Source organism: Coenobita brevimanus, chromosome 48, assembly GCF_032717465.1.
Source record: "Coenobita brevimanus isolate Jiangsu-jjx chromosome 48, ASM3271746v2, whole genome shotgun sequence".
NCBI lineage: Eukaryota > Metazoa > Arthropoda > Malacostraca > Decapoda > Coenobitidae > Coenobita > Coenobita brevimanus.
Window position 1 is genome coordinate 22,432,191 of NC_137001.1, and position 72,089 is coordinate 22,504,279.

The following is a 72,089-nucleotide window of genomic DNA, read 5'->3' on the forward strand; positions in this document are numbered from 1 at the left end:
ACGCAGAGGGCCCATTCACAGATTGCCAGTGTGTATTTGAAAGCTTATGAGTCTACTAGGAGATAGATAGATAGATAGATAGATAGATAGATAGAGAGAGAGAGAGAGAGAGAGAGAGAGAGAAAACTGTGATCTTGATTTCATTGAGTAAAGTTGGTGCATAAAGTTCAGTGATAGGTGTGTGTGTGTGTGTGTGTGTGTGTGTGTGTGTGTGTGTGTGTGTGTGTGTGTGTGTGTGTGTGATGCAACCATCAAGACGGTGATGCCCTTCACCCCGACTGGTCAGCGCCGGCACGCACACACACACACAGGTGAGTGTCCGGCGCCTACCTTCAATAGCGATCCCTCTAATATCACCACTAGAGAGAGAGAGAGAGACAGACAGACAGACAGACAGACAGAGAGAGATCCCACCACCACCTGCTTACCACATAACACCTTCCTTTCACCCGATGGAACTGTGCCACTCCCAACACCTCAATACCATAACAGAATCACCGTAGCATAAAACTAACACGAGTTTCACTGATGAGGTACCGTAGAAGTTAGTCTCCTTGGTTACTAGTCAGTCTACCCTCCAATATAACTAGGCTACAATTATCCTTTTTTCAGATCAGAAGTTTTTGAAATAGTAAGGAAGCCCAAACATTTCAAATTAAGAAGAAAAAGTATATTAAAAGACATACACAGGTTTATGTCACCTCTATATACGGGTACAGAAGGGTATTAAGCAGCATGAGAGAGAGAGAGAGAGAGAGAGAGAGAGAGAGAGAGAGATCCACAATTCCTGGCTTCAAGTGTTTATGCATTGACAAAACCGGTATACAGTGAAACTAGGCACATTCACCAGTAAGCCCTAACCAGCCTATACTACACACGTAATAGCCTACACGTGTTACACCACTACGACATATGAACTAGGACTACAGGGCCTACTTGTCACCCTACACCACCACTACCCTTATACTTACACCACACTACACCACCACCTTCACATCTACATTCATACCTACACCACAACCCTCCCCTACACCACCACCTCCATACCTACACCATCACCCTCCCCCCCTACACCACCACCTTCATACCTAGCCTACACCACAACCCTCCCCCCTACACCACCACCTTTATACCTAGCCTACACCACAACCTTCCCCCCTACACCACCACCTTTATACCTAGCCTACACCACAACCCTCCCCTACACCACCACCTTCATACCTACACCACAAACCTCCCCCTACACCACCACCTTCATACCAACACCACAAACCTCCCCCCCTACACCACCACCTTCATACCTACACCATCACCCTCCCCCCCTACACCACCACCTTCATACCTACACCATCACCCTCTCCCCCCCTACACCACCACCTTCATACCAACACCACAACCTTCCCCCCTACACCACCACCTTCATACCAACACCACAACCCTCCCTCCCTACACCACCACCTTCATACCAACACCACAACCCTCCCCCCCTACACCACCACCTTCATACCAACACCACAACCCTCCCTCCCTACACCACCACCTTCATACCAACACCACAACCCTCCCCCACTACACCACCACCTTCATACCAACACCACAACCCTCCCTCCCTACACCACCACCTTCATACCAACACCACAACCCTCCCTCCCTACACCACCACCTTCATACCAACACCACAACCCTCCCTCCCTACACCACCACCTTCATACCAACACCACAACCCTCCCTCCCTACACCACCACCTTCATACCAACACCACAACCCTCCCCCCTACACCACCACCTTCATACCTACACCACAACCCTCCCTCCCTACACCACCACCTTCATACCTACACCACAACCTTCCCCCTACACCACCACCTTCATACCTACACCACAACCCTCCCCCCCTACACCACCACCTTCATACCTACACCACAACCTTCCCCCTACACCACCACCTTCATACCTACACCACAACCCTCCCCCCCTACACCACCACCTTCATACCTAGCCTACACCACAACCCTCCCCCCCTACACCACCACCTTCATACCAACACCACAACCCTCCCCCCTACACCACCACCTTCATACCAACACCACAACCCTCCCCCCTACACCACCACCTTCATACCAACACCACAACCCTCCCCCCCTACACCACCACCTTCATACCTAGCCTACACCACAAACCTCCCCCTACACCACCACCTTCATACCTACACCACCACCCTCCCCCTACACCACCACCCTCCCCCTACACCACAACCCTCCCCCCTACACCACACTACACCATCCCCACCACACCTCACACCCTCACCCTAACACAACACATCAACGGGGATCTGACCTGGGTTGCAGCAATACACACACACACACACACACACACACACACACACACACACACACACACACACACACACATAATACACAAAAATACATACACATATATACAAACAAACAAACAAACACACACACACACGTGAACACACATACTGCATACCCTACACATACATACAAACACAAGCGAACAGACATTCACATACCGGTACACACACACACACACACACACACACTAAGTCTGAAGTGGTATCATTCGACCATCCTTTCTACTGTTACTTGTGGATTCCTACCTGAGGTTAAGGAGGTTCCCTAACACCTCTTCCTTAGCGATTTATTCTTGTATTGGGGTAGTTAATATCCCTTTGAATGTTATTTATGCAGAATATGGCGATAAAGGAATGATTTATGTAGCAGAATTGGACAATAAGGTGTAATAAACAAACTAAATCGCTTAGGAAAATGTGTTACGGAGCTTTCTTAACCGACGTGAATATATTTATGCAGAATATGGCGATAAAGGAATGATTTATGTAGCAGAATTGGACAATAAGGTGTAACAAACTAAATCGCTTAGGAAAAGGTGTTACGGAGCTATCTTAACCAACGTGAATATGAGCCAAAGAAATTATTATCCTCCCAGTTCCGTTTGAAAATTTAAAACTAGTGATATGCAATGAAAACAATAAGCTATATCTTGACTATACTTCTTTCACAACAACCTGGCCCAATTTTCGTCCTTTTGCAGCTTATTTCACGTGGCAGAGAACAGTACTAGGGCTCTATATTTTCCCGTAACACTTCTTCGTGACTAGTACCATACTCTAGTGCTACTGTCACAGCTCGGCATTCAAGATGGAGAGATGGCAATTTTGGGCCAAGTTAGAAGTGTTTGTTTTCGTACTTGTGTTGTAAATGTTCTATTGTGTTAGTATTCAGTTTCCTATCTGTCCATGTAGACTATAAATTGTCATGATAATAAGTGTAGCCTACAAGTTCTATCCATCTATCTATTGCCAGACGCCATAATCCCGTAAGGGGTGGCCATTTGACTCTGAGTTATTTGTTTTACAGGGAGGAGCACTAACCCTCCACCAACCCACTTGTTGACACGTAGGGAGAACGAATGGTTTGGTTATATGGTTACCACCCTGCGTTGTAAATGGTTTCTTGGCTAACAGGTAACCATTTGGCTTGTCACTCAATGTAAAGCCACCTGTAAGGGAAAGAAAAGCAATAAGAAGTGACAGGAAAGATGGGAGAAATAGGAAGAAAGGAGGGCAAGCAGAGAAAAAGAATGATAAAGGCTAAGGAAGAAGTAATTATGATATATTATTGCACAAGTTATTGCGATGGGTTAGGAAATTATCATGCAGTCAGTATAAATGCTTTCCTATTGACAGTATCCAAGTAACTACGGTATATTTCAAAGTATGTTTATGTCGTTATCTGTATGTACGTTTATATCTGTGTACGTTATGCGTCAGTACACAGGTTATCAAGATGTGTAAGAATAGACCAAGAGTTATTATCAATGTCAAACCATTTCATTGTCACATCCAAACTTCCTCCATCCTGTCAGTGTACCAAGACTGTCTACGCTCATGCCAGTGTATGTGTTAGTAGGTTATGAAGATGTGTAAGTGTAGACCAAATTATTATGTTTTTAGGTTATCAGTGTAAAGGATGTTTCATTGTGACATCCAAACTTCCTTCATCCTGTCAGTATACCAGGAATGTCTGTGTTTATGCCAGTGTATGTTGTGTTGGTATACAAGTTATCAAGATGTGTATGCGTAGACCAAGAGTTATTACCGTATGTTATTAGGTTATTAACGTAGCTGTCCCATTGTCAAACTTCCTTCATCTTGTCAGTGTACTAAGAATATCTATGTGCGTTTATGTCTATCTTATGTGTCAGTATACAGGTTATCAAGATGTGTATGTGTAGACCAAGTGTTATTATGTTATTAGGTTATCATTTAAAAGCTGTTTCATTGTCACTAAAGCTTCCTTCATCCTGTCAGTACACCAAGAGCGCCGGATATGCCAGACGTATGATATCTCCAACATTCCAACCACCCTCACAATATCCTGGAATTATAGCAACCACAACAACCCAATCTAATTCATACACTGCCATTCATACATTTAAACCCAGAAGTATGGAAAAAACTAGTAAAATGGAGAATGAAAATAATACAAGTGGTGCAGAAGAGTTCCAGCCTTACGTGGCCTAACATTTCTTCATGAACATTTACCTCCTTCCTAAAATACTTAAGGAAATAACGCATAATTACCGAAGAAGTGAGGGCATGGAGAGTCATCTATGCTAAGACAGTTTTACGATGTCTTAAAACCTTCCTAGTTCCTCCTTAATCTTCAGTTCCCGGATGAAGATGGTCTGGAAGGAGCGGCCATGGAATTCTCTCCTTCCATGAGCGGTCCTCAAAGTTTTTCATCCATTCTTGTTTAATTTTCACAGTTCATGACGTCACTGGAGGCTATTTTGAATTTAAACAAGCAATTCCTTAGTTATCTGTTACTGATTCATCTATTGTTGGAGTAAATCTTGAATCCTTGACCAAATACTTAATGATTCCATGCAACTCTTTCCTTCACTGAATTTTCACTCCTCAACGCAGCCCACAGTACGTATCCATACTCACACTTAAGGGTAAATATAACAGTTTTATTTTCCACACACTGTCACACTAAAACGGGAAGAATGTGTCACCGAGATAGGATACATGAAAACACTAGGATACGCGTCGCATATCCTTCCCCAAACACGGCAAATCAAGACTGAAGGGGGAGGGAGTGACTGAGAGAGGAAGCTTGTTGTTCACCCCGCCCTCCCTCCCTCCATGTGCCCTCCCCTTCCCTCCCCCATCTTCTCTCCATGTGCCATCCCCTTCCCCCCAACCCCAGACCCCTCCCCCCATCCCTGGCTACCCCCTACCCGCCTTCCATGTCGCTTAGGCCGTATTCTCTTTAAGTTTAGGCGCCATTCTGACACTTCGTTACAAATCTTTCTCCATACAACATTAATACTCTCTTGTATAGTGGTTATGAATCTATGTAAGTATTAAAAAGGCATATATATCATACGAGAGAGTGATAAGGTGTAATATTCAGGATAAGTCACTTAATAAAACGTGTCAAGAAGCCTGGTAAACTTACGAGAATACAGGCCAGTCATGTTCCCACCCAAGGCACAATATACATAAAAGATTTCAGACAATATGTACGATAAATATGCCTTTTTGAATCATTTTGTTTACCTGTATTACTGCTACTACTACTACTACTACTATTGCTACTACTACTATTACCACTACTACTACCACTACTTCTATTGGTATTATTGTCACTCCACTTTGGTTGTGACGTTTTAGATGCAAGATTGGATATGTAAAAAGCATTCATATATATACCAGGCTTTGTAGCAGTAGTAGTAATAGTAGTAGTGGTAGTAACAGTAGCAGTGTTAGTAGCAGTAGTACAAGTAGCAGTAGCAGTGGTAGTAGTGGTGGTTGTGGTAGCTGTTCTTGATTTTCGTCCATTTGGCAGCTTATTTCATGTAGTTCAGTCACAGGAAAAACAAGTACCATGGCTCTACACCCTTCTGTAGTACTTCTTCGTGACTATAATTCATTCTAGCGTTAATCTATTGTTACAGCTCAGCATCCAAAACGGAAAGTTGTAGTACCCCGCCTCTCTCTCTCTCTCATTAGTTTCTCTAAGGTAATTTTCACGATACAAATAGGTCAAAATGTGTAAACGATTGGAAGAACACATAATTTGATCTTCCATGAGCAATTACGTATTATTTTCAACTTTAGACCCCTATAGATGGCACCAATACTTTTAGTGAGAGAGAGAGTGAGAGAGAGAGATCCGAAAGAGCAAACTGACCGCTATACCCTGACATATTAGGTTAGATTAGTTAGGTTAGGTCACATTACTGCACGAGAAATGTATATAATAAAGGCTTCATCTTACACTACAATATTTATGCATGTTATAAAAAAAAAATGAGGATGTTACGTTAAAAAGATCATGACAACAACTCCTATGTCTTCCTTGATTGCCAGAACTTTCAAGCGTCACCTGCAACATGGAAAAACCTACTGAACAATACCTTTAACGTTGGTTCCGGCTGCAGTAATTAACCAACAAAATATGCTAATTATATAACATACCTTAATCGTTTTCACAAGCGGATTTTGGTGTAACATGAGCACATTTACATCCACGCTTCTGGCTTCTGCTGTTTACACGGTTCCTTGGTACGAAATTCGGTCACAGCAATAAAAACTCAACTTCCTTCGATAAAACAACATGGGAACGAAAGGACACGGCAGATTTAGCGTTGTTACTGCGAAAATTCGAATGGCAAGTCACCAACCAAGATGACAGCCTCCAAACTGATTCAAAATAATCACGTCTATCTATCTATCTATTGCCAGACGCCTCAATCCCGTTTGGGGTGGCCACAAACAAATCGCCTCCAAGTCACCCTGTCCCCCGCCATTTCACTGCTCTGCTCCCAACTCACACCCCCCTCTCTCATATACCTCTCCACCCCATCCCTCCATCTCATCCTCGGCCTCCTCCTCCCTCTTCCCCCCTCCACCTCACTCACATACACTCTCTTCGTCAGTCTTTCGCCCTCCATCCTCTCCACATGGCCAAACCACCTCAGTGTGTTCCTCATAACGCTTCCTATCACATCCACATCCACACCACAACGCTCCTTTATATCCTCATTCGTCAGCCTGTCTCTCCACGTGACTCCACAGGCTCCTCTTAAATAACTCATTTCCACTGCTCTCACTCTTGACTTGTGTCCTTCCAACAATGTCCAAGCTTCACTTCCGTACGTTAGAGTTGGTATCACAATACTGTCATGTAGTAACTTTTTCACTTCCATGCTCACTTCCCTGTTTCTTATCACTGCTTTCAAAGAACCAGCAACCTTTCTTCCCTGCTGTACCCTTTCAAGCACTTCACCCTCCAAACCTCCATCCTTACTCATCACACTACCCAAGTACTTAAACGTACTCACATTTTCCAATTCCTCACCATCTAACCTCGCTGTACATTCACTAACTTCACCTCTCTCAAAGACCATCACTTTACTCTTCCCTACATTCACCTTTAGGTGATATACATTCACCTTTAGGTGATAGGACCAAATGTGCCGCCGAGAAACAAAAGCTATCTTATCCAGCATTCCCTCTTGTCTATGAAGTTTGACTGACTTTTAATTGGCCTGAATGTATTTTTGGCATGAACCATGATTTTCTTTTTTAGTTTATGTTTATTTTTAGACTATTCTTCTCCTCAGGCTCCTCAAATTTCGAAGTAGCATCTTCATTGCCTCAGTCACAGCTACACTTTTTTGCTCTAAACTGGCCTAGAACTGCCAGCTTTCCACCTTGAATGCCGAGTTGCAACAAAAGATTAAGATTAAAATATGATGCTAGTCACGATGAAGTGCCATGAAAGGGATACAGTCAGTAGCACTGTATTCCTTTCCCGCACCACTCTGACCTAAAATTGCCACCTCTCCATCTTGAACACCGAGTTGTAACAATGGATCAACACTATATGATGCTAGTCACGAAGAAGTGCTATGAAAATCAATACAGAGCCTCATTTCCCACTGAGCTACGTGAAACTAACACACCCTGCCACACACCTACGAGTATAATCTCCCTCATCTTTACTTCTTCCAGTGACATCTCGCCCATTCTCTTGTTAGCCTTAAAAAAAAAAAAAAAAAAAAAAAAAAAAAATCTATGCTCTTGAAATTTACTCCAACTAGGCCTAAAGTATATGATGCTGGCCATGAAGTGCTATGGAAAGAATGAAGAGCCATAGCATTTTTTTCCCCCCTGCCATTATGCTTTGAAACACGCGACAAAAGGATGACAATCTGGTTCAAGATGAAAGAACAATAGTAGTGAAGGAGCTAATAAAATACGTATCTAACCTCTTCGATTCAATGTCCCTTAAACTAAATAAACTGATTGAAATAAGCAGGATTTAACAGACAACAGTGTAACCAAGAAGTTAAAAGTTGTACTGTACTGCAAACCATGAGGCAGCAGTAGTGGTAGTATCTGTAATCTGAAGCATGAACCTGGTGGACTGAAGGCTGAAATTCTCCTTCTGACAATCCACCATCCTCCATTTAGGGAGTGCAACGAAGAAAACAACTAATTGACATGTATATCTGTGCCACCATGTGAAGGCAACCCTCTCCAGCTTAAACGACAACACAAGATGCTGCTGTACACTGCTCAGGTGAAGCTGCAGAGTCCTGATAGATGGGGAGGGAGTGTCAAGAGCAATGTGGATGTGTATGAGCAGTGGGGAGTTGTTTTGGTCGTCACTGTCATTGTAACTCCAGGCTTATATGAATGTTCACTCTAGCACTGCAGTGAAGGGCTGTTTTTTTGGGGGAGGGGGAGGTGAACTAGGGCCCATAAAGGTTTACATTCAGAGGGTGACTTAGGTTTACTTTTCACATAATGCCACTCAGGGAAGGGAAGACTGGTCACCCTCCCCTTAATGTGTAGCCAAGCCCTCACCCCTTATGTTTCTGACGGAGTAAAAAAGGACTGGATGAACACGATGATGATGAGGAGGAGGAAGAGGAGGAGGAGGAGGATGTGCAGGAGCAGTGAGTAGTGGAGAGGCTTTATATTTTCTGATGTGATTATGAGCAGCAGGAAGTACAATCATGCAAGAAAGTGGTATCACAAACTCCATACATTTTAAACCACGCTCGTTATACTTCCACAACCCAATTTTTGTCCTGCAACTTATATCGCATAGCTCAGCGGAGGAAAAAGACTATACTACAGCTTCACATCCTTTCTATACAACTTACTCGTGACTATTACTGTACTGTACCATAATTGTTACCCTGTTGTTACTACTTAGCACTCAAGATCAAGAGATGGCAATTTTAGGTCAAGTTTGAGTTTTAAAAAAATATATATATACTGCAACCGTAAATGTAGAGCTTTATTTTCTAACATTGGGCAACTCATTGACAAAGTAATTCTGAAAATGCATCATATCATAATGTTCAGTTATTTTTCTTCAGTTTAGCATAAGAGCATTACTGTACTTAAGATCAATATGCCTGATCTGATGCTGACAAAAAGATGTCTACTACTACTATCTACTGCCAGACGCCATAATCCCGTAAGGGGTGGCCATTTGACTTTGAGTTAGTTGTTTTACGAGGAGGGACACTAACCCTCCACCAACCCACTTGTTGACACGTAGGGAGCACGTATGGTTTGGTTATATGGTTACCACCCAGCGTTGTAAATGGTTTCTTGGCTTACAGGAAACCATTAGGCTTGTCACTCAATGTAAAGCCACCTGTAAAGGAAAGAAAAGCAATAAGAAGTGACAGGAAAGATGGGAGAAATAGGAAGTTGTACTGATAAAAATATATGAATGTACCTAAATATATCTGTGCTTTATGGAGAAAGTAAATGCCAATAAAAATACATATTTACACTCATATAATTACTGTACAAGGAATGGAAATGTTAACCCCTTCTATCCAACAACATTTTTATTTCATTTATTTATTCATTTATCCATACCGCCTCCAATTAATTATATTCACCTCAGGGAAGATCTCTTATAAATGGGGTTAATGAAGCCTACAAGTAACTCCTCCCATTCCTAAAATCTCTCCTAAGCTCAAGAGAATCATCTGAAGTTAGCTAAATCTATCTATCTATCTATCTATAGCCCGACGCCCTAATCCCGCAAAGGGTGGCCGCAGACAAAACGCCTCCAAGTCACTCTGTCACCCACCATTTGACTCCCCTCCCCCCAACTCACCCCCCCCTCCCTCATATACCTCTCAACTCCATCCCTCCACCTCATCCTCGGTCTACCTCTCCCTAAATAAAATAGAAAAGATATGGTAGTGAAGTGGTTAAGATAGTTTTTTCTTGATTGCACATAGGTAATTAAAAAGCTCTTATTGGATGAGCCATGAGCATAAATTTGCTGATAATAATCTACCAGCATTGTGTCCTTTCATATTTCTCAATCATCTCCATATAACAAAGAGTATTCTCCCTTTACATAACCTTCTGTTGTGAGCTTCATATTGGTATCACATAAAAAATATCTCGCATAACATCTTCCATAGCCACAGCTGGCAGATAATCGGCAAACTTTTACTCACACCTTTACACATTAACAATAAGGAGCTACTGTAGGTTCTCCCTGGTGTACAACCGGGCTATGCTGGCACTGAGGGCTGCTCCAAAGCTTCTCCCTGACTTGCCACACTTGAGGCCAGCCAACAACTTCTCCTGACCCTCCTCACCCTCATCTGACAGCCTCTCTAGTGCAGAGACCAAGAGCTTCGGGGTGCCATACTGAAAATGCAAGAGTGGTGAGCAATAGCTATATGTATTAGTAAATTTACTCTTTTTACACTAATCTGGCCTAAACTGTCTTTCCTCCATCCTGAATGCCAAGCCGTAACAACAGATTAACACTAGAATATGGTGCTAGTCATGAAGCAGTGCTATGAAGAGGATGTAGAGTCAGCATTGTCTTTTCTACCACTTAGCTACGAGAAATAAGATGCAAAGGGACAAAAATGTGGGCAAAGTTAAGGTGACGGAAGCTAAGGAACTATAACTACAACTTGGAGGCACTCTACAAGCATGAATAAAGATGAACAAGAAAGCCTCACCTGGTCAACCATTGCACGTGCCTTGTCCACACTGAGGCCGTGCATCTGTAGCAGCTGCTTGGCAAACATCTCTCGCACTGTCAGCTGCTGGGTTTTGGCACACGATGCATTGAACTCTGGGAAGGTTGGTAGCCGGGTCTGGGGGGTCCAATTACACTCGGAGTCCTGAGGAGTCTCTTTTAAGTCCTGGAGTCTTAAACCACTCACTGACTTGCCCTGTATAAAGTTGAAAAAATAGTACACTACCCCTTTGAAACTGGGGAAGGTTGGCAAGTAGATCTGGGGGGGCGTACTCATACTGGGGGCCTTGTGGTGCCTCTTTTAACTCATGCCTCACACCTCTCACAGACTTACCTGCATAATTCATCATCATCATCATCATCATCATCATCATCATCATCCCAACCTCTCTTACCCATCTATGAAAGAGATGAAGTAGGCAGCTAAAATAAAACTCTAATATTGAAAGTGCAGCTCCAATGGGATATAATGCAAGAAATATACTGTTAAAAAAAAGTGTATTAAGTGTCAGGAGACTAACGGGCCAGGAAGATTGACGAAGAGAGTGTATGTGAGTGAGGTGAAGGGTGGAAGAGGGAGGGGGAGGCCGAGGATGAGATGGAGGGATGGAGTGGAGAGGTATATGAGAGACGGGGATGTGAGTTGGGAGCAGGGCAGTGAAATGGCGGGGGACAGGGTGACTTGGAGGCGATTTGTTTGTGGCCACCCCAAACGGGATTGAGGCGTCTGGCAATAGATAGATAGATAGATGGCCCAGTTCTATCAGGTAAGGCGGAGAAAGTGTGAGGCGAGAGGAAATGGGGAGGAAGAAGGGAGAGAACTGAGAGATGAAAGAGGAAAAGTGATTACTGATGAGGGAGAGAGAGACTGGGGAGAAAGCTGAGGGGAGGAGGTAGAAATAAAAAAAACATAAGTGAATGAGAGATGAATAAAGGATATGGATTACTGATGAGGAAGGAGAACTGAGGGGAGGAGGTAGAGCCACGAAAACAAAAGCGATTTTAACCATCACTGACCTGGTAACTTGACTGGATGCATCGGGTCATAATGGTGAGGTAGGCTGCTGACTCCCTCTGGTCTTGGGTCACCTTCACTGTAAATCTGTCGCTGATCTGGGTGTTTACTATTGCTTGCTGGCATGTGGATTCGGGTAAGCTGGGGAAAGACGAAAGGAGTCATTATAGTTGTGTCATAAATATCACCATAATCATAAATAACATCATCACCATCATCATCATCATCATTACCACCATCATCTGTTGTTAATCTTGGTGCTTATTAATGCTTGCTGGCACATCAATTCCATTAAGCTCTTCAAAGGGAAAGGAGTGACAAAACCTGACAGTGAAAAGTTGTCAATCAGTAAAGGCTAACTCCTCACTAATGACATTTCAATAATTTTCTCGGCATTCCTTATCCAACCTCACATCTAGCTGGTTACAAAGTTCCATTCAAACTGCCCAAAATCTGGTGGCAAAACTCCTGGGCTTGAATGGGCTGTGGATTATGTGCTACCGTGGAAAGGGGAAGAGACAGAAAAAAACTCTTGGGCTAGAATGGGCTGTGGCTTATGTGCTACCGTGGAAGGGGAAAGAGAGAGAAAAAATAGCTTCATTGTCCTACCTGAGGTTCTTGCTGCTATATTCCTCCACCAGATAGATGGGTCGGCTGGCTGGCCACCCTCTATCACGCAATCGAAACTTCTGCTCCCTGAAGCGGCCGTCTTTGATGCTGGACGCCAGGTCATCCATCCGCTTCCTCTCCACGATGTATGGCAACACCACCTCCCGTACTTCTCTCCCCCCACACTACAAGGCAAAATACATAACTCAGGCTCACATTCTTCAAAGCATAGGAGGCTTCAAACTGCCTCTTCTTTAATAACCTATTATTGCATTTTACACATGTACTTTCTCTTGTATAATACACAATACTTATACTCCCAAAGCAAACTAGATAACTAAATAACTTGGCTCATATTCTACATGACATAGGAGACTTCACACTTCCTCTTTAGTGATTCATTTTGCACAATACATCTCAACTTTCTCTTGCTTGCACTCACTATCAGTTTTAACAGAAAACTGTACTCCTCATACTCCTATACGTCAACAAAACAGATAGCTGAGCCTTGTTTCTGAGGAGTAAAGATTCTTAAGGCTTGAACAGTGAAGGGGTGAATGTGTGTGTCATTTCTCTGGGTAGGTTTTTAATTAGTTGTCCTATTGCGCTTTTCTCTTTCCTTGTTTTCAGAACCCAGCCTCACCCCATCCTTATATATATAATTTTTTTTTGTTTTTAACGCAAGGAAAAGGGAACCAAATGCCAGAAATTCATAAGACTGTTCCCCCCCCCCAAAAAAAAAAAGAGAGAGACAAATTCCAAGATCTGAGAAAAAGGGACCGAGATGATGAAGGTATTTAAGTTGTTGCTGTGGTTTCTGGTCTCCTGTGGTCATACCGTGGTCAGGTCTCGACACACCCAGAGGAAGTCCCCTACGTGCAGCTTCCTCACGTCAAACTTCACTCCATGCCGACGCAGCTCCGAGATTATGATGTCCTTGGTTATCTGCCGGCCTGTCACTTTTCCCTCACCAGTCTGTCTATTGAGGTAATGAGGAGTTAGTCAGCAAACTGGAGGAGGTAGAGACATAAGCAAAATTTCACCACCAATCTTCTGCCAGCATCGTGTTCTGCCTTCCATATATCTCCTTCCTCCCCAAACAACAAGAATGTATCCTTACTGCTCCCACTCTTTTGTTCTGTGTTGCATGTGTCTATAAAAATATTTCAACTGGCATCTTCCACTGCCTCAGATGAGAGAAAAGTGTTGGTGAACTTTTGCTCATGGCTTCACAAATCCATTATCACCACCATCATCATCATCATCATCATCTAGACCTCTTCTCCATCCCAAGGTGTGTGTGTGTGTGTGTGTGTGTGTGTGTGTGTGTGTGTGTGTGTGTGTGTGTGTGTGTGTGTGTGTGTGTGTGTGTGTGTGTGTGTGTGTGTGTGTGTTTTAATGCAAGGAAGAAGGAACCAAAGACCAGGAGCCCACAGAGAGCCAGAAAATAAAATGACAGAATGAGACACTAACCAAAGGTTGCTCAACTGAATGAGCCACACCTCCATTCACTCACCATTCAAGCCCCCACAATCCTGGATCCACCTGACATTAAAATACACTGGTGAACATTATGAACAAAGGTACAAACTGAAATACCACTGCTATACCAACTGTTCAAATATTACTGAAGTTAATTTTAGAAACTGAAATACCACTGCAGTAACAGTTATTCTAGGTACTGTATATAATTTTGAAGTTAATTTTAGAAGCTTTAGTACTTCCATCTTTCAATACTACATCTACTGTTTGCTTACTTTCCACTTGTTTCCATATTATCCACACAAAGGACGATCTCATAACTGCCAGGCATAAAGGTGAACAAGGGGGTGGAGGGCGATGTGAAGGAGGTGGTAGAGGGCAGCTGGGTCGAGGCTGAGACAATAGGGGCTTCATTATCGTCTTTCTTCTCATTCACCTGTTTTGTCCTGGCCTTCCTCTGAGTTGTACCTGACCTTCCTTTGCCTGTACTGGTTGCCATATCTGTAATTTAGAAACAGTGAAGGGGAGGCGTCTGGCAATAGATAGATAGATAGATAGAATATTAAACTATCTCTATACCGTGCCTCATTAAGCCAAACTTCGGCTATATCAACCACCCTGACCCTACCAAACAACATCATTATAAATCAAACCATGGACTGATGCAGAGAGGGGACATGACTGCCACACTGAACATACCTGTGTCAGTCTTTGCTTTCCTTGACACTTTTGGCCTGGCCTTTTCTTGGCACGGCACAAGGGGAGATTGAGGTGATGCTGGGACAGTGCTTGATTTCCTTGACACCTGGAGAGATGAGGTTGACGATGATGATGGTGATTTACGCTTGGCTTTTTCTTGGCATGGTGTGATGGGTGACTTGGGTAATGACGCACGGAGACCAGGACTGATTTCCGGTGCTCCATCGTTGCTCAGGTACACGTATACAAATCCTGGCGGTGCATCTCTGGTAGGGCCACAATGAGAGAAAAGGGGATGGCATATGAGTTATTCTGATATAAGGAACTGTCTATCTACTTATCTATCTAACTATGTCTATTTATTTATGTCAATCTATTTCTCAATCTATCTGTCTCTATGTGATTCTATACAGCTGAGGAAGACTCTCTGGTTGTGAAGGGCTTAGATGAAGCTGTGAAGGACTTCGATGCAACTCCATTAAACCTCTCACTCTAAGCTGACCAATCTAGTTACCGTATATCAGTGCCATCATATAAAGGCATCTACCTCAAGCATTAATGAGCAGGATTACCACATACAGCAACCATTAAAAAAAAAAAAAAGGAAAAAAGGAAAAAAAAAAAAGACTATGCAAAGTGAGGTGGGATATTTCAACAGGTATCGCTTTCATTATCTTGCAGTGTATTCATGGGGAAGAAAAAAACAGGCTGAACAGAAGGATGCTAGACGTCGACACAGGTAGGAGTGTTCACCCCTTCCACCCAGCAACACATTTTACTGATTTATTATTGCTATTTAAATGATTGTATTCAGCATTGGGGAGACCTAATTTAGTGAAGGAGTAAATGAATGTTGTATCTAACCTCACAAGCAAGAAATATCTCCCCAAGACTTAATAAAAATGCCTAGAGATAGCAATATGGAAAATAAATCACTACTGTAAAGGGATTAACGCTTCTAGTACCCAGTATGATTAGGTCGAGTATCTGATGCTTGAGCCAGGAGGGGCAGATCACCAGTGTGAATCTTGATGAGGAAACCCAAGAAGCCGTCATCCTCCACCGTGACTGCCGCACGATCCTTCAGTGGCGTTTCCTGCCCCAGCGTTGTTACATAGCTGAACCTCACCTCGCCTGCCATGGGATGATGGGAAAGTACAATATCCAAGACAGTCCATCTTTTCACAATGTCTGGCTTATCATTTTTTTCCTTATTTACTACTGCCTCAAAGCATAACACTGTCCACCAAATACAGGTACTTGATATAGGCGAAGTGGAGGGAGGGAGAGGGAGGGGGAGATCGAGGATAAGGTGGAGGGATGGAGTTGAGAGGTGTATAAGGGAGGGGGGAGTGAGTTGGGGGGAGGGCAGTTAATGATGGGTGAAAGAGCGACTTGGAAGCATTTTGTCTGTGGTCACTCTTTGCGGGATTAGGGCGTCGGACTATAGACAGATGGATAGATAGATAGATATTAGATTTACCTTCCTTGTAGGCCAAAACTAACAAGTGGCCAAATTCAAGAGGCCAAGGATAGGAAAGTAAGAAAGGTGACAGGATTTTAACTGCCAATACTACACTACTGACTCACCTGGGTCTCTCTGTGCTGGACTCCTAAAGATACAGGACATTGATTCTTGTAGACCTGAAGATATGGGTGAGGCAGGGGCAATGGGCTCAATCTCTGCATCATCATTCATTTCCTCACACCTCCGCAAATTGCACGAGGCTGATGTATGCCGGGATGAGGCTGTGGGTGAAGTGAGTACAGGTAACTCATCGTCTGCATCACCATTCAGTCCCTCATCATCATCATTCATTTCCTCACACCTTACAGGACTCACCCTAAACCTCTCTTCTGTATTCTCCAACTTTTCTGCAATAATCTCTGTTCTTCCTGTGACACTCTCCTCAATGACGCACAGCTCATCATCCGAACTGTCTGAGAGGGTGTGAGCAGTGGGGTCTGGTTGACGGTTACGGTTTGTATTCCGAAAACGGTCTGGAGGGTCAGTGCGAGTGTTGGTGAGGGACGTGGCAGAGAAAGTGGAATTCATGATGGGTGAAGTGGCAGTGGCTGTGGAAAGCAAAGGTGAGGCCAACGGATCCCCAGGGTTCATGTTGCTCTCGGCACTCGCTATCCTAGCTGCCAGAGCTTCACCTTGTTGTGTCAGACTGTACCTGGTAAAAAATAGATAAATAAATAAATAAAGCCAGCAGATAAATGAATAAATAGATAAGAAAATAAATAAAATAAAACAAAATTGCCAGAAAAGGGATATACTGCTGTCTACTTCCCTCACCTCATATGCATCAATCCTGTCTCCATGGTTTGGTTGTCACTGCAAATGGAGTGCTCTAACTACGAATCTGTAGTGGGTTTGTTTTTATCTGACAAAACTGGAACACACTCACAACATGAATACTAAGTTGTGATTGCATGAAACTCAACAAGCCTTGGTTTTGAAGTAGGAATGACTCTCCTTGGTTACTAGTCAAATTTATCCCACAACCTGGCTACACATGGCCATCAAATGAGCTGAGACAGGTTAGGGATCTTTGTAAGGTTAGAGTAAATGCACAAGAGACCATCATGTGCAATAAACGACAAACAACTTACCATAACCTGAATACTTCCAATAGTTTCCGGCAATTGTTATGAAGTAATTATCAAGTCAAGGCATTTGGTTTAGCTTCCAGTCCATATACAACAGCTGTACTGGTAAAATGGCCAGCTCCAATAGGAACCATTACATCATTTTTAAACTGTATCATTTATGAAGACCCCAATACGCTTACACATATCGGCCTTGGACACTTAATGGCGGCCCTCCACACTGCTCAATCCCTGGCAGCCTCCCTATGCATACTGTACTATAAATTCAACATACAGTACTTAATGAAGACACTTACTTGGCTGGGTTGCTCTCTCGTACAACCAGGTGCTTTTTGACGAGTGTGGAGACTGAGGTCCAGGCAGTGTAATGGGAGCCTTCAGCAGGGTGGGTCATAGAGGCATCACACAGAGGCTGGGCACATTTTATCAGTTCAGTCTTTTTCAGATGACCTGCCAACAATACCAATGACATACAGTACATCCTTGTTATGTGCTCCTGATGTGTTTTAAAATACAGACACTCCTTGATTTGTCACTGTGTTCCATCCATAAATTGAAATACTGTATTGTAAATCAGAAGTGCAACATAGGTTCAACAGAGTTACATCAGGCAGCATGGTCAGTTACTAAGCTTGTAAGCGTTCATCTGATGGCAGTAAATAATGAGACAGCACCCAAAGACTTACAAAACCTAGTGATGATGACTTAGAGCCCAATAAACTTTTAAAATAACACATAAGAAGGCCACAACTGTTCAACTAAGCTATTTTTACCCTAACTAGGACCATATTTTTTTCTTTTGTGGCTGATTTCATGCAACTTAGTGGTGGAAAAAGGCAACGATACAGGCATAAATCCTTTCCATAGCACTTCATTATTATCACCAAATTCTAGTGTAACTCGTACTTCTGCAATTCAGCACTTAAGAAAGAGAGAGATCAATTTTATGCCAAGTTAAACTGAAAAGAGTATAAAAAGTGGACCGATATGAACAAGACTCTACCTTTATAACCATCAGTCTGTTCAGCATTATATAAAGCCATGAGGATAGCACAGGCTCCTGATCTTACAGTGGGTATGTACTCTCGGCTTCGCTTCTCCTTGCTGCTGCCTCTACTACCACTGTTCTGTTAGGGAATAAATTAGGAGGAGGTTTTAGGAATTATTAAAAACCATCAAGGCAGTTCAAAGAGGTGGAGGAGGAGGAGGGAAAGGGGAGACTATGGATGAGGTGTAGAGGGGGTGTGGTGATGTATATGAATGAAGGTGATCTGAGTTAAGAGGGAGGGCAGACTGACTGCACGAGTGACAGATGCAATTTGTTGTGGCCACCGTCTCTGAGATTAAGGTGTCTTGTTATACGGCTGACCGACAGAAAGACATATAGACAGACAGATAGACACACAAAGACAGACAGACAGACATACCATAAAGACAGACAGACAGACAAACACACAAAGACAGGCAGACAGACAGGCAGACACAGGCACAAAGACAGACAGAAAGTGTACTCCAGCATCCTCACACAGCCCACCTTTCTGCTCCCTGGTGTGGCTGGGGTGGTGGGCTGCTGTGGTGTCCGTTGCTGTGTGGTGCAGGCGGTCATTCCATTCTTCTTCCTCCGCTTCACTCCCTTCTTGGGCACTTCATCCCTAACCTGATTAACATTTTTTTTTAATGCTAGGAAGAAGGAACCAAAGGCCAGGAGCCCACAAACTGTTCTATCCAAGAGAAAAATGAAAACAATACAAGAGAGAGCCAAATTCAATCAAGCAAATATCCGTACAGTAAGTCCTATTATACCTCGCCTTTTCTTACGCCATTTTTTTTTTCTTTTTGTTACCAAGTTTGCCATAAATTAAATATAACTAATTATAAGTAGAGACATATTGTAAATGAGGTTGTTACACTTAAGGAGGTCTGTGGAATAACTCTAAATGTGATTAACTAAGTAAATCAAGAAAATGGAGGCTAGACATTGGATTTCTTTACCTACAGTGCCTTTGGGTTCCACTTCGCAGAAACAAATGTCCCGATTATCAGTAGAAGTAGCAGTAGTAGTAGTAGCAGAAGCAGCCTAGTAGTAGCAGCAGTAGTAGTTATTATTATTAAAGTTCCATTGTTACCCATTCCCCTGATTTACCAGTCTCTCTCAAATGGAACTTTTACATAACCTAGAAAGCACCTGTATAATCAAATGTCACACCTTATGAATCCGTGTCCAGTCAACAGGGCCATGTTCCTGCTCGTATTCTCTCAGTCGGAGGTCCAGCATCTGACACAGCTTATCACCGAAGTTAGCCAAAACCTTGCAGTCTTCCCCCCTGTACAGCGGTAGGGGAAACAGCGAGAGGGATTTGCGTGCCTAAACAAAGATGCACAGACGAATGAGAGGCTGGAAAAGATAAGGGAAAGGCCTATCTATCTATCCATTGCCAGATGCCTTAATCCCGTATGGGGTGGCCACAAACAAATCGCCTCCATGTCGCCCTGTCCCCTGCCATTTCATTGCCCTACTCCCAGCTCACACCCCCTCTCTCATACACCTCTCCACTCCATCCTTCCATCTCATCCTTGGCCTCCCCCTTCCTCTCCCCCTTCCACTTCACTCACATACACTCTCCTCATAGGTAAGGTCTATGAAAAAAAAAAAAGGGCTTTGGAGGCACTGTCAGCCAAATTTAAATGAAGTGGAATAAAGCAATGTTCAACACTCCATTATAATGCAAAAAAGAATGAAACTAAGGCTGAGAGCTTACACTTATGTCTCTTCCAAAGAAATCTGAAAAAATTAAATTCAAGATTTGTTAATTCTGAGATGACTGGACACGCTGGAATAGAATGACTGGAGGTTAGACACGGTGGGAAAGACAAACCAAGGATAACAGTTCCAGAGTTGACCAGCTGGATACATGAAAGACTGAAAATGGTCTACTTTGGAGAACCGGGCCAGATAGATGCTGTATATTACATTCTGTCAGAGAACAAATGATAGTCCATCCATCCATCATCCAATCCTACACTGCCCCATGAGGAGTGTAGGAGCCCAAGGCTAGGCAAACATTTAAGATGGGAGTGAATATAATAGTTGTCCATCATATTTTGCAGTTTTGACTATGTGGTTTTGCTTAAAAAATAAAACAGGGGGGATGGCTGTACTAAAGAGCCAAAACTGACCCGCTGGAAGTTCCATTTCATCATCGAGTCCTTTCTCTCGGCCTCCTCCTGCCACTCCCGCAGCCACTGGTCAAAGAGCGGATTGGCATGGTTCAGGACTCGCCTCACTCGACGGTACCGCTTCCTGCCTCTCCCACGCCCCTCACCTGCCTCGTCTGCCTCACCCATCATGGAGTTCCAGCGTTGAAAAACTGCAGAAACTGACTCAGGGTAAATGCATGGCTAGGTTCGAAAAATGCCAAAGTTAGAACCACCGATATTAAAGGGTTAGGGCTGGAGAATGCCTACCGGTAGATCTGTACTATAGTATGTGGCTTTCATGATTGGGTTGGGCTCGAATATGATTACGTAAGCTCATATAGACACGAACCCTTGGGCCACAGATTGAAGTAGCCATTTTCTAGAGTACAACCACCTCCTTTAGGGCGATAGGGAGGGGGATGTTGGACGTTCTATCGATGTAATGAGAACTGAAGCAATTTTGGAAGAAACTAAAGAAATCTAACGTAAAATTACCGGTGATACAAATTAAGCACAATTTCGTTCATCCTGGGGTCCTTTTTAACTTACCTCAAAGAAGTTATCCTGTCAAAGGCAAATACTTCAAACAATTATTGGTCTACGAGTAATAATATTTTCTGGAACAACACAACACACCATTATGTTTGTCCAGTATTTTCAACACAGCTTCTCATAATACATTTTCATTTACACTGCTTGTTCATTTAACCCCCGTTTGTTCATCTGATCACTGTCTATCAATTAAATCACCGTTTGGTTATTAAATTAACTGTCTTCTCATTAAATCACCAACTTCATCACTACGCGGGCTGTGATGTAGCCGAATTAGAGTACAACTATATTATTTTGTTACAGGAAGTCCTCATTTTAGTAGTAATATTTATACCACAAAATTATTCCAATTATCGAATATGCTTATACAAGAGTTACAGCATCAAAACATTGGAAAATTAATGAAGAACTAGGTGGACTGCAGGCTTAAGTCCTCTTGCAGTCCACCATCCTCCTTAAGGGGGATAGGGAAGTAGTTAAGGGAGGTCAATACAGCCAGTTAGATGATCCACCTAGTTATATCTGTGGATTCTGTGCCACCACATGAAGGCGTCCACCGAAATCTCCAAAACAGGGATAAACAAACGTCACCAGGGATGTTGTGATGGTTCCCGCCTGCTGGAGATTCATTTTTTTGAGTTTTAGATGAAGTGATGATTATGCAGCTGCCAAAATGGGTATCCTCGTCGACACCACTATTATGATAGGATCCATGGTGAGTTAAGTCAATTTGGCGTGAGTAAATACCTGTTTCTGAGACTTTCTTTTCTGTAGTTCATTCACCTTGACAGAAATACTCTTACTTTTTGCAGGTTATTTCCCGTAGCATAATGACAGAATAAGGTAATCATTAGTCCCTAGATCAGCTTCATAGCACTTCTTCGTGACTGGCACTATATTGTAGTGTTCCTTTGTTAAAGCACAGCATACGGTAGAAAGAGAGATGGCAGCTTTAGGCCAAATTAAGGTGGACATAGTATAGTTTTATTCATTTTATCAATTAATTACCAAGAACATTAGTGATGACCCCTATAGATGAGCATACGTTTGGTCCTTGGCTATACGAATCCTGTGCCACGTAACTTAGCGGTGCACTGACTCCTAGCTCTTGGCTGTAATGACCTCCAAGCATCTATCATACATTCATCTTTGGTTCCTGAGTAAATTTGCAGTTTTGAACAGGTATGCCTCTCTCTCTCTCTCTCAGTTGGGGGGGAGGGTTCTCTTTGACACTTGTACAACTGGATAGCAGAGCCACCCACCTACATCAGTGCCACCACAAGAAGGCATCCCTTAACACCTTTCTACAACCTACCCACCCAAATTATCGGGGGAAATAGGACGATGATGATTAAACTATATGATGAATTGAACTAACATTATCAAATATCTAGTGTCGATATTTTACAAACTTCTTTTACGAACTTATTTTTGTTTTTCCACAGCTAATATTCTTCATAGGAGGATGGGTGTGGTTCGTGAAGAAGATATTTCGCGACTATGAGGTCCACAATACACTGGTGCAGCTTTTCTTCCCGATGATATTCATGTTGTCGTGTGCCATGTTTGAACTCATCATATTTGAAATTGCTGCTGTGCTGGAATCAGGGTGAGTTTCTCTCTCTCTCTTTCTCTCTCTCTCTCTTATCTTCTCCAGTGATGTATATTATATCCTTTTACTGGAACCACCAGACAGTTTAATTCAGCTTTGTCAGGGGTGATTGATAATACAGCTTTATGGGTAGCAGTGGAATTTTAACAGGTAATCTTTTTGTAATTTGCTGTGGTCTTAATATAAAAAAAAAAGCATAAAAGAGGCAGCAATTTACAAAGACTTAGTTTGTTGTCTTGAAGGAAACTGGCATTAGAAGAAGTAGACTAATGTTGCACTGTTATTTATTGCAGATCTCGTTACCTCTACTGGCAGGTGGTGTTATACCTGATGCTTATTATGCTCATCCTCGTCATACCACTCTACCTCTGCCACTGCGTCATATCAAATATAAGGATGGGTGAGTAAAGGAGAGAAGTCAAGTATGAGAGAAGTGGAAAGATGTTGTTTGAGAGGAGCATGTGGAAAATGAGAGACAGACTTGAAGAGTGTATGTGAGTGAGGTGGATGGGGAGACTGAGGTGGTGGGATGAGATAGAGAGGCACATGAAAGAGAGGGTTTGAGTTGAAGGGAGGGCAGTCTGATTTTTAAGAGCAAGGTGACATGGAAGCATTTTATCTTTGGCCACCCCTTCAGGTTTAAGGTATCAGACTGTACTGTAGATAGATAAAGTGCGGAAAATACAGGCAGTCAGAGAAGTGTTTTAAGATATCCCATGTTCTTCCATACAACTGGTAGCTACTGTAAATTTAATCAAACTGGTGACTCAGATTTTTAGTTAGCAGTGGAAATTTCATAGGCAGTTATCTTGTAATTTTTGGTGAACTTATTAGCAAAAAAAAAGAACATAAAGGAGTGGTAAAATAAGAGGATGCCTGGTGGTGTAGTGGGTTAAGGTGCTCCAACTGGATGGGCTTGTAATACAGGGAGAGATAGAAAAAGGGTGACTTATAACGGGAATTTAGTTTATATAGCTTTAGTATACAGCACTATCAAATTTACAGCACAAATGTTTATGACTGTATTTGTGTTGGCATTGTAGTGCGGAGAGAGTGGGTGAACATACTGGCGGTGGTGACGTGGGGGATCTTCATGGTGTGCTTCTGGAAGATCGGTGACCCCTTCCCCATCCTCAGTCCACAGCACGGCATTCTCTCCATTGAGCAGGTCTGAACGCAGTCTATCTTTTCAGATTGAAGGGGTTATGTTTAGCCTTCAGTAACACCTTCAGCACAAGAGTCATTCCAGAGTTGAAAATGGTCATCTAAAGGCATCAGTGGTAAAGTAATCTTCCAATAATATGTTGTTATAGTGAAGAGGGTAGCCACAGTTTCTCTTGCTATCTGTCCCACTAATTCTTGTACTGATTCTAGAGCATCAGTCGTATTGGAGTGATAGGAGTGACAGTGATGGCAGCATTGTCAGGATTCGGTGCGGTCAACTACCCATACACATCAATGAACATCTTTATGCGGCCAGTCACACGCCACGACATACAGGCACAAGAACGCCGCCTCATGCAGACCCTGGATGTTATTGTCAGTAAGAAGAAGAGGATGGCGTTGGCTGAGAGAGAACGGGGAACTGCTAAGGTAAGTATTTTATTATTACTGATTATTCTTGAGTTAACTTCTTCACTCTAATGATGTTATAATGATGTTTTTTCTTATTTTCTAACTGTATTATTTATTTATGGTAGATGGTGGCGACCATCATCCACTCACTTCATGTAGTGCTGCTTACTTCTTCCTTAGCCTTTATCATTCTTTTTCTCTGCTTGCCCTCCTTTCTTCCTATTTCTCCCATCTTTCCTGTCACTTCTTATTGCTTTTCTTTCCTTTACAGGTGGCTTTACATTGAGTGACAAGCCAAATGGTTTCCTGTAAGCCAAGAAACCATTTACAACGCTGGGTGGTAACCATATAACCAAACCATTCGTTCTCCCTACGTGTCAACAAGTGGGTTGGTGGAGGGTTAGTGCCCCTTCCCGTAAAACAAATAACTCAGAGTCAAATGGCCACCTCTTATGGGATAATGGCATCTGGCAATAGATAGATAGATAGATAGATTATTTATTGCTACCTCCCAGACAGTTTTTCCAGTTGATAAAAATTTAAAATGGAGGTGTTAGATTCTGCCTTCAATTAGTCTCTTTGGTACCGTACTGTTGGACTGTCCCAGGCTTCATGGAAACTGATAGTACATTTGCATCACATAGGTGAAAAAATATTACTGTGTGTACAAAATTTTATACACTGTAATTGACTGGACAAGCTGTTCCCTAAGACGCAATAGTTCTCCTGCAGATCACATCATCATCATAATAATGATAAAGGATCTCTCTTGCATAAGGAGTTAGTTTTAAAATGGCTACATTGGTGTGTAATGGAGTGGATATTGACGCAGCTTTAAGCCATACACTCCCGTCATGAGGGGATTTGCCATTGTCCCTGTTTAGAAGACATTGTTGGAGATGTTTAATATGTTGTGTGAATGTGAGGGGACTATGATCTAGGGAATGATGGTGGAGGGGACAGTGGAGAATCTATGGAATGCTGATGATGATAGTGTATGAATTTTACAGGACAATGGAGGCGGGGGGTCTGGGTCAAGGCTGTGGGGGTTGCTGCGTAGTGTTACCACCAGCAGTCCACAGGGAGAGAGTCTGGCAGCCATTAAGCAGGAGGTGGCAGCACTGGAGGTCAGTATTATTTTGTGTAAATTAGAGTCTGTATTCATCTGATGGAACTTGCACACTCCCACAACTCAATGCACAGTATTCTGGTCCCCACTCTGACATATGCAAGTGTGGCTTGGACTCTATTGGAAGGTTGTTGGTCAAGAGGGAGAACAGTGGAAAAAATGAGAGGAATACTGTGGGATTATGAGGAGAGACTGTAGAGTGAGAGTTGTGGAAATGGGTTGTCTGAGTGGAGCTTGCAGAGTTACATGGAGAGCCAGACATACAAAGGAGGAAGTGAAGGAGCATAGTGGTATTGATGTGGATGTGCTGGAATATGTTAGGGGAAATGCCTTGAGATGGTTTGGCCATGTGGAGAGAATGGAGAATGAGAGGTTGACTAGGAGGATGTATGTGAGTGAGGGAGAGGGGGACAAGTAGACTGAGGATGAGATGAAGGTATGTGGTGGAGAGGTATATGAGTGAGTGTGGTGTAAGGATTGAACGACTGAGAGAGAGGGAAAGAAGTGAGAAAAGCAACTTGTGACCACCATTGTGTGTTTGCAGGAGTTGTCACGGCAGCTGTTCCTGGAGAGTGTGGAGCTACAGAATCAGCGAGAGCGTCTGGAATGGGCACACACCTTCCAGGGACGTTTCTTTAATTTCATGGGATACTTCTTTTCCATGTACTGCTCATGGAAAATATTCATAGTGAGTACAGTAGTTCTTTAGTAATATGTCTGTAACCCATTCAGAGTAACTTATTATATATACTTCATCTTATACTGATATTAATATGTTCATATGAATGTGTGGTAGATTGTGGTTGTGTCCATCATCCACCCACTTGATGCAATGCTGCCAAGTGACACTGTGCTGAGTGACAAGCTAAATGGTTTCTTGTTACCCAGGAAACCATTTACCACACTAGGTGGTAACTGTATACCCAAATGATGCTTAATGGTCCAGTGGGTGGAGCCAGTTAGGGTTTCCTTTTGAGGGGTGGTTGGGGTCTGTAGCCCACATAATGCCACTCAGGGGAAAGTGAGGCTGGTCTCCCTTGCCTTAATTGTCAACCCGCCACCTCTACACTCGTGATGGGGCAAAGTGGGATAAGATGATGGTGATAACAGCCTTGTGTATCACCCCTCCTTATTCCCCGCAGTCACTGGTGAACATCGTGTTTGACCGCGTGGGCAGGAAGGACCCAGTAACAAAGGGGATGGAGATTGCCGTACACTGGCTGGGCTTTGACATTGACGTACAGTTCTGGTCCCAACACACTTCCTTCTTCCTGGTGGGATGCATCATTGTCACCTCCATCAGGGGCTTCATCCTCACACTTACCAGGTTTTTCTATGCCGTGTCCAGCAGTAAGTCTTCCAATATCATCGTCTTGGTCCTGGCACAGCTCATGGGCATGTACTTCGTGTCAATGGTGATGCTGATGAGGATGAACATGCCACTGGAATACAGGACGATAATCACACAGGTTCTGGGTGACCTTCAGTTCCACTTTTATCACCGATGGTTTGATGTCATCTTCCTGGTGTCAGCTCTTACCACCATGGGCATCCTCTACCTCGCCCACAAGCAGGGCAACACGTCAGACAAGGCTGAGAGCTTTTATCAGCCTAAGTGGTAACATGCCCACATCCCCTTACACAAAAAGCCCATGGTGTTGGAGAGGGATACCTTCTTGCGATGGTACCAATTTAACCAGGTGGCTCCACTGCCTGGTTATACTAGCATCCCTCAGCTCCCTCCCTATCCCCAAAAGGAGGAGGGTGGACATCAGGAGGAGAGCAGTTTCAGCCTGCAGTCCACTAGGTTCACATTCAGCTTACCGTGGAACCACAACAGCAACAGATGAGCAGGAAGTTATTTGCAATGTGACATGGAGGATGGTAGTCTAAGGCACTCTAGAGGTTTTTTAACATCTGTTCCTTAGTGATTTATTTTGTACATTACACCTAAGTATCCTCTTGTTTGTTGTTAATATAAACTATGCTGATATTAAACGAATACAAGTAGAATACAGGAGGAAGTTAACGTGTAATAGGGAGAATTAATCAGTAGGTAAGAGATACAAGATAAAGAATGTTAAGGAGCAGTATGTAAAGTAAAGCCCTAGGGAAGAATTAAAGTGGCATAAATGACATACAGTAAGCCCCCGCGTTTGGCGATCCAATTAGTCTGGCGAAACTACCGCCAAATTCGAATTTCGCCAAACACGAGTTCTTTTTACCATATAAATTGCCTATAAAGTGCCTCAATCAGTCTTTGGTCATTGCCAAAGTCCCCCTTTTGACCCCTAAAACACCATCTTTCGAGCTGAAATAAAATCTTTTGCCTTCACATATTAATACACATGTAGAAAACAGACCAATAAACAATAAATAAAGCTAATAAGACATGATATAAAGGTTGTAACTAACCGTAAATAGAGTGAAGATAGGCTTGCTTGGCTGGGGACGTCAGAGTGGCAGTGGGGGCAGCTTAGTTGCTACCACCACTTTCCTCATCACTCTCCCCCTCCTCCCCCATAACCCCCTTAGCAACCATTTGTCTCGCTTGATCATCCACTTCATCGAAGCCAGAAAAGTCAGCATCCAGCTTAAAGAGGGCAGCGAAGCTTGGCTGGGGAGGTTGGGGTGGCTGGGGAGGTTGCGGCTGTTCTTGTGGCTGATTTTGGGGCTGTTCTTGTGGCACATCGAGTGGGGGGGTTATCAATGATTTCACAGTTATCATCGTCTACGGGAATGGTGGCAATGACGTCTTGGATATTGCATTGTCTGTCCAGATTCTCTAAGAAAAACTTTGTTATTTTTGCCTGCTTTGACATTTTCAATTTTTCTTGATATTGTTCAATGTGCGGCCGCCAGGGGACCGCCAAGTTTGAATTCAAATCGCCAAGCGCGCATTCGGTGGTCCGTGGCCACCCTACCGCCAAAAGTGAGTTTCGCCAAGTTGAAATTCGCCAAACGAGGGGGCTTACTGTACTAAAGAATACTAAGGTGTAATATGTAAAAATTATCAATCAGGAGGTAGTGTTATGAAGCCTACACCACGTAAATACAGCCCACAATTTTTCAAGCTGTAGAAGAGTCACAACTTCCAATAACCTTCACTAAAACTTGTCATATCATGAGTGTGTCTGTTTCTAAATATAAAAATGTGTGCTGAGGTAATTTATTGTATATGGTCAGCTGAGCAACAAGATCTGAAATCACTGCATTTGTTTGGGCTTTGTGTTTTAAGGATACACATATGAATTAGTGTTCTGTTTTATGCAGTTAACTTAGGGGCCAGGTGCAGGTGTTTTGGAGCATGTAAGTGTTTGGGTAGTTAACTTATACTGTACATTATTTTGGTTGTGTGTTTAACCCAATAGTCTATCTATCGCCAGACGCCTTAATCCCATAAGGGGTGGCTACAAATAAATCGCCTTCATGTCGCCCTGTCCCCTGCCATTTCATTGCCCTGCTTCCAGCTCACACCCCCCTCTCTCATATATCTCTCCACTCCATCCCTCCATCTCATCCTTGGCCTCCCCCTCCCTTGCCCACCCCTCCACCTCACTCACATACACTCTCCTCATCAGTCTCTCACTCTTCATCCTAACCTTATTGACTGACAGTCCTCATCCGACACCAGAAAGCAACTAACCCCAGCAGTTGAGAAATGTCCCATCAGGTTTTCAAATTTAAGAAAGGTGTGTTAAACGTTACTCAGCTACAGCGAGCTACCGTCAAACTGTTTTATTCAGCTTCGTTGGGACATTTGGTGATTCAGGTACTGTCTTCATTAACCCATTTGGTATGAAAGATATTTGCTTGTTGTATCAGACAGAGACAGGATTCCGGGGGCTTGGATGGTGAGTAAATGGAAGCGTGGCCCATTGGACTGGGCAAGTTTGGGATATCTGGACATTGCTACTCCTCATCCTGCCCTAAGGAGGGAAAGGAGGTTCAGATGATGATGATGATGATGATGTATGAAATTGTGTGGAGGTAACAAGAATAAGCTTGAAAAGAATCGCTATATTGAAAGGGTTAATGCAACATCGTATTTAAAAGCACTGTGGGAGGAGACATACAACCGAGGCTTTGCTCTATAATTAACAAGATAGTGTTACTGTAAGTTGATGAAACAGTAGATTATCTGTTCTGCTGCAGGTATTGTTTATTTGCATAGTTATGACAGGAACTGTGTTTTAAAGAGTGCTTACAATGGCTCTTATGTCTTTATCTCCCTTTGCGTGTGTTGAGTGGGGACCATGACTGTTGTATTTGCGTGTAAATCAAAAACAACAGGATGAGAGAGATTGTTACAGGATGATAATTGCTGTCCTGGTGCTGGAGATGGACGCCTTCATGTGGTGGCACCAATATGACCAGGCGGCTCCAAACCCTTGCCACACAAATGTCCCTCAGCTCCCTCCCTATCCCCCAAGACCCTTGACCTATAGCAGAAAGAAAACTTCAGCCTCCGGTCCACTTATAGGAGAAAGAAAACTTCAGCCTCCCATCCACTGGGTTCACATTCAGATGAGCCTGGCGCCTCAACACAACAGTGTGGTGTACTGTTTGCCTTGTGTACACTGTGATATTGTTAGGCATAGCAGGCAGACTTTTTTCAGTTATTTTTGTCTTAAGTATTGTTTTTGTGCCTCATACAAAATTTGTTTTGATAAATATCACTGTAAGGTGTGGTATCTCAGGCTGGGAAGATGTTTTTACCTGTGATAAAATTTGGCTTCTGACCAATTCAGTAAGGCCAAGAAACAATACCAGTGCTTGTCTATTTATATTTCCACAACGTGTTATTTGCTGGAGAAAATAAAGTTATCTTTACAGACACAAGTTTTAATGGTATTCACTGAAGTGATGGCCTAATTCTGCTGCTGATATCAAGTTTCACATACTGTATTTAATGTAAAGTTGTTTGTGGAACAGTATGAAGTTAAAGTTTAAAAGTTACATTATAAATTGGGATACTATAAACAGTGTACTGAATAGGCTCAGGAACTAGTGGATAAAGATACTGTTGAACACCAAGAATCAGAATACCTGCTGTCCAACTCTCTAATGCGAGAGTTAACTGTTATTCCCAGTCCTTCATTTATGCAACAGGTCAACTCTGGAACTGTCTCCCTCTGTCTGTATTTCCTACTTCCTATGATCTCCAGTCTCTCAAACGCAGTGTGTCCAGGCATCTCGAAATGATCAGATCTTGAATTTGGCTCTCTTTTGTATTTTGTTTTTCTCTTGGAAGGAACAGTTTTGCAGGCTCATGGCCTTTGGTTCCTTCTTCCTCACGTTAAAAAAAAAAAAAAAAAAAAAAAAAACTAAAAGTTGACATTACACCAAAATTACATATTAAAGTTTATTTCCAACCAATTGCCCAGATTTGCCAGTTTCTTCTAATTTACAGAGCCAGTTGTATGGAAGACGTAAAGATATCTGTAATCTGTAACGGGTCCCTGGCTTGTAAATTGGACAGACTGAATGCATTATATGTTAATTTTTTTCTTTGCTGGGATCTCGTCTGAATAAAATCATTTGGTGTTAGCTGAAAAAAAAAAAAAATGTAGATGTACTGCTAACTCTGGAGATGGAGTGAGGATTCCAAGGGTATAAGTGGTGAGTGAATGAGTGGATAACCCATTTCCTTGGACATGCTGTTGACTTTTCTCCCTCTGTTTTTGTCTGTTTTCTTGCTTTCTGCTCCCTACCATGCCCCATCATAAGTGGAGAAATGATTATGATGATTTTATGATGATGATTATGATGGTGGTGGTGATGATAATTATGGCTAGCAGAAAAAGATTACTCAAAACATTTTTTATAACATTTTGCTCATAGGATTTCTCTTGGACAAAATCTGCTGTTAGTGTGCATAAAAGACTCAAGTACGTCAGCTATAGTAAAAATTATAAAAGAAAATAGTCTTTGTATTTTTTATTAATTCTATATATGCTTATCAGGCTTTTATCAATTATTCCTTACTGTTTATCAGTGTAATGAACACAAGTCCCACACTGATATGGGATATCACCATAATCTTTTAATACGTAGAGAGATTAGGATTCTTTATAACATAGCCCATGAATATGACCACAATCTGAGGAAGGCATTGCTACAGTTCTTTCACCTTAACTTGGACTAGATTTTCGCCCTTTGACAGCTTGTTTCACGAAGCTCCAGGCAGAAAAAGGCATTACTATGGCACTACATTCCTCCCAAAACACTTCTTCATGACTAACATTGATCTAGGTCTGATTTATAGTTACATCCAAGCATTCAAGATGGAAATGGCAATTTTAGGCCATGTTAAAGTGAAAAGAGAAACACATTGAGGTGGTTTGGACATGTGGAGAGGATGGAGGGTGAGAGACTGGTGAGGAGAGTGTATGTGAGGTGGAGTGGAGGAGAGGGCGGGGGAGGCCAAGGATGAGATGGAGGGATGGAGTAGAGAGGTATATGAGAGAGAATGGTGTGAGCTGGGAGCAGGCAGTGAAATGGCAGGGGACAGGATGGCATGGAGGTGGTTTGTCTGCGGCCACCCCGTGTGAGATTAAGGCGTCTGGCAATAGATAGATAGATAGAAAGTGAAATGCGTAAAGCACACCTGTCAATGCTGAAGCCATGTTGGGACCATGTTGTCATCTGATACCTTATCTCTTATCATTATGTCAAGCAAATTAAAAGAGTATTGGCATGGAGGGTCAGTGAGTATCTGGTATTGTTTTGTTTTCATCTAACAGAACTGGATCACACCTTATTTTTCTTTTCCCTGATGTAGCTGCCCTACAAACTTACCACTTCATATTGTCAAGCAAGATAGTTTTGGCATGGATGGTCTGGGAGGCACTAGGCAAACAACATGACAGTGACCCCTAACCCCCTTCTGCTCAGATGATGGCCAAGTGTAGTCAGACTGGACGGTTTATTTGACTAGTAACCAAGGAGGCTCATTCATACCTCATCGTTATGACTCATCAAATTCCACAAAACCAAAGCAGTATTCAAATTACGAGTTATGCCCCTTTTGAGCCCAGATGATGGCCAAGTGTAGTCAAACAGGAAGGTTTATCTGACTAGTAACCAAGGAGACTCAAATTCCTCCCTCATACATAAGGCTTATTGAATTTGACACAACCACGACTTGGTATTCAAGGTGTGAGATTGTCCCAGTTCCCTCAGATGATTAAAAAATACGACTGACTTTAACACCACCCTCCCTGACGTCATGTAAAGATCATGTCGTCTGTTATCTCGCCTTATCTTTGAAATTAGTGTCAGGAGAGATAAGAATGGCGGTATGCAAGATCTGAGAGCAGCTAGTTTCAGTCTGTGTGCTGTGGGTAAGGCACGGGGGTTGCTGTGGCGAGAGTGAAGTGCTGTGGTGAATAATTAGATGAAAAGTGGTTGCTGTGGTGAAAATAAGATGCTGTGGTGAAAGATAGGTGCTGTGGTGAATAATTGGATGAAAAGTGGGTGCTGTGGTGAAAATAATATTGTGGTGATACTAGGGTGATTATTAGATCCTCCGGTGAAAGGTGCTGTGGTGAATATTCAATGCTGTGGTGAAAGGTGTTAAGGTGAAGGTCAGGTACTGTGGTGAATATCTGGTGCTGTGATGAATATTTGGTGCTCTAATGAATGTCTAGTCTACCTATTTATTGCCAGACTCCCTAATCCCGGAAGGGCTGTTCGCCACAAACAAATCGCCTCCATGTCGCCCTGTCCCCCGCCATTTCAGTGCCCTGCTCCCAGCTCACACACCCCTCTCTCATACACCTCTCCACTCCATCTCATCTCATCCTTGGCCTCCCCCTCCCTCTCCTCCCCTCCACCTCACTCACATACACTCTCCTCGTCAGTCTCCCACTCTCCATCCTCTCCACATAGCCAAACCACCTCAATGTGTTTCTCCTAATGCTTCCTATCACATCCACACCACAACACTCCTTCACATCCTCATTCGTCAGTCTGTCTCTCCATGTAACTCCAGATCCACCTCACTCACATACACTCTCCTCGTCAGTCTCTCACTCTCCATCCTCTCCACATGGCCAAACCACCTCAATGTGTTTCTCCTAATGCTTCCTATCACATCCACACCACAACACTCCTTCACATCCTCATTCGTCAGTCTGTCTCTCCATGTGACTCCACAGGCTTCTTTCAAATAACTCATTTCCACTGCTTTCTAGTGCTATGGTGAAAGTCAGATGATGATTACAATGATAATTATTTCCACTCCTCCTCCTCCTACTACAACTATCAAGAGCAAGATGCAGGCTGCCAATGTGCTGTGGTGGAGTGTGGTAGCTGTGGTGGTGGTAGTGGGGGGTGAGGGCACCTATGTGGCCGAGAGCTTCTTATGTGACGACATAGCAGCGATATGTGAGCAGAACGAATTGCCTTATGTGAGTTGTTTTTGTTTTTTGTCATGGTTAACCAAGATATGTTTTGATATACTTTTATGGTATACTATTGGTTTGTTTATTCGGTTTATTGTTTTTTTTATTTTCACCCTTTCAAAATTCTCTGTATACCCATATTGTTTATTCATCATGTTCGCAGGACCAAAACAACACAATGTGCGATAGTAGTCAAGTAAGCTTCCTCAGTACAGACATTTGCAACTGTGGCACCAACTGCATTTCATATCTAGGTGAGTTAGACTATTTTTTTGAATTTCTTAACGCCTATACTCCGTTCACTTTTGCGCACTCAAATTTAAACCTACTTAAACACTTGCGCACTCAGTTTGAAACGTACTTACAACGGCGCACTCAATTTTAAACCTACTTCCACCTTTGCGCACGATTTGAAAGCTACTTACAACTGCGCACTGAATTTTAAACCTACTTCCACACTGCGCACTCAATTTTAAACCTACTTCCATTTTGCGCAATCAGTTTTAAACCTACTTCCACATGCGCAATCAGTTTTAAACCTACTTACAACTGCTCATTCAATGTTAAACCTACTTCCACACTGCGCACTCAATTTTAAACCTACTTCCACACTGCGCACTCAATTTTAAACCTACTTCCACATTGCGCACTCAATTTTAAACCTTCTTATAACTGCGCACTCAATTTTAAACCTACTTCCACATTGCGCACTCAATTTTAAACCTTCTTATAACTGCGCACTCAGTTTTAAACCCTATTACACTTTTGCGCACTGTCTTAAACCTACTTACACACTGTACACCTTCGTGCATTCAGTTTTAAACCCACTTCCACACTGCGCGCTCAAATTTAAACGTATTTCTACCTTTACGCACAATTTTAAACCTACTTATAACTGCGCACTCAATTTTAAACCCACTTACACTTTTGCGCACTGTCTTTAACCTACTTACACCCGTGCGCACACAATTTTAATTCTGCTTTCATTTCCCAACAGAAGAAGGTGATGCCTGTTACACCCAATCCGTCATGACCTACCCAAGCCAGCTGTGTGGACCTCATCTGTACTGCCAAGGCGATGAAAGTGACACAGGAGATGGTCTCTGCGTCAAAAGTGAGCGTTGTTTTGGTCACTTTACTCTTTTCACTCCAACTTGGCCTAAAATCGCCATCTCTCCATTTTGAATGCTCACTTGTAGCAATAGATTAACACTAGAATATGATGCTAGTCACGAAGAAGTGTTAAAAATTACGTAGAGTTCCGCTTTGCTAAGGGGGGCGCGGTAGCACAGTGGTAGCGCGCTGGACTTGTGATCGGGGGATTGCAAGTTCGAGCCTCGCCCGGGCTGCCGTGCCGGGAGGGGTAGCTCCCTCCTGTAACCCTAGCGGGGCTATATAGGGGCTATATAGTCCAATACAGGGCTTAGCTCGGGGGAACTCCATTTCTCCCATTTCCGCTTTGCTAAGGAAAACAAACACTAGAATATGCTATACTCTCTTTACTCTAACTTGGCCTAATATTGCCATCTCTCCATCTTGAATGCTTAGTTGTGACAGTAGAGTAACACTAGAATATGGTGTTAGTCACGAAGAAGTGTTAAAAAATACGTAGAGTTCCGCCTTGCTAAGGAAAACAAACACTAGAATATGCTATACTCTCTTTGCTATAACTTGGCCTAAAATTGCCATATCTCCATCTTGAATGCTGAGTTGTGACAATAGATTAACACTAGAATATGGTGTTAGTCACGAAGAAGTGCTATGGAAAGGATGTGTGGATGAACAGTAGAATATATTGTTATACTCTTTTCACTCTAACTTGGCCTAAAATTATCATCTCTCCATCTTGAATGCTGAGTTGTAGTAATAGATTAACACTAGAATATGGTGTTAGTCACGAAGAAGTGCTATGGAAAAGATGTGACGTGGAGGAACAGTAGAATATAGTTATACTCTTTTCACTCTAACTTGGCCTAAAATTGCCTTCTCTCCATCTTGAATGCCGAGCTGTGGCAGTAGATTAAGAGTGGAATTTTGCGCTAGTCACGAAGAAGTGCTATGGAAAAGATGTGTACATTAACAAGAGAATATGCGTTACCCCACTTCACCTTGGCCCAAAACTGCCATCTCTTCTTCTTGCATGACAGAATTTGATTATTATACAGTACTCCCTTCGCTTTGCCTTGGCCTGAAAATGTAATATAAGAAAGTAATTACCATAGAGTGTTAATTAGTGAGTTTTAATGCCGTAGACAGTGGTTCTTAAACTTTTTTGGTCTCGATACCCCAAGGGTCAGCTCCAAGTCATTCTGATACCCCTTCTTGAATATTATTACTCCTCTCGCTTTCAATTTCAAGTAAAAAGATGAAAGAGAATGACCGTGAACAAACACCTGAACTCTATGGATTCCTTTATACTTGGTTTCAGCATAATAATATACATAGACAAATTATAAGTTCTTCACTGTCATTGCTTCCCACACTACATTTTTGTACACAACAGGAATTGCGCTCATTTAACGTCATATTACTGACTGTGGTCGCGTGATCCTTGTGCTCCTGTTCTTATGAAATTTCCCAAGCCTCACGTCTCTAGTACACCTGGCTCGGTGCAAGACACATATCATGTTCAACTGCCAGACTGTGTCATTGATTTGTTTGATCTGGACCAGCCTGGAGAATTCAGTCTCACATGGATAAGTTGTGGCGAAAGGTGTGAGCAGCTCGAATGCAATCTGTGCCACCTTTGAGAGAGCCTGGATCTTCTTCGCCCAAAATTATCAGGGGCTTCAAAAGCAGTTATCATTCCTTTGTTGACTATTCGTAGTTACCAGTAAGTCATGGCTTCTAAATATCAAAATGTTCTTCTTTTTTTTTTTTCGGGATGCATTTCTGGATATCCCCAAGAACCCATTTAGATACCTCCTGGGGGTATCAGGGCACTATTTAAGAACACCTGCCGTAGAGGGTAAATTAGTGAATCTTATGCCCCACAGACACTGACATGCCGTGCGTGAATGCATCGGTGGGGTATGATTATGAGGTGGACGCAGGCACGCTGGGGCCAGGCAGAATGAGACCATCTTGTGACGATTTCGGAAGATATGCGCCGAGGCAGTGTAGTCCTAGTGCCACGTGAGTATATTGCGTTATATTACACTATACTACACTGTTATACTCATTACATCACACCAAACTATACTACATCGCATCGTACCGCACCAAACCACACTATATCACACCACCACACCAAACAGCGCACCACACCACACCACATCACGCCACGCCACATCACACTACACCATACAATTCAACACCACATCACACCACATCACACCACACCACACCACGCCTCACCACATACTCATCAGAACGTGAACCCAGTGGACTGCAGCCTGTTTCTCACGTAACAAAGATCCGCACTTCCTCTTTTCAGCTACATAGTGAGATTGGAGGGTAATTTTGACTAGTAACCAAGGAGACTCATCCTCACAACTAAGTCTGAATTTCACACAATCTTTATTATTATTATTATTAATATTTCTCTCCTGAAGGTGCTACTGCGTGGATCAAGAGGGAAAAAGAATATTCGGCGAGTCATCCATTTCGGATTACGACATGGATTGCTGTGAGTGATTACCGGATTCTCTCTCTCTGTCTCTGTCTCTCTCTCTCTCTCTCTCTCTCTCTCTCTCTCTCTCTCTCTCTCTCTCACCCTTTTCTACTGTTAAATGTGCAAAAAAAAATTATATCTGATGAACCATACTCTCTCTCTCTCTCTCTCTCTCTCTCATAACATAGGTAAAAGTAACAACAGTGAAAGAAAATGAGTATAAATCTCTCTCTCTCTCTGTCCACGGTAGTAGAAGCTAATACGGTGACAGTAACAGTGAAATGGGTAACAGTGAAGGCTTCTCTCTCTCTCCCTATAGTGAAAATAAGAACGGTGAGAGAGATAGTGACAGTGAAATCTCTCTCTCTCTCTCTCTCTAGGCGAAAGTAACTACGGTGAGAGACAGGCAGTGAGAGTTTAATCTTACTCTCTCTCTCCCTACAGCGTGTTCACGGTACTGGCATGATATGAGGAACGCTGAAGGCGACGGTGAATGGAGCGGCCTACGGTGTCTGTCCAACGGTAACTTTGACACGCTACAGTGCATAGGGGAACGGTGCTACTGTTACGATAAAGACACCAATTCACTCAGTGTTGGTCCCTTCCCATTCTCCTCTCTCACCGAATTGCCTTGTTGTAAGTATTTTGCACGCACATACACGTACACGCACAAGGACATACATACAAACACACACACACACACACACACACACACACACACACAGAACAAACAAACAAACAGCCTTGCCATGTCATCATCATCATAATAATAATAATAATAATAATAAAGATGATAATAATACAACTACTACAACTGCTACCAATATTACTACAACACCTCCTACAGCACTAAAATCAACATCTTTTTCCATTTTCATTTCAGTCGACTCCAGTACGCATTTTGAAGACTATAAAAATCCATGCACCAGGAGCCAAGCCTTGTGGGACAGTCAGGGAGGAGGGACCATGCTAGTGATTGCAGGTATAAAATCTATCTATCTATCTATTTCTCGTTCTCCCTCCAAGTCACATCCTCTCTCTTAAACTTCTCCACTCCATCCCTCACCTAATCCTTGCTCTCCCCTCCCTCTTCCCCCTTCCACTTCACTCACATACACCCTCCTCGTTAGTCCCTCACTCTCTCCCTCCCCCTCCCCCTCCACCTCAGTTACATACACTCTCCTCGTTAGTCTCTCGTTCTCTCTCCAGCTCACACCCTCCTCTCTCATATACCTCTCCATTCCATCCCTTCCTCTTCCCCTCTTCCAGCTCACTCACATACACTCTCCTCATTCATCCCTCACTCTCCCCTTCCCTCTCCCCCTCCACCTCACTCACACACACTCTCCTCGTTAGTCCCTCACTATTTCCCTCCCTCTCCCCCCTCCATCTCTCTCAAATACACTCTCCTCGTTAGTCTCATCCTCCCTCCAACTCACACCCTCTCTCTTAAACCTCTCCACTCCATCCCTCATCTAATCCTTGGTCTCCCCCTTCCCCTCCTCCCTCCACCTCACTCACACACACTCTCCTCGTTAGTCCTTCACCACCTCCCTCTCCCCTTCCACCTCACTCACATACACTCTCCTCGTTAGTCTTTCACTCTCCATCCACCATTTTCATTGTTTACAGAGAACGGTCGGCCATCTTGTTCCCCGGACGGCTATTATGAGGCGGTACAGCGTGAGGGGGCGATGGCTTACTGTGCTGACATCTACGGCAACCCCATTGAAAATTTTACCACAACCATCGATAAGGCTTCCACAATGACGTGCAGTAAGTGAAAATGAATTCTAGAGGCATATATCATCACCATCATCATCATCATTATCATCATCATCACAAAAACTTTACCCAACCATCGATCAAGCTTCCACAATGACGTGCAGTAAGTGAAAATGAATTCTAGAGGCATATATCATCACCATCATCATCATCATCATTATCATCATCATAATCATCATTCATAACTTTACCCAACCATCGATCAAACTTATACAATAACGTGCAGTATGTTGTAATGAACTTTAGGGACATTTATCATCATCGTCAGCATCATTACCATTATTTTCATTATCATCATCATTATCATCATCATCACTGAAAACTTTACCCAACCATCGATAAGGCTTCCACAATGACGTGCAGTAAGTGGTTTTGAATTCTAGAGGCATATATCATCACCCTCATTATCATTGTTATTACCATCATCATCAACAGCAGCAGCATTCTCATCATCATTATCATCATCTTTAGCATACTTTCACCCTGCTTCAGTGTCAGTCTCTTATTTCTTCCAAATCACACACCCCTCTCTCCTCTCCTAGTTAGTCTCACACTCCATTCTTTCCACCTCACTCACGTACACTCTTATAGTCATTCTCTTATTTTCCCTACAACCCACACATCCTTCTTTCTCCTCTCTTAGTCAGTCTCTCACACAATGCTTTCCACCTCACTCACGTACACTCTTATAGTCATTCTCTTATTTCCCTTTCAATGCACACATCTTTCTCCTCTCCTTGTCAGTCTCTCACAATCACTTCTCTGCACAATCCTCAACCAACACACACACACACCCCTCTCTCTCCTCTCCTTGTCAGTCTCTCACAATCACTTCTCTGCACAATCCTCAACCAACACACACACACACCCCTCTCTCTCCTCTCCTTGTCAGTCTCTCAATCACTTCTCTGCACAATCCTCAACCAACGCACACACCCCTCTCTCTCCTCTCCTTGTCAGTCTCTCACAATCACTTCTCTGCACAATCCTCAACCAACACACACACCCCTCTCTCTCCTCTCCTTGTCAGTCTCTCACAATCACTTCTCTGCGCAATCCTCAACCAACTCACACACACACCCCTCTCTCTCCTCTCCTTGTCAGTCTCTCACAATCACTTCTCTGCACAATCCTCAACTAACACACACACACCCTTTCTCTCCTCTCCCACTCAATCTCTTACTCATGCACCATCCTCAGCTCTCCCTCTCCTACAGACTGTGCACGTCGGCGATATATCATGGAGGAGAATGGCTTGGGAGCTAGTAAGCCCCTGTGCTGCCCTGATGGTGAGTTCTACCCATGGCAAAGACGTGGATTGTTGGCCTATTGCGTCGATCAAAACGGCAATCAGTTCGACGATGCAGTGGCGGCCACGGATATCCGGAGTCTTACATGCTACACCACTACACCGTGTGCTTAATATGCTACACTTCTACACCCTGTACTTAAATGTTTACCTGTACGCCACGCCCTGTGCTTAATGTTTACATGTACACCACACCCTGAAGCAGTGGCGGGAACGGATATCCAGAGTCTTGCATGCTACACCACTGAACCGTGTACCTAATATGCTACACTTCTACACCCTGTATGTTTTATCTGTACACCACGCCCAGTACTTTATGTTTACATGTACACCACACCCTGAAGCAGTGGCGGGAACGGATATCCAAATTCTTACATGCTACACCACTGCACTGTGTACTTAATATGCTACACTTCTACACTCTGTACTTAAATGTTTACCTGTACACCACGCCCTGTACATAATTATTACTTGTACACCTCCACACCACACCCTGTACTTAATTATTACTTGTACACGTCCCACCACACCCTGTACTTAACCCTGACACCTCTACACTCTGTACTTAATGTTTACCTGTACACCACACCCTGTACTTAAATGTTTACCAGCGCCCATGCCTACGAGTCTATAAATGTTTCTCTCTCTCTCTCTCTCTCTCTCTCTGCTCTTGGAGGGCTCTGAGCAACATTGTTATGAAATACAAAGTTGCTCATCTTAAAATATTGACTTGATTTGAAATGTCAGGTGTTTTACAAGCTGTCTGTTAGGCGATTTTCAATTTTAATCATAAGGGGACATTTTAATAATACAATTTCACGTATTCTTTAAGTTTCAAAGAGATAGGCTTTTAAAAACTGACTGCATTAATTCCGCCATAGCTCTGTGATGACTGTCTAATCTTGTTATATTGTCACCTTAACCTGGCCCAGATTTTCGTCCTTTTGCAGCTTATTTCACGTAGTTCAGTGATAGACGAAGAAAATTCTACGGTTCTACATCCTTTCCATAGAACTTCATGGTGACTAGCATCATATTCTAGTGTTAATCCATTGTTGCAACTCAGTATTCAAAATGGAGAGATGGCAATTTTAGGCCGAGTTAAAAACAGTATAGCCCTCTCACCTGAATTTGGCTCAGATTTTCGACCTTTTGCAGCTTATTTCATTTAGTTCAGTGATAGACAAGGAAAGTATTACTCCTCTAAAGCCTTTCCATAGCACTTCTTCGTGACTAGCATGATTCTCTGGTGCTAATCAAATTTTAAAGATTACTGGCAGAAAATGAAAATACAACACAGTTCTACATTTCCATGGCACTCTTCGTGACTAACATCGTATTCTACATCCTTTCCATAGCACTTCTTCTTGATTAGCATCATATTCTACAACCTTTCCTTAGCACTTCTTCGTGACTAGCATCATATTCTACAACCTTTCCAGAGCACTTCTTCGTGACTAGCAACATATTCTACATCCTTTCCATAGCATTTCGTGACTAGCATCATATTCTACATCCTTTCCATAGCATTTCGTGACTATAGCATCATATTCTACAACCTTTCCATAGCACTTCCTCGTGACTAACATCATATTCTACAACCTTTCCATAGCACTTCTTCGTGACTAGCATCATATTCTACATCCTTTCCATAGCACTTCTTCGTGACTAGGATCATATTCAAGCGTTAATCTGATCTTACAACTCAGTATTCAAAATGGAGAGATGGCAATTTTAGACCAAGTTAGAGTGAAAAGGGTATATGAAAGACTATACATACATTCCATGGCACTTCTTCGTGACTAGCATCATATTCTAGTGTTAATTCATTGTCACAACTCAGCATTCAAGATGGAGCGATGGCAATATTAGGCTAAGTTAGAGTGAAAAGAGTGGATGAGTGGTAAAGGACTGGTGGCCTTTCCGGAGACCAAAATGGCAACTAATTCTGCCATTTGTGGTTAAGGAATCTCCCTAACACCTCTTCCTTAGCGATTTATTTTTGGATGTGACTGGTTAATATCTTTTTGTGCGTTATTTTTGCAGCGTATGGTGATATTTGAAGGATTTATGTAACAGAAGAGGACAGTAAGGTGTAATAAGGAAAATAAATCGCTTAGGAAAAGGTACTAGGGAGCTGTATGCAGAGTATGACGATATTGGAAGGATTTATGTAACACAGAAGAGGACAGTAAGATGTAATAAGGAAAATAAATCGCTTAGGAAAAGGTACTAGGGAGCTATATGCAGAGTATGACGATATTGGAAGGATTTATGTAACACGGAAGAGGACGGTAAGGTGTAATAAGCAAACTAAATCGCTTAGGAAAAGGTGTTAGGGAGCTTTATGCAGAGTATGACGATATTGGAAGGATTTATGTAACGGAAGAGGACGGTAAGGTGTAATAAGCAAAATAAATCGCTTAGGAAAAGGTGTTAGGGAGCTTTATGCAGAGTATGGCGATATTGGAAGGATTTATATAACACAGAAGAGGACAATAAGGTGTAATAAGCAAACTAAATTGCACAGGAAAAGGTGTTAGGGAAAATACAGGCCAAAGTCTTCATCTAACGGAACTGAGTCATCCTAATTAACTCAATAAACTATCTTTAATTTGTGTCGTGTTTGTCTCCCGGTACTGTTTCTCTCTCTCTCTCTCTCTCTCTCTCTCTCTCTCTCTCTCTCTCTCTCTCTCTCTCTCTCTCTCTCTCCTCTCCATCTTCCTCTCCCCTCTCCCGCCTCTTCCTACCTACGACTTTCCTATCCCCTCCAACCCCTCTCTCACTGTCTATTCCTCTCCCTCCTCCCTCGCCCCTCCAACTCCTCTCTCTCTCTCTCTCTCTCTCTCTCTCTCTCTCTCTCTCTCTCACGTATTACTCTACTCAATGCATCATCATCTTTATTTGTTGCAACAGTTTTAGGCAACTTTACTGCATTATTACGCAGTTTGCAAGTTCAAATATATGGCAAGAGGTGACAGCAGTTTACAGAGTTCCTTATAAAGACTAAACACAAAACAACATAATAGTATCAGTAATTATATCAGCTGGTCAGTCTAAAAAAAAAAAAAATAGAATGTAAAAGATAAAAAAGTAAAAATATAATATGGAAAATAAAGATAGAAATAAAAAAACAAAAAAAGGACAAGGTAATAAAGAAAGGTAAAGCCGTGTCCACTGTCCACAGGTAAAACATTACAGTCGGCTACATACCTTAAAATCACAAGCTCAAGGGGAGTGTCATTGGCGGCTTATGATGACCTATGCTGCACCGTCAACACACACTTATAGTGAGAAATTAAAACAACACACACACTGCATTTTCTTGTACTTTTCAGCCCGATGACGAAATTAGGCTTAGAAGGAGTTAGAAAAGGACTAGTGACATGTATTAAGTTCTTGCTGCCTTGAGACGATTTGCTTCAGTTTAGGGGGTAGTCAGGCTGCGAGGGCATCATGAACACTGTCTCTAACCTTGACATTACAGACGGTTTCTCCAAAGTAAACAAAATCGTCTGGAGAGAGAGAAAGCTGCCACTCCCTCAGGCAAGGATCGAGCAGGATATATTTAACATCACAGGAGAACGTAAGACTTTATTCCTGTTTCAAAACTGTGGGGTAAGATAACCTCTTATGAAAATAGTAGAGGTAGGCCGTAGCTCTCATTAAAATAGTGGGAGCAAACTGTACTGTACCCCAGTGGAGGTACACCCTACACCGTCATAACCAGTGGCATAGTTAAGGGGGGGCTTGGGGTGGATCAATTATAAGACCCTTGATCCCACTTGAAATGCTGAATTATTGTGAACAAGGCAGCATTGTGCTCCCCCAAAATGCGGGGACGATTCGCTCGTGGTCATCTCCTCCGGCATTTTGTTAACACTGGGCGATTTACCAGCCCCTAAATAAACGTATTCAACTTTCAACATTCCGGCTACACCTGCGCACCAGCGAGTTTATATTACCCAATTCTTTTGCCTTTTGGATATAAAAAGTTATAAGAATTATAGCAATAATCCATCTAATTCAGCATATTAGGTTATAACGAAGAAAAACATATTCAAAATCCCTCTTCATCCAGTTGCCGAATTCTCCTTTCCAAAACATAAACAATGGCAGGGTGTATGCAGAGGACCCTGTTTGTAATGCAAGGTATTTAATGCTTTATTGCTCTCAGTTTCTCTCGATATTTGGCGGTATAAGTTTTTGATAACGTAGGTATTTATTAGTTTAGTGTTAACCTGTATATCTCCTTGCAGGTGGAGTGAGGCTTGTTCCCCGCCGGTGCCTCTCTACCTCTCATACCGTGTTGAGCAATACATTTCCGAAAAGGTACTGTATTTATATGGGTTAATTTTTAGCGTTTACTATACTTCATTTACGCTTACTTGGCCCAAGTTTTGATCTTTTGAAGCCAATTTCGTGTAGCTCAGTGGAAAAATAAGACTAATGTGGCTCTACAGGTATGTCCTTCCCAGAACACTTTTTCATGGCTAGTACCGTACCCTTGTGTTTATCTGTTGCTGTAACTCCCCAGTCAGGATTGAGAGATGAAAGTTTTAGGTCATGTTAGAGCAAAATGCTTATAATTGTGTGAGGCAGTTTTGCTCAATGTGCAGTTTCAGACAGGATAAATATACCCTACGTTTTAACCTTAAGCAGCAGAAAGACCATACCGATTCAGTTCCTATTCATTCAGTGTGTTTTCTGTTTATCTGTATTTTTTTTTCTTTTCATGGTGGTAAACAGTGATTTTCTGTTGATATTTTCCCTCCATTGTTATCATCATCATCTTTATGCCTCACCAATGTTTTTTTTTCCCCAGGCATAATGAAAGAGACTCAAATCTACCCAAATTCATTTACTTTTTCTGCTTTATTTTCTGGATATAAATGATGTTTATTGATGGTCTTGTTTTCTTGATGTTTAATTTCACGACATAATGGCTAACTTAATAAAACTTATGTGCATCCTGGTTAAGTTAGGATAGGTTAAGTTCAATTGCTAGAGTAGGTTAGTTTAAATTGCTAGGTTAGGTTGAGTTAAATTCCTAGGTAAGGTTGAGTTAAATTCCTAGATAAGGTTAGGTAAAATTGCCAGATTAGGTTAGGTTAATTTTCTAGGTTAGGTTGAGTTAAATTCCTAGATTAGGTTAGGTTAAATTCCTAGATTAGGTTAGGTTAAATTACTAGATCAGGTTATGTTAAATTGCTAGGTTAGGTCAGGTTAATTTTATAGGTTAAATTAGGTTAGGTTAAATTGCTAGGTTGGGTTAGGTTAAATTGCTAGGTTAAGTTAGGTTAGGTTAGGTGAAAAAATTGTTAGCTTGAAAGGGGTAATGCTGATGTTGTCCTTGCAGTGGTGGATTTGAGACATCTATGGGTGCGAGTGGCCCGCTGGTGGACGGCCCAGACTACACCTTCATGGATGGCCGGCCCACACCACTACGCACTGGCCAGAGGAAGCGGGCAAAAAACCAGAGAGAAGTGACGGTGAGCAGAGGGGGTTGTATTGTATGGCTGGTGCACCTTCCTTGTAATATGTTGGTTAGAGTAATTATTTTATTATTATTATTATTACAGTATTGTTATTATTATTATTATTATTATTATTATACTCAAAGAATAATAAGGCACCAGGGGAGGATGGTTTATTTCCAGAAATGTTTAAAGTGGAGGGGGATAGATTAATAATGATCTTGACCAAGCTATTCAATAAGATATGGGTGACGGAGTTTCTACCATCAGTTTGGAAGAACGGTGTAATTGTTAAAGTTCCGAAGAAGGGAGACCTGAGTGAATGTGGTAATTGGAGGGGAATCTCTTTGTCACCGATAGCTTTGAAAGTTTTCAGTAGAGTGTTGTTAAATAGGTTGGAGCCGGTGGTTGAGGGTATTCTGAGGGATGAACAGGCTAGTTTTAGAAAAGGACGTGGTTGCAATGATCAGATCTTTATAGTTAGGCATTTGATGCAGCAAGTTAATGAAATGAGAGTACCGTTAAGTCTTTGTTGTGTTGATTTTGAAAAGGCTTTTGATAGTGTTTCGAGAGAGACTATGGGGAAGATCATGAGACATTATGGAATACCAGAGGAGTTTGTGAGGGTCATTATGAACATGCATGAGGACACATTTTGTAAAGTGATGGTTGATGGTTGTCTGAGTGATTCGTTTGAAGTCAAGTCCTGAGTAATTCAAGATGGTGTTCTATCGCCTTTACTATTTATATTGGTCATTGATTACATTATGAAACGCGTTGGAACAGAAACCGGTGCAGGTATACTTTGGGGAGAGAACAGGAAACTTTTGGATTTAGATTATGCAGATGATATAGTTTTGATTTGTGATGGGCCAGAAGAGATGCAGAGAGTGTTGGACTGTTTGGTGAGTGAAGGTCGCAAGGTGGGTTTGGTTATTAATTGTGGAAAAACTGAAATAATCAATATGAATATGGAAAATGCGCAGGAATGTGTAACTGGAGGTATGGTTGTAAAGCAAGTTGATAGGTTTAAATATTTAGGTACTTATTTAGCCAAGGATGATTCTTTGAACTTTGAATTCGAGGAAAGGTTAAAGAAGGCTAATCAGGCAATGGGAATGCTTAAAAATGTTTGGAATAATAACAATTTTTCTGTGCATACAAAAATCAAACTTTATAAGGTAATGGTTAGGAGTATCTTAATTTATGGACACAAGTCATGGTACAGCACAGTGACTATGGAAAATAAATTCTTGGTGTTTGAAAACAAAGCACTTAGAAGAATATTAGGAGTTAAATGGTGGGAAAGGATACCAAATAGTAGAATTAGAGAAATAACGGGAGTGCAGCCGGTCGATGAATATGTTAGGTTCTCACGATGGAAGTGGCTAGGACATGTGTATAGGAGACAGGGAATAGTACGAGGTACACCAGGGTGGGTGGCACTTGGTAGGAGAGGTAGAGGAAGGCCAAAAGAGACGTGGGTGAGGACAATGAGACGGGAAGCTGGAGATGAGTGTTGGGGAGATCTTGAGGAGTTAGCACAAGATAGGATGTGGTGGTGTGAGTTCATCGAGGCCCTATGCATCCCCGAGGGTGCCACAGGAAATGATTGATTGATTGATTGATACTCAAAGTCGAACGACCACCCCTTATGGAATTGTGGTGTCTGGCTATAGATAGATAGGTAAATAGATTATTATTATTACTGCTGTATTGTTATTATGAGTGTGACCTCAGGAATAAGGGACTGAATAGGGAGACTGCCAGAGATGAAGCAGCATGGAGAGCCACCATTAGATGACCAAGGCAGATGCATGGTAGTGTGCTGGAGCCTTTATAAACAGTATGATACAATTATTATGACAGTATTATTATTATTATTATCATTATAGATCATTATTATTATTTTTTTTTACCATCAGGCTAAAGTGCTACAGCTGTGGAAGGAGACTAAGTTTGCGATTGATCGTCATGCCAACCAGCAGAGAGAAGCAGAGGAGGAGAGGCAGCGGGTTATTAACTCTAAATTCAAGCCAAAAGGACAAATGTTACTCAAGAAACAGAACAGTGAATAGTAGAGTGCATAGGATTGTGTATGATAAGGAACAGTGACTATACATACACATGGTACAGGCCTATAGCTGAATTGGTGTATATTTCAGTGTCATGCAACTGTGTACATTTGATGAAAAAAAGTATCATACAGGAGGGGATTAATGATATCCTAGTTGAACGGTAGTTGTTGTAGTAGCTGAAACCCCAGGCTTATCAGAACATGAACCCAGAGGAGTGCAGGCTGAAGTTGTCCCACTCTTGCAACCCACCATCCTGCCGTCAAAGGGAAGGGATTGGAGTTGAGGAACATTTGTATAACTGAGCAGCTCCACCGCCCATTTGTATTGATGTCACCACATGAAGGCATCACTTTCCAGAACCATGATACCTTTTTTGTGTAATGCAAGGGAGAAGGAATCAAAGGCCAGAGGCTTGCAAGATTTTTCCTTGTAAGAAAAGCTAAAAACACAATAACAGATAGCCAATTTCAAGATCTGTTCTTTTTGAGATGCCTGGACACACTGCAATAAAAGACTGGTCATAGGCAGTAGGAGATATAGCAAGTCCTTTTTTAAGTCACCTTTTATATGTTTATTTTGCCATGAAGTTAGTAAATTACAATACAGAAAAATGTTTTTTGAAGCTCCTTTGATTCCTGTAGGGCTAATTTACCAGTTTTGCTCAATTTACAGTACTGCATTTTTGGAAAAGGTTATAACATTCTGGAACAGCAGTCTTACTTTGAATTACATGTAACTTGCGATGTCCTAAGAAAAATAATTAGTGTATTGTCATATGAATGTGCATATGTTGACATGACTGATTAAGAAATGTCTCAGGCAAGTGATGTATGGCAGGTTGACCATTGTGGAGTAGAATGATCAGACATTTTGCTGTAGCCATTTTCTGTGGTGTCAGATTGTTTCTTATTTTCAAAGAATGTACAGCTGCCCAGTTAGCCCTGTCAAGTGACCTGTATATGTATGTATAAAATCTGTGCAAAGGCCTAGTAAAGCACCACCCATCTCAGTCCCTCACTTGTCTGTTTGGTGTTTGACGTGGCATTTGCAGAGTTCATGCTGTTGCTGTTGTTGTGGCTTCAAACTCATCTAAACATAAACCCAATGAAGTTGCCCTTCTGCAGTTCACATTCCTCTTCTCTGGAGATAGGGAGAGAGAAGTGAGGGACGTTTATATAACCAGGCACTGGAGCTGCCAGGATATATCAGTGCCACCACATGAAGGCGTCCCTCGCTGCCCTCACATAGTATATTCACATACAAGGCATCATGCAGTGTAGTGACCAAACATTTCTGAAATCAGTGGACCCCTCTTCATTGATACTTTTTTTACAGTGTGACATAAAGTATACAGTATGATCTAAGATTCTGTGATATAATACTATCTATCTATCTATAAAGGGAGGTAGCTGAGACATGACCACACACTCCCAGTTTACTCATCCACACACACACATTCATTTGCACCTTGGCCCCAAGGGGAGAAATACTGCACTGTTATTAATTACTGTTTGTGTATATAGTGTTTATGTTGGACATGTAGGCATTTTAATATTTTGTCATTCAGATGCTGTATTAAAGAGAGTATAACTTCTTAATTTGGTTTTATGTTCCTCAGAGGTCTCTAGATTGGAAGCTAAAGTCAGTTCTCAGGTGAAGTCTAGGTTATTTGCAGGTATTAGTAGTTATGGTAGTAGTAGTAGTAGTAGTAGTAATAGTTGCAACCCCAAGCTCATCTGGCATGAACCCTGTACACTGCAGGCTGAAGTTGCTCTCGTCCTGCAGCCCATCCTCCTCCTATAGGGAAGTAGGAAGTTGAGGGACATTTGTATGATTAAGCAGTTTAGCTGTCTGGTTATAGCATACCATCACATGAATGTATGCCCCTCCAGCACCAATCAAAAGGTTAAAGGCAGAAAAATAAAAATTGTTCCACTTTAACACTACAATCATGAGCAATTTTAAGGGAAGAGAGGTGTTAATTCATCAGCAACTTTAATAGAGTACAGCAACTTCAAGTAAGGACTAACTATAGCTGGTTTATTTTCAACTGATGGCACTAAGTAACTCACAACTTGAATACTAAATTGTGGTTTTATGAATTTCAGTGAGACCTATGAGGCAGGGATGAGTCTTCCTTGGTTACTAGTCAAATTTTCCCTGCTATGTGACTACACTTGGCCATCACCTGAACTGAAAGGGGTTAGGAATTTTGTCAGGTTAGAACAGATGTATTGTAGTGGGCCTCTTTAGACTGTGTAAGGAAAATATCAGTGTTCTAGCCCTCTCAGATTGGGGATATATTCGTCATGCTGTACCAATAATATTAGACTATTTTATTCATCTTGGAAACGCCCCCCATAGTGAAGGAGGTAACGAAGGCGACATTTAAGTTGTTCGGTTTTTAAAGTCTCCCCAAAGAATAACAAAATAACCAGGAAAAAGTAAGAAAATACAAAAAAGTAGTATATAGTAGTAATGCCAGGCTCTGGACATAACCCAGTGTATCGCAGGCTTGAGGTTGTCCTTTCCCTGCAGTCAATCATCCTCCTTACTGGGGATTAGTTGACACGGTTGTATAAAAACCAAACAATAGAGTTTATTGGTTATATCGATGCCACCACCTGAAGGCATTCCTCTTCAGCACGAATGGGTTTAATGATGGCTACAAGATATCATGAGAGATACGACATTATTAAAGAAAGAAGGGCTGTGATAGGCCATTGGGTTTGTAAGGCAACTTCTGATTGGCTTTGGGTGTGTTGTGATTTGGGATCAGTCAGTACTTCCGCCTTTAGCATAAAATTTTCTTACTGTCAATAAATTACTTGGAGTAACTTATCAAAATCACTGTAAGACACACTTCATTATCAGACCAATAGGCTGGAATAGCCCCAGAAAGCTAAAGAGTACCTTTTACAACAATAAATATTTCAATCAACCAAGTGGAAGAGGGACAAAGGGTGGAGGAGAAGGTATGTCAAGTAGTGCCCCTCAGGTTTAACATCAAATATTCCATTTACATGAGTTAACTGCGTAAAGTAACTTATCAGAAATAAAGCAATGCATTCTTTATTAGAGCTCCCGAGTAATGACTAGGCTTAAAAAGCACCAGCAAATTAAACATTGAGGGATTTGAAAAGAGGCGGGAAGCGGAGGAAGATGTGGTTAATGCCCAGCTACAAGCAAACTTCTAATATTTTCTTAGTTCTTGCAGCATTTTAGCCATATTTAGGAGACTTTGGAACATTTACTACTGATACCCTGGAGTTATGATGTATTTGACAAACTTTTAGCTATTTCAGAGAGCCATTTTAGCAATATTTGCGAATTTGTATTTGGCAACTTCAAAGGTAAAGGAGGTGGTGGGCGATCAGCAGGGATGTTCTACGTACGATAATTATCGTATTTGTACTATAATTTGGGGTGCTTGTACGATGTACGATATCACATTCAAAATATACGATAATTTCTGTCTTTCAGCTTCCGTAGATTTTTTTATATATATACTGCAGGTTAACAACACAAGGTATTCCCGCCACACGGTTCATTGTGCCCACACCCCAGTAACCCACGCTTCCCCTGAGTCACTCAGGAAATTCGTTTCTCCTCCCAGTCCCATGGGAGGTCAGGGCCAAGCCCGGCCGACCCCATAAAAATCAAGGACTTAGTTCAAAGTTTGAACCAACAAATGAAATGCTAAACAGAATGAACAATCAGACTTTGTATTCAGAGGAGTGTGAAGACAGTGAAATAGGCCTATGTATCCCATCGGACTCGGAATGAAAATGCAAAAAAATGAAAATGTAGACGCTAATATTTTTAAGAACAATCATTTTTTCTGCTTAACTAAGTTAAATAAGTAATTTCATTGTACCATAAAATACCTATGAATTAAAAATGAACAATTTATTCTTTGTTTTAATTGAAAATTTACCTGTACGATAATTTTAGGGGAAGATACGATAATTTTCATGCTACGGTACGATATATTAGGTCTCTGGGCAGAACATCCCTGGCGATCAGCAGCAGATGGCAATCAACCAGAGGCCTTCGAGACGCCAGACGGGGAGGGTGTGTCAACGTTCTTCAGGTTCAATTCCTCAATCGGTAAGCATTTTGAACTTTAACCATTATAATAAAGGATTGAGCGTTACTGGTCATCGATCTACCTTGCCACTTAACAAATTGTGGCACTATTGTAGAGTTACACGGCCATATGAGCGGTGGGTAAGGTCTCAAGGTCGTACGCCATGACAGGATGGGTATTGCGTTGTACTTTCATACCTCGTCAGTATTTTGACGCCGTACCAATATGATTAAGGCTATAGTACATGTGCTGCTGTACTCAACCTGTCATGTTACAGAAAGGAGAACTATCACTATATTGATTACTAAATTTTTTACGGTAAAATCCTGTAACAACTACCGTATGGTATCTTGCTAGCTGAGACTACCCTCCTCCACTACGTATGGATTTGCAGCTGTACCACGTTCTTCACTTCTATGGTATTTATCCTTTTGATTTGGCTAAGGAGGCATTGTCCGTCTTGGAGTTTGCTTCGCCTACTGCTTATTTTTGAGATCTTAGCATTGCAAAAGGATGAATTTTATCACCCGGCCATTTTTATATGCTGCGCGTTTATGCCATTCCTCGTAATATAGTTGTGTATGTTCCTTAAATTGCATATTTGGTGTTAACAAGCGGGAGAGAAACTAGGAAGAAATGTTAGTCAATTCGCCCACTTTAGACAGTTTGGCATAGGAGGTAGGCAGGGTATTGGTTTCTCAGGGTGGCTGTGAGCACGAAGTGAACATAGACTACTGGTTGCAATTGTCCTGCAGTCCTTCATCCACCTTTTGGGGGATAGGGAGTTGAGGGATGGCTGAATTGAAGCCACACCACCTGGGAGTGAGTTGAGGGATGCTGGAAACCTGGGAGTTGAGGGATGCTGGAAACCTGGGAGTGAGTTGAGGGATGCTGGAAACCTGGGAGTGAGTTGAGGGATGCTGGAAACCTGGGAGTGAGTTGAGGGATGCTGGAAACCTGGGAGTGAGTTGAGGGATGCTGGAAACCTGGGAGTGAGTTGAGGGATGCTGGAAACCTGGGAGTGAGTTGAGGGATGCTGGAAACCTGGGAGTGAGTTGAGGGATGCTGGAAACCTGGGAGTGAGTTGAGGGATGCTGGAAACCTGGGAGTGAGTTGAGGGATGCTGGAAACCTGGGAGTGAGTTGAGGGATGCTGGAAACCTGGGAGTGAGTTGAGGGATGCTGGAAACCTGGGAGTGAGTTGAGGGATGCTGGAAACCTGGGAGTGAGTTGAGGGAGGCTGGAAACCTGGGAGTGAGTTGAGGGAGGCTGGAGACCTGGGAGTGAGTTGAGGGAGGCTGGAGACCTGGGAGTGAGTTGAGGGAGGCTGGAGACCTGGGAGTGAGTTGAGGGAGGCTGGAAACCTGGGAGTGAGTTGAGGGAGGCTGGAGACCTGGGAGTGAGTTGAGGGAGGCTGGAAACCTGGGAGTGAGTTGAGGGAGGCTGGAAACCTGGGAGTGAGTTGAGGGAGGCTGGAAACCTGGGAGTGAGTTGAGGGAGGCTGGAAACCTGGGAGTGAGTTGGGGGAGGCTGGAAACCTGGGAGTGAGTTGGGGGAGGCTGGAAACCTGGGAGTGAGTTGGGGGAGGCTGGAAACCTGGGAGTGAGTTGGGGGAGGCTGGAAACCTGGGAGTGAGTTGGGGGAGGCTGGAAACCTGGGAGTGAGTTGGGGGAGGCTGGAAACCTGGGAGTGAGTTGGGGGAGGCTGGAAACCTGGGAGTGAGTTGAGGGAGGCTGGAAACCTGGGAGTGAGTTGGGGGAGGCTGGAAACCTGGGAGTGAGTTGCGGGAGGCTGGAAACCTGGGAGTGAGTTGAGGGAGGCTGGAAACCTGGGAGTGAGTTGAGGGAGGCTGGAAACCTGGGAGTGAGTTGAGGGAGGCTGGAAACCTGGGAGTGAGTTGAGGGAGGCTGGAAACCTGGGAGTGAGTTGAGGGAGGCTGGAAACCTGGGAGTGAGTTGAGGGAGGCTGGAAACCTGGGAGTGAGTTGAGGGAGGCTGGAAACCTGGGAGTGAGTTGAGGGAGGCTGGAAACCTGGGAGTGAGTTGAGGGAGGCTGGAAACCTGGGAGTGAGTTGAGGGAGGCTGGAAACCGGAGAGTGAGTTGAGGGAGGCTGGAAACCTGGGAGTGAGTTGAGGGAGGCTGGAAACCTGGGAGTGAGTTGAGGGAGGCTGGAAACCTGGGAGTGAGTTGAGGGATGCTGGAAACCTGGGAGTGAGTTGAGGGATGCTGGAAACCTGGGAGTGAGTTGAGGGATGCTGGAAACCTGGGAGTGAGTTGAGGGATGCTGGAAACCTGGGAGTGAGTTGAGAGATGCTGGAAACCTGGGAGTGAGTTGGGGGAGGCTGGAAACCTGGGAGTGAGTTGGGGGAGGCTGGAAACCTGGGAGTGAGTTGTGGGAGGCTGGAAACCTGGGAGTGAGTTGGGGGAGGCTGGAAACCTGGGAGTGAGTTGGGGGAGGCTGGAAACCTGGGAGTGAGTTGGGGGAGGCTGGAAACCTGGGAGTGAGTTGGGGGAGGCTGGAAACCTGGGAGTGAGTTGGGGGATGCTGGAAACCTGGGAGTGAGTTGAGGGAGGCTGGAAACCTGGGAGTGAGTTGAGGGAGGCTGGAAACCTGGGAGTGAGTTGAGGGAGGCTGGAAACCTGGGAGTGAGTTGAGGGAGGCTGGAAACCTGGGAGTGAGTTGAGGGAGGCTGGAAACCTGGGAGTGAGTTGAGGGAGGCTGGAAACCTGGGAGTGAGTTGAGGGAGGCTGGAAACCTGGGAGTGAGTTGAGGGAGGCTGGAAACCGGAGAGTGAGTTGAGGGAGGCTGGAAACCTGGGAGTGAGTTGAGGGAGGCTGGAAACCTGGGAGTGAGTTGAGGGAGGCTGGAAACCTGGGAGTGAGTTGAGGGAGGCTGGAAACCTGGGAGTGAGTTGAGGGAGGCTGGAAACCTGGGAGTGAGTTGAGGGAGGCTGGAAACCTGGGAGTGAGTTGAGGGAGGCTGGAAACCTGGGAGTGAGTTGAGGGAGGCAGGAAACCTGGGAGTGAGTTGAGGGATGCTGGAAACCTGGGAGTGAGTTGAGGGAGGCAGGAAACCTGGGAGTGAGTTGAGGGAGGCAGGAAACCTGGGAGTGAGTTGAGGGAGGCAGGAAACCTGGGAGTGAGTTGAGGGAGGCAGGAAACCTGGGAGTGAGTTGAGGGATGCTGGAAGCCACACCATAAGATGAGTGGCCTTTAATATGAAAAGGGGGGAGGGGGCTTATTTAGGGCTGAACTTGAAAATACTATAAAAAAGAAACTGCGTAGTTTCGTTGAAAGTTCAAACAATTTTGCGCGTGGTTGATCCAATATTTCTAAATTTGGTCCAAACTTATCATAATTTACAGTAGTACTCAGATTTTGATTAATTTATTACCAAGAGATAAAATGGCAGGGCGGAATACCACTGGCATGTAGGAACAATCTTGAAAAGGGAGAAGCATAGTGTAACTAAAATGAAAAATGGCCGTTATTCATCTTAAGTCACATTTTGAGTCTTGGCTGTACGAATGATTTACCCTTAAAGGTCGAAGTATAATCTGCATACAGTATTCCCATTGTATTTTCCATAAGATTTGCAATAAGAAAGTGAAAAAGAATTGCAACAGGATTTTTCATTGTATAGCCTGTTTTCTTTTAATAAGTGATTAGGTACTAAAGTGGTGGAATATTAATGCATGTACCCACTTTATTCTCTTGTGTATATGAAGTAAGAATGTATTGTTTGGATATTAATGCTTCTGTCTTAACCCACAGGACATCCCATCAGCATGTCCTTTGCCAGTTGGATGAGCAGTGGGGTTTGGATGGTGTCTGTCTTATCCTGAATCAATCCTGGAAAGCTGCCATGCCCTGAACTCTACACAGAAGCTGCTATCCTCCCTCCTGGGCAGCCATGGACCCAGGCTGTTCTGTCGGCCAGGTATGGAAGCCACCTTTCTTTGGTATTTATTTCCTTTATTGCCATTTCTTTATTGGGCAGTCTTACCATACCCAGTGGATTTGTGATAGTGTATGCCTGTATGTGTGCGTGTGCAAATGAAGGTTGCGGAATCTTGCTCAACATACTGAAAGGTGGATTTTGTCTCCCAGCTTACCAACTGGATGCTGGGTTAGGGTAGGGTAGGGTAGATTAAATTATTAGGTACAGTTAAGCTAGGTTAGGTTAGGTTCAAACAGATTAGGCCAATCCCTTCCACCATTACTAATATTTCTGATCAGATTGTTATATTATGGTTATGACAGTATTCATTACACAAGTGAGGCCTCAGCACTCAAATGAACTAAAAAACTATCAAGTGGAACAGAAACCACCAGAAATAGGAAATGGCAATAAAGGAAATATTTACCCTTTATTCAGTTAGGCATCAGCTTTATACCATACTTAGTTTAACTTACCTTTATGATAATGAAACCCAACTCTCAGCTTAGCAAGGAAGCCAGCCTTTATTTTACAGGGTGTCAAAGTTACCATCAGATGACTAGTCTCCAACTACAACCACTGTTCCTTTTCCTTGTCATCCCTGGTCTCCCCCACCCCATCAGACTCACTCTCCTGATAAGTCTTCATTCTCCATATGCAAAATGAGGTTATATAAACTTTCCATTGTCTTGTATATATTTTTTTAGGGAACAGTTTGATGCTTCTGGCCTTTGGTTCCTTCTTCCTTGCATTAAAAAATAAAGTATGCTGCAGAGCCTACTTAGACCCAGTTGTTGCTGCTCCAAAATGCTTTCCTCTCTTTTCTTACTGTGTCTAGGTTCTCCGTTCAACTTCATTTGTAGATAGCAGTATTTGTAGATAGCGGAGAATGGGAGTATGGATGGGGTATATGTGCAGGAGTAGATGAGAATGAGAGGGCAAAGGAAGGTGTGTGTATAGTTGTGAGTAAAAGATGGAAGAAGAGCATAAGACAGTATGGATCAGTTGGGTCAAGGATTGTGTGGGTAAAGTTGAAAGTTGGAATACAAATGTGGGCAATTGTGTGTGTGTGTGCGCCAACGCAAGATCGTGCTAGAAGAGTGAGAGAAGAGTTCTGGACAAATGTGGAATGTGTGCATGGAAAAGTTTGGAAGGAATGAGAGAGTGTTTTTGATTGGTGATATGAATGGTAAAGTTGGTAATGTGAAAGTGGATGGAATAGTTGGTGAGTGGGGTGTGCCTGCTGAGATAAATGAGAATGGGAGTGCGTTAGTGGACATTTGTGCTGGGAGGGAGTTGGTGATAGCCAATACCCTCTTCAGGCATAAAATGATCCACAGGTATACATGGCGAGTGATGAGAAGGGTGGGTGGTGAACTGAATGAAAGGAAGGCAATGATTGATTATGTGTGTGTGGATGAAAGGATGCGAAGATGTGTAAAGGATGCAAGAGTGTATAGAGGTTGGGGGAGTGGACTTTCTGACCACTACTTGGTGGTGGCCAGAATTAGAATGCAAGTAAGGTGGAGGAATAGAAGAAGGGAAAGACGAGAGGAAGGAGTAGTTGCAAGGAGAGTGGAAAGGTTACAAGAGGATGAGAAAAAGGCAGAGTATAAGAGAGAAGTGGAGGAACGATTGGGCAAATATGAATTGGAGCATATGGGAGACGTGGAAGGTATGTGTAAGATATTTACAGAAGAAATAGGTGCAGCATGTGATGTGGTGTGTGGAAGGAAGAGAAGACGGAGGGGGGTGCAAGGAACAGCGTGGTGGACTGAAGAGGTGAAACAGGCTGTGGCACAAAAGAAGAAAGCATACAATGAATGGATGAGAAATAGGGGCGTGGAAGAAGTTGAGAGGCGGAAGAGAGAGTTATATGTGGAAAGGAAGAGAGAGGTGAAAAGATTGGTAAGAGAGAGTAAGAAGAGAGTGGATGAGGAATTTGGAAGGAATTTGAGTGTAAAGTGGAGGGACTGTAAGAAAATGTTCTTGAGAGAAGTGAAAAGAGTAAGACAGTGTGGAAGTGAAGTTAGCAGGGGAGTGAAAGATAAAAATGGTAGATTACTAGTGGAGAAGGGAGAAAAAGTGAGCAGATGGAGAGAACACTTTAAGGAATTGTTGAACGTAGAGGATGGAAGTAGTGCGAGTATAAGTGGCTGGGGAATGGCTGGGAGGAGGAGGGAGGTGAGAAGACAGGAAGAAATCATTAGGATAGAAGTTGTGGAAGCAATGAAGAAAGTTAAATCGGGGAAAGCCCCAGGAATTGATGGAGTGTATGGTGAAATGCTGAAGCTTGGGGGAGAGATAGTAGTAGAATGGATGTGGAAGATGTGCAGATTGGCCTGGGAGGAAGGTAGAGTCCCGGAGGATTGGAAGTCAGGTATAATTATTCCCTTGTACAAAGGAAAAGGGGAAAAAGAAGTGTGTGGTAATCATAGGGGCATTTGTCTTCTTAGTATAATAGGAAAAGTGTATGGTAGGATACTTATAGACAGAGTTAGAGAAAGAACAGAGAAATTAGTTGGAGAAGAACAGGGAGGCTTTAGGAAGGGAAGAGGTTGTGTAGATGAGATATTCATTCTTAGATCTTTAGTGGAAAAGTTTCTAGAGAAGGGAAAGAAGTTGTATGCGGCTTTCATGTATTTGGAGAAAGCATATGACAGGGTGGATAGACAAGGATTGTGGAAAGTGTTAAGAATATTTGGAGTAGATGGGAAGTTGTTGAATGCTGTGAAGAGTATGTACGATGGTGCGAAGGCTGCAGTGCGTGTGGATGGTGAACTAAGTGAATTTTTCTCTTTGAAAGTTGGTTTGAAACAGGGATGTGTCATTGTCTCCATGGTTGTTCAATCTGTACATGGATGGGGTAATAAAAGAGGTACAAGGTAGGGTAGTGGATGTTGGAGTGGCCCTGGTGAGAGAGGATAGTGTTTGGAAACTCCCTGTACTGTTGTTTGCAGATGATACTGTGTTGTTGAATGAAGACGAAGGGGAGCTGCAAGGCTTGGTGGATGAGTTTGAGAGAGTGTGTAAGAAACGGAACCTAAAGGTGAATGTAGGGAAGAGTAAAGTGATGGTCTTTGAGAGAGGTGAAGTTAGTGAATGTACAGCGAGGTTGGATGGTGAGGAATTGGAAAATGTGAGTACGTTTAAGTATTTGGGTAGTGTGATGAGTAAGGATGGAGGTTTGGAGGGTGAAGTGCTTGAAAGGGTACAGCAGGGAAGAAAGGTTGCTGGTTCCTTGAAAGCAGTGATAAGAAACAGGGAAGTGAGCATGGAAGTGAAAAAGTTACTACATGACAGTATTGTGATACCAACTCTAACGTACGGAAGTGAAGCTTGGACATTGTTGGAAGGACACAAGTCAAGAGTGAGAGCAGTGGAAATGAGTTATTTAAGAGGAGCCTGTGGAGTCACGTGGAGAGACAGGCTGACGAATGAGGATATAAAGGAACGTTGTGGTGTGGATGTGGATGTGATAGGAAGCGTTAGGAGGAATACACTGAGGTGGTTTGGCCATGTGGAGAGGATGGAGGGTGAAAGACTGACGAAGAGAGTGTATATGAGTGAGGTGGAGGGGGAAAGAGGGAGGGGGAGGCCGAGGATGAGATGGAGGGATGGGGTGGAGAGGTATATGAGAGAGGGGGGTGTGAGTTGGGAGCAGGGCAGTGAAATGGCGGGGGACAGGGCGACTTGGAGGCGATTTGTTTGTGGCCACCCCAAACGGGATTTAGGCGTCTGGCAATAGATAGTATTAAATCCCTCTTTGTACATTGTATCTCCAGACCAACTGTATACACACAATATCCCAGCAAACCATAACTATCACGACCACATCCACTCTTCCATGTCTGCGTATTTTTCCACGTGTCTCTAGATGACCAGTTTCTTCGCTCAGTCATGATTTAGATTACACTGATGGGAATTGTCTAATGGTTTTCAAATATAAAGTAATTTAAGAGTACCAAGGAAGCTAGTCAGCATATTGGACACTGGTGCTGGATGACTGGTTTAGGTGGAAATTACAGTATAGCAACAGAAAGTAAGTGTATGTATATTGATTAAGAATGCAGTAGCAGAATCTTTACTGTTAATTGTAGTTGCTGGTTACCATAGCAGCATCAGATGGCCAGGGTGTTGGGAATCATTTAAGTTGGAAGCTGCCTTTGTATTTTTGCTAGTAAGTTAACATTAAATTACAGAAGACTTGGTTGTTAAATATCCCATGATACTTGTATAGGTTTTTAGCTAGTTTAATCCAGTGTGTAGTGTTAGTTGTTGAAGTTAGTTTTCCATTATTATTTAGTGCAAGGCTCCTTCCAAGTGTATTAAAGCTATCAAGAATTAGCAAGCAGAAATTGAAAAGACTACTAGATTCCATGGGTAAAAAAAAAAAAAAAAAAAAAAAATGATTAGGATGAATTGCAATATACTCAACCCCCCAAAATATTTGAACTCTTTGCACAAGTTACACTACAGATGATGGATATTGCTAAATGTATGATGATTCCACCTCACACTGGTAAACCTGTAGTTCATGGGATGCATTATATTGTGGTGTGCCCAAGTCTGTATTGTTATAAACGTAGAAGACAGTTAGTATGGATCATGAGATATATTGATCATTTAGGTTAAGGTACTGAATAGGGAGGCTGCCAGAGATTGAGCAGCTTTGAGGGCCACCCATTTAATGTACTGAATAGGGAGGCTGCCAGAGATTGAGCAGCTTTGAGGGCCATCCATTTAAGGTACTGAATAGGGAGGCTGCCAGAGATTGAGCAGCTTTGAGGGCCATCCATTTAAGGTACTGAATAGGGAGGCTGCCAGAGATTGAGCAGCTTTGAGGGCCACCACCATTTGACCAAGGCGAGGAAGTTGAAGCTTTTATAAAATACGATAGGATGCCATTACTTCCCTCATGCATACTGTATAGTTACTTTCCATCTTTATTACAGTGCGATCTTTTTCTTTACAGATTGATGAAGATTTTTGGTAGTGGTGCAGTGGAAGAAGTGATGATGATGATGCCCAGAAGGATGTGAGGTGAATCGGGGCTGGGACGGCATGTGAATCTCCATGTAGCGGAGCAGGTGGTGGATGGCTTTAGGTATTTACAGTTTTCAGTGGACCTGCCAATCTGCTGCAAAAGACACCCTGTTAATCCCATCACTCGAGTCCTGAAGAGAGGCACTTCTGGCTTTTACTTAGTACCGATGGCAGGTATTAGTACACAAGCAGTGATATGTGAAGGTTTGAGGTATGGTTTGTTCATTTGTTGATCATGCTTAATACCAATGTGTGTAGTCAGGTTGTCCCTTTTTGTACCAATTTTGCTATTAACCCTTTCATATTTGATTCTATTCTTGCTGCTTCCAGACTTTTATTCAGCTTTGGAGTGACTTCAAACTGAGGAGGTTACACACAGGCATCACTAATCCCTTCAGAATGGAAGCTCTTTCTTTGCTATTAAAATTCTGAAAATAGCCAGAACAGAATACAAATCAGATAGAAGGGGTTGAGTGCTGTCTAGTGAAGAACCAGTGTCTATTAAAGTTGCCTTGGTACTCGACAAAAAGTAATCCAAACTTGTAGGTACTGTGCATTTTGAAATATGTTAATCTGAAAAGCTATTGTCTTTGATTAGTGGTTGCTGCCACACCCCAGTATAATGGCTAGTGGGTTACTCCACAAATGGGCATATCCAGTCCAAGTTAAGCTCCATTCTGCCCAATTTGACATTCTTCACACAATTTGGACCTTATTGATGTACCAACAAAGCTGATTTAATTTCCTGTACAAGGTGAACGAAAATTTATTTGAATGCAGTACACCAAGGAGTTAGGGAGGATTGTCTGTTATGTATATTTTTGTCAGTGTGGAGTCTAGGGTGTGTGTGTGTCTTGCCAGATGCCTCAATCCCGTAAAGGTTGGCCAAAAACAAATGTTGTATCGCCTTGTCCCCTGCCATTTCACAGCCCTGCTCTCAGCTCACACCCCCCTCCCTCATATACTCTTCTTCATCCATGGTGGACATTTAAAGTGGGTGGTGGCAGTAAATCTTTTCATATACTTAGGACATCATTAGTGTCAGTTTGATTAGGGACAACACACTAGACACACAAACCTGGCAGTGACAAAAGTTTTACACACAACACACAGAGACAACATACTTTACACACAAATTTAGCAAAGACAGTTACAAGCTTAGCAAAGACAACTTACACAACACTCAAAACTTAGCAAAATCAACACACTTTTACATAAACTTAGCAAAGACATCTACACGACATAAAAGCATGCTGTCTCTGCTTTTACACACACACACACACACACACACACAAACTTAGCTAATAAAACTTTCACTTCCACATGCATCACTCTTCCTACAGACACCCCTTCCCTCTTTGTACTTGGCCAGCACAGGGAAAGGTTCATTCTGGCTGCCACTCTCTACCTATGATGGTTAGTTCTTCAGTGGAGCTAATGGAGGTATGGACACACATTTTTTTCCCTTTACAGTTTATTTTGGGTAAAGGAAGTCCTCAATTCCCCCCATTTGTCCTCTTTCATTCCACATTCCCTTGTATAGAGGCAGCCTGATGTGGATGTGGCCACAGGCTCATCTGGACTAGCATCTTGATGTTTTGTTGTGGTACCCCAGTCTGTTTAATCGTGTAGGCCCACCAACCGCCCTTGCAGGGCTGTCCCATGCAGTGAACCAGTTGAAGCTGAGTTTCTCCTACAGTTCAACTTTTTTTTCTGATCTGTTGAACTCCCCAGATATGGTGCCACTGGGTAGGTGTCATGAGTACTGAAACTATATATCTATTGCCAGACCCCTCAATCCCGTTCTGGGTGGCCACAAACAAATTGCCTCCACGTCACTGTCCCCTCCATTTCACTGCCCCGCTCCCAACTCACATCCCCATCTCTCCTATACCTCTCCACCCCATCCCTCCATCTCATCCTCGGCCTCCCCCTCCCTCTTCCCCCCTCCACCTCACTCATACACTCTCTTCGTCAGTCTTTCACCTTCCATCCTCTCCACATGGCCAAACCACCTCAGTGTATTCCTCCTAACGCTTCCTATCACATCCAGATCCACACCACAACGCTCCTTTATATTCTCATTTGTCAGCCTGTCTCTCCATGCGACTCCACAGGCCTTTAGGAAATGGTGTCAAGTCACTATAAATCACAGCGGCATTATAAATGATGAGAGGATTCATGCCAGACAGTGTCCTGAGGAAAGGGTTTATTGCTGTTTCTAGTTACTGACTCGGCAGTCATTACAGCTGTGTTAATAGTCAGGTCATTTACCTTTTTACCACTAGGATAATTAGTGTCATGTGGCAATGATCCTCTTCATCACCCATATACCAGCACAAGTGCAGGACTGCATGAACCGCACACTTGCACTTTGAATCAGTGGAGTTGCCAGTATTGTTCATGGCAGCCTTTTGCTTAGCCATTAGTTTTTGCTTTCAATATTTGTGAAACCCTCTTGTGAGCGCATTGACATCCACATATAGTCAAACCGTGCCAGGGGCTTCCAACATTTACATGTTTTGTTATAAATAAGGACAAAAATAGTCAGCATGAATATTCAACATTTGCGTGGATGTTTTGTAGTGTTACATGCAGTGATCAAGGTAGGCTGTGAGCCTGATTTAGATAAAGTAATTTTTGTAGTATACCACTACATGTATCCACTTTTCCTATTCATCTATTCACCAGTAATCACCATGCTGTCCAGCACACCTGTCAGTGCTCCTGGGATTTTATCCCCAGATGGAGGCAGGGTTAAGCTGGATTAAACTTACTAACTGGGCAGGGTTAGTGGTCCATTAGTCGTGGGGGAACAAAAAAAAAAAATATTGGGAATATTAAAGTTTTGGCCAGACATAACTGAAAGTGGTCATAGTTGATAATTACTTCCCAAGTTGCACGTGTGAAAGTTGACCAGTGAGACTCAGTGACTTGCTTTGCTGCTTCTTAGTCATCTGGCATTGCTGGGAATCTGGAGAGTTTGCCTTTTTTATATGATTACCTTCATAGGTGGTGGTACTGTGCCTTCATGCCTCCATGGCAATGTTTTCCCTACTACTAATTGCTTCCTGTTGATTTTGGGTTATGTACACCATACTTTTGCCTTTAGCTGAGTAAATAGTTCATACTGTATTCTGTTTCAGGAGTTGTGGTCATGTCAGGCTTGTTCTTTGGCCGTATAGTCAGTGATCCATCTTTGTGCCTTCAAGGAGTTTGTATTTGTTTACTTTGTTCCTGAGGAGTCTGTTGACCAACTTTTGACTCCTTGAGGAGTTTGGGTCAGTTTTCCTGGATCTGCTGTGAGCCTGTATATTATCTACCCACAAGAGATGACCAAGGTGTGATTCTAAAGTTGCTAGAATACATTTGGACAGTTTATGCTCCAGCTGTTTACACCTTCTATGCCATTGTTGTTCCTTTGGCGCCGGACCCTAACTGTCCAGATACTAACCCAACCACATGTTTATAGACCAGCCTCTGGGCTGCGTACTGTATTTCCATTGGATGTTGACCCGTACATTAGGTCCTTGCTGCGTACAGTATTTGCATAATACTGTACTGCGGTATGTGCAGACCCCTGGACTTTACCCCATCTTCCAGCTTCCATACTGTAAGCCATTTCAGCAACTCAATACTGGTATGTTTCTTTCCAGGATGGTCACTGATAGTAGCTAACTCCCCCCCCCCCCCAGTGTGTGTGTGTGTGTGTGTTTTGTGGGATGTGCTTGCGCACACGTGTGCAAGGAAGATGGAACCAAATACCAAAAGCCCACAAGATTAATCCTTCCAAGTTGAAACAAATCCAGAGCCAAATTCAAGATGCGTTTAGTTTGAGATGCATGGACTAACACACTAACCTAGCCCAGCCCTAACACACTAACCTAACCTACACCAACATAAACCATTCTGGAATGAAAAAGTAGTTTAAATCTATTACAGTATGGAAGTCGAGTGAACCTCTCAACCCGTGAAAGCAACTTACTCAACAGTTCAGATAGTGTGTGTGTATATATATATATATATATATATATATATATATATATATATATATATATACACACACTCATACACACAGTAAAAGTCCTATAATCCCATCACCAATAATCTGAAAATCCAAATACTCTGAATTTGTCAGTTATAAATTTTGAATTTTTATGAATATTTTTCAAATATTCCAGGCTTTATCTAAGGATTTATATGGTTTGGAATTGGATGTATCTGCCTACAACTATTTATCTACACATCTGTGTATTTCCTTTGAGTAAAACAATAACCCATATTATTTTAAGTGTTTATTTAATGATCGTCCATATTTCTAATGTTTTCAAAGGGCCCTCCCAATGGTCCGAAAGACCCTTGGTCCCCTGTGATTCGGATTACAGGACTTTCAGTGTATATAGTATATGTGTGTGTGTGTGTGTATATATATAGATAGGTAGATAGATGTAGATAATTATATAATAGCTGCAGCAGCCATCAGAATTTCACTGCTGGACCAAGGCCTGTTTTAACAGTTTCCACAACACAGCATTTTGCCCATCTTTGCCATGTTACTCCTGCTGTCTTATCTCTCCACCTCGTGTCTGGTTGTTTCCTGCTGTTTTCCATCACTAGGGGTCCAAAACATCTTTTACTTTGGCTTGCTGTCTTAGCCATGCAGCCATAGGTCATGGTTGGAAATGTGCATTGATTGTACACTTTACATTTAACCCGCCGCGTGCCAGTGCAGTTTTAAAATGGTCTGACATAATTCCGTGTCCCGTTCCAGTGCCGTTTTAAAACTGTTTAAAATAAAAAACTTCACTGTGATAGCATTTTTCAAGATTTGCAGGTAAAAATTGGCAGGCATGTAAGGTAACTGTTCCTCTACCATCCCCCAGGCTGTCAAGGCTGTACACTCACTCACTCCCTCCCTCACGCTCGCTCTGCCTCACTCTGCCTGTGTGCCTCACCCAGTGCTGTACATAGTGAAGGCATTTTGTAAATATTTTCATGTAAGTGTAAGTTGTAAATAATTTCTTATAAGTGTAAGGACTATATAGTGAAGTCGTTGTAAATACCTTGTTGTAAGTGCCAGGAATGTAAGTAATGAAGTCAGGTTGTACCTATCTTCAAGTACCGGTAAGTGTAAGATAATGCATTCACAGTGAGACACGCAAATTGTGATAGATGCTGAAGTAATAAGTAATCAGAAAAGTGTACTGAACATTGCTATACCTTCCCAGCATAAATACCTGAGTATACCTTACTTAGAAAAGGCTTTCTCACATACGTGGTGAGTGTGAGAGAACGACCATACCTGTACACAAGTATGCAGGACTCAATAAAAGTCATTTCCGAGCCTTGATGAGCATTTTAATGGCGAAATTCACTGTTCCCACATCAAAATCTATCATTTTAGCCCCCCCCCCCCCAAAAAAAAAAAAAAAAAAAAAAAAAAAAAAAAAAGGCCGGCACTGGGGTGACCCATAGGGCTAAAAATAGCCAGCACGCGGCGGGTTAACACACATTGGTAGTGAGCTTTTCATAATGTGCCTGTACTTACCAAATGCTTTCCATTGGTAGTGAGCTTTTCATAATGTGCCTGTACTTACCAAATGCTTTCCATCCCAGGGTGATTTGCCTTTTTATTTCATGGTCCATATCCTTTGCTTAATCATTTGTCCTAGGTAGTTGTACTCTCCTTCTTTCTCAAGAACTACTGCCCTGATTAATTTTTGCTGTGCTGCTTGGAGACTTTTCCCTTTTTTTTATGGTGTCCTTGATCAAGTCTGTATTATTTTCTGTCTTCATCTCTTATTGATTAGCTGGTTCATGTACTCTACCTAATCGGCTTGACTTTCATAGTTTTTTTTTTTTTTTTTTTTTTTTTTTTAATTCGTCTCTTCCCCCCCCCCCTGCTACTGCCTTTGTTGCTGTTGTTAGGTGTTCATTCGTCTTGTCTCATTTTCTAGATCACCAGGCATTTGAATTCTGAATTTCTAACCGGAATTCCATTCTTTAATTTTTTCTGAAGATTTTTTGTTTTTTTTTTTTTTTTTTTTTTTTTTTTTTTTTTTAAATACATCCCACTGTTGTGTGATCATTCCGTGTTTATTGACAACCTCGACACAGGTTACATTGTTTTTCATCATCGATGATGAAATCAATTTCATTTTTTTGTCATTCCATTTGGACTTCTCCAGGTCCACTTATGACATTTCCTCTTATGGAAGAATGTGTTCATAATTCTGAAATTGCATTTTTCTGCAAAGCTGACAAGGGCTTTGCCTGTAATCGCATTCACGCACTCAGAATTTACCAGTGCTTGAATCTCCCGTTACATTTTTTCCAACTTTTGCATTAGTCACCAATAATCAATGTGTACTTCCCCCCCCACCCACCCACCCTCCGCTGTATGCTTGTGATAACCTTGTAGAAGGTTGGGTTCATCAGAGCATTGTGAAGTGGTTGCATATACTTCAGTTACTTCAAGGGAGCATTTGTTGCTGAGTTTAATTAGTACCCAAGCTGTCGTGTTGGATACACTACTGAATTTGACAACATTATCAGGAATGTTGTGATTAAGAATCCCACTCTATTTTCCATTTTGCTTTCCTCTTTCATAAAAGAAAGTGGTCACTGAGCTAAACGAGATTTTCTTCTCTTCTGCAAACTTCACTTAGTCCCACAATATCCCAGCTGATATTGTCCTGATCTTCAACTAATTCCTCTGACTTATGGTCTTCAGAGTTCTCAAAATGTAGGTGTAGATTTTCTTATTTAAGGTTTTTTTTTTATATCGGATGTTTTTCTTGAATGATCATGATTCTTTTTCTTGGGTAGTCTTGATTGGTCTTCTTGGGGTTGTGCTTACCCAAACTTGGTGGCACACTGCCTGTAAGCACGCAAGGTAGTGCAGTTGGACCTTTAGAGATGATGATCCAACAGGAAGACCGTTTCGTGATTTTGGTATGCTGTCAGGGTGGTTCAAAGGTTTGTGGCAGAGAATTTGACCTCCATGCCACATAGTTACAGGCGAGATATTATGCGCCACCTAATTCAGTATATTAGGTGTAGCGTTGTATATCTATAAGGCATCCCATGGTCTGTTCCGTCTGATGGTTCTCCATGAACATGAAGCGTTTCCCTTTCTGCCAGCTGGGGTCATCTCAAGCGGTGGGATCCTGTTTTTGGTTTGTGATAGGAGTTCCCCGTCTAGACTTATTGCATTAGAGGGCTAACAAGTCCAGCCTGTTTATTTTTCTTATTTTTTTATTTATTTTTTTAAATCCTGGGGTATGCCATTCTATACAGCATGGACTGGGAGGTACCTCAGCAGTGAATGTGTCCCATCCTCCACAGGTCATCTTTGGTGCTGGTTTGTGTTGGGATATCGTCTCCCTCACTCTAGTACCTCAACAGTCAATGTATCCAGTGTTTTTTAAAATTCCTGGGGTCTGCCATTCTATACAGCATGGACCGGGAGGTACCTCAACAGTGAAGGTGTCCCATCCTCCACAGGACATCTTTGGCTTTAGGTTTATCATCATCTTCCCTTTTTCTCGTAGCTAGGGTTGTAAAATTCCCGGGAATTTTGAACTCTGAAACTTTCCAGGGGAATTTTGGGAATTTATTGGAAATGTTGGGAATATTTGGGAATTTTCGGGAACTTTCAGAAGGTTTTGAACGCCTTAAAAATTATAAAAGAAAAGAGGTGGCCCCTTTTTCCTGAGGAGAATTAAAAGTCATGTGTAAAGAAAAATGTTTATTTCAATCCAAATATAACTTCCTAAGCTTTAGATAACCTTATCTCAAAATATGTGGCGTTATTCAGTATCTATCTATCTATTGCCAGACGCCTCAATCCCGTTTGGAGTGGCCACAAACAAATCGCCTCCAAGTCGCCCTGTCCCCCGCCATTTCACTGCCCTGCTCCCAACTCACACCCCCCTCTCTCATATACCTCTCCACCCCATCCCTCCATCTCATCCTCGGCCTCCCCCTCCCTCTTCCCCCCTCCACCTCACTCACATACAGTGCTCGTCAGAAGTATGGAGTGCCCTGCGTCCCTCCTGAGAAACAAACCTTTCAACATTGAAAAAACATATAAATAATGCATTTTATTTACCTTTAGTGCTTCGTAGGGTAGCCTTTACGTTTCTTCACGGACCTGAGACGTCTTGGAAGTGAAAGGGCGAGGCTCCTGAGGTGCTGGAGGGGTATTTTGTCCCAGGAGTCACGAATGGCGGCTTCCAGCTTAGGCAGAGAGCTCACGTCCTTCCCTTGGAGACTCTTCTTTACGAGGTACCAGAGGTTTTCAATCGGGTTGAGGTCTGCACTATTTCCTGGCCAGTCTTTCATGAATGATACCTCGCAGTCATGAAGCCAATTGGTGACCGATTTGGCCTTGTGAGCAGGTGCACCGTCCTGCTGAAACACTCGTGCACCTGTTAGCTCGAAGGAGTCTGGTAAATGATCACACAGAAGCTCCAGGTAAACATCCTGATTCACTCTGAGGTTCTTGGGAAGTACAACAAGCTTCCCTAAACCCTTCCCTGAGAAACAACCCCATACCATGAGTGAATCAAGATGTTTTACTGTGCTTTCCACATACCGTGGGTCAAGTGGGTCACTACATTTGCGTCGATACACTCGTGCTTCTCTGTTACAGGTAACACTAAACGTTGCCTCATCAGACCACAACACTGACAACCATTGCTCCTCACCCCAGTTTAGATATTTATTAGCAAAGGCAAGCCTATGAATTCTCTGGCTCTTGGTGAGAAGAGGCTTTTTCACAGGCCTATGACTTGTGTAACCAAGCTCATGCACCCTACGAGACACTGTTCTCACTGACACCTCACCAAACACTTCCGGGTTGCTCTCCTTAATTTTCCTTGCACTCACATGAGGATTAAACTCCACTGCATGTTTTAAAACATTAACAGACCTTGGGGAAGTTTTCCTAGGCCTACCAGACCTCGGTTTCTTTGTGGGAACTTCACCACTGTTTTCCACCCGAAACCGCGCACACCAACGACGCACTGTCGATCGTGCCACACCAACCAATTCACTAATTTCCTTTGTCTGGTGGCCTGCCTCCTTTAGAGCAATGATCTGGGATATGATTTCACTCAATAGTTCACGGGTAGGTGCCATAACAGTTGTGAAGGCCAAAACACTGCGGGACACTCAGTAAAAAAGGGCGCAATTTGAGAGGGACACTCGGCGGAGTTCCTCTCTCTCAAGCAGCCCGTGGGCGACTGAGGCGGGAACCAACCAGCGCGTCGGAAGGCCTCAGGCTACCGTGACGTCATGCTCGGAGCTCAAACTTGTGGCTCAATTTTTACCCCCAAAAATGGGTGATTCTTTTTGGGCCATAAGTATAGCGCGGCCGGCGGACAACGTTGAATACTTTTGACGAGTACTGTACACTCTCTTCGTCAGTCTTTCACCCTGAAAAGCTGAAAACCTTGTTTGTAAACTAAAATTTTACTCAAAACTGGTACCTTACAGTAATATGTAAGCAGAATAAGAAAGCAAAACTTATCATTAATTATCACTGGCTATGCCATGCAAGTTAAAGCAATAGAGCAGAGTGTCTCAATTTTTCACTACGTTTATTTCTCACTTTGTTGTTTCTGTAACTTCGGTTTCCTCTGAATCAGATGACGCTGAATCTTCCATCACTTCACTGTCTGAATCCATTGCACTGGTGCAGATGGTTAAATTTTTCTCGTCCATGTCATCTTCAAACAGTTTGAGATTAGCACGAATGGCCACCAACTTTTCCACTCGATCATTGGTAAGTCTGTTTCGCAGTTTGGTGTGTGTATTTCCATACACAGACCAGCTTCTCTCTGACATTTATGCAATAATTCAACTTACATTAATGATATGCAGACAGTGAGAAGGATGAAGAGGTGAGCAGGGACGGGGAGTGACCACCGTGACCTCCTCTCTGTATGTTGTTTCTGGCTGAAGTGGGTAGTGTAGTGAGAGGCACAGTGACTGAGTAGGACGCGTTCAGTCCCGTTCAATACACGTCCATGTACTGTACTAACTGGAGTTGAAGACTTTATCTAATTAATATATATATTACCCTAAATTGCTTTACTTATTAATACACAGAAATTTTTTTGAAAAATGTGAATATTCCTGAAAATTCCAAAACTTCCCGGGCCCTGAAAATTCCCGGAAAGATTCCCTGGAAAGTTTCCATTTTCCCGGAAACTTTCTCACCCTTTGCAACCCTACTCGTAGCACCAGGGGTGGATCTGTTGGGGTCGGATGGGGGTGGTGAAGTTGACATGCCCTAGTCTCCAGCCTTAGCAGTGGAGGTGTAAGGCTAAAAAGTCCAGCCTGTGTGTGTGTGTGTGTGTGTGTTTTTTTTTTTTTTTTTTTTTTATATATATATAAACCCTGGGTGTGCCATCCTATAGAACATGGACTGGGTACCTCAGCAGTCAAGGTATCCCATCCTCCACAGGACATCTTTGGCTTAGGTTTCTCTTCATCTTCCCTTTTTCTCGTAGAACCAGGGGTGGATGTGTTGGGGACGGATGGGGGTGGTGAAGTTGACATGCCCTAGTCTCCAGTCTTAGCAGTGGAGGTGTAAGGCCTGGATGTGCTGGGGACGGGTGGGGGTGATGAGGTTGACATGCCCTTGTCTCCAACCTTAGCAGTGGAGTTGTAAGGCTAACAAGTCCAGCCTGTTTTTTAAAAATCCTGGGGTGTGCCATCCTATAGAACATGGACTGGAAGATACCTCAGC

At 42.8% G+C, this 72,089-nt stretch overlaps 4 protein-coding genes across 4 annotated transcripts; 3 read left to right on the top strand and 1 right to left on the bottom strand.

Moving 5' to 3' along the window:
• Positions 1-10,584: 10,584 nt before the first annotated feature.
• Positions 10,585-20,864, bottom strand: mus81 (mus81 structure-specific endonuclease subunit). Its single transcript, XM_080271927.1, is given in 14 exon segments — positions 10,585-10,755; positions 11,079-11,294; positions 12,116-12,254; positions 12,723-12,907; positions 13,560-13,675; positions 14,469-14,705; positions 14,904-15,169; positions 15,869-16,037; positions 16,494-17,083; positions 17,816-17,969; positions 18,523-18,646; positions 19,054-19,176; positions 19,726-19,884; positions 20,697-20,864. Coding segments are annotated over 14 exon segments (2,817 nt in total).
• A 1,016-nt stretch (positions 20,865-21,880) lies between these two features.
• On the top strand, positions 21,881-27,621 carry GPHR (Golgi pH regulator). Its single transcript, XM_080271896.1, has 8 exons — positions 21,881-21,984; positions 22,715-22,878; positions 23,175-23,281; positions 23,925-24,049; positions 24,256-24,474; positions 25,467-25,583; positions 26,130-26,273; positions 26,728-27,621. The coding sequence occupies exons 1-8, from the start codon at positions 21,943-21,945 to the stop codon at positions 27,205-27,207; spliced, it is 1,398 nt and encodes a 465-aa protein (XP_080128022.1). The 5' UTR covers positions 21,881-21,942; the 3' UTR covers positions 27,208-27,621.
• Positions 27,622-33,864: 6,243 nt separating this feature from the next.
• On the top strand, positions 33,865-40,814 carry LOC145399336 (thyroglobulin-like). The gene is made up of 9 exons (XM_080271992.1): positions 33,865-33,999; positions 34,157-34,247; positions 34,991-35,107; positions 36,990-37,128; positions 37,548-37,621; positions 38,051-38,242; positions 38,490-38,588; positions 39,239-39,382; positions 40,609-40,814. The coding sequence occupies exons 1-9, from the start codon at positions 33,865-33,867 to the stop codon at positions 40,812-40,814; spliced, it is 1,197 nt and encodes a 398-aa protein (XP_080128118.1).
• A 3,996-nt stretch (positions 40,815-44,810) lies between these two features.
• On the top strand, positions 44,811-49,832 carry mRpL52 (mitochondrial ribosomal protein L52). The gene is made up of 4 exons (XM_080271897.1): positions 44,811-44,852; positions 44,960-45,032; positions 46,060-46,192; positions 48,103-49,832. Exons 1-4 carry the CDS (start codon positions 44,813-44,815, stop codon positions 48,253-48,255), a joined length of 399 nt encoding a protein of 132 aa, XP_080128023.1. The 5' UTR covers positions 44,811-44,812; the 3' UTR covers positions 48,256-49,832.
• Positions 49,833-72,089: the final 22,257 nt, after the last annotated feature.

Bases quoted from the DNA above. Each gene is read 5' to 3' on its own strand.
- GPHR (XM_080271896.1), top strand. From the start codon at position 21,943: ATGGGTATCCTCGTCGACACCACTATTATGATAGGATCCATG. The intron at 25,584-26,129 runs GTCAGTATTATT...GTGTGTTTGCAG, and splicing joins AGGAGGTGGCAGCACTGGAG to GAGTTGTCACGGCAGCTGTT. The intron at 26,274-26,727 runs GTGAGTACAGTA...TATTCCCCGCAG, and splicing joins GCTCATGGAAAATATTCATA to TCACTGGTGAACATCGTGTT.
- LOC145399336 (XM_080271992.1), top strand. From the start codon at position 33,865: ATGCAGGCTGCCAATGTGCTGTGGTGGAGTGTGGTAGCTGTGGTGGTG. The intron at 37,129-37,547 runs GTGAGTATATTG...TCTCTCCTGAAG, and splicing joins CAGTGTAGTCCTAGTGCCAC to GTGCTACTGCGTGGATCAAG. The intron at 39,383-40,608 runs GTAAGTGAAAAT...CCTCTCCTACAG, and splicing joins GGCTTCCACAATGACGTGCA to ACTGTGCACGTCGGCGATAT.
- mRpL52 (XM_080271897.1), top strand. From the start codon at position 44,813: ATGGCAGGGTGTATGCAGAGGACCCTGTTTGTAATGCAAG. The intron at 44,853-44,959 runs GTATTTAATGCT...ATCTCCTTGCAG, and splicing joins GACCCTGTTTGTAATGCAAG to GTGGAGTGAGGCTTGTTCCC. The intron at 45,033-46,059 runs GTACTGTATTTA...TTGTCCTTGCAG, and splicing joins AGCAATACATTTCCGAAAAG to TGGTGGATTTGAGACATCTA.